Source organism: Mya arenaria, chromosome 11, assembly GCF_026914265.1.
Source record: "Mya arenaria isolate MELC-2E11 chromosome 11, ASM2691426v1".
Lineage (NCBI taxonomy): Eukaryota > Metazoa > Mollusca > Bivalvia > Myida > Myidae > Mya > Mya arenaria.
In genome coordinates, this window is record NC_069132.1 from 38803211 (window position 1) to 38875299 (window position 72089).

The 72089-nt window shown below is 35.4% G+C and overlaps 4 protein-coding genes across 6 annotated transcripts in view; all 4 read left to right on the forward strand.

Moving 5' to 3' along the window:
• Positions 1–2944: 2944 nt before the first annotated feature.
• Positions 2945–15232, forward strand: LOC128207622 (uncharacterized). 2 transcript variants are annotated; one of them, XM_052910660.1, is made up of 6 exons: positions 2945–3103; positions 5537–5653; positions 8369–8734; positions 10786–10887; positions 13813–13962; positions 14366–15232. In XM_052910660.1, exons 2-6 carry the CDS (start codon positions 5545–5547, stop codon positions 14551–14553), a joined length of 915 nt encoding a protein of 304 aa, XP_052766620.1. In that variant the 5' UTR covers positions 2945–3103; positions 5537–5544; the 3' UTR covers positions 14554–15232. The 2 variants fall into 2 exon arrangements, with proteins under 2 accessions (XP_052766620.1, XP_052766621.1); XM_052910661.1 differs by lacking the exon at positions 10786–10887.
• A 3669-nt stretch (positions 15233–18901) lies between these two features.
• On the forward strand, positions 18902–23192 carry LOC128208023 (uncharacterized). The gene is made up of 3 exons (XM_052911304.1): positions 18902–19082; positions 19540–19593; positions 23098–23192. The coding sequence occupies exons 1-3, from the start codon at positions 18915–18917 to the stop codon at positions 23182–23184; spliced, it is 309 nt and encodes a 102-aa protein (XP_052767264.1). The 5' UTR covers positions 18902–18914; the 3' UTR covers positions 23185–23192.
• A 14691-nt stretch (positions 23193–37883) lies between these two features.
• Positions 37884–57236, forward strand: LOC128209233 (uncharacterized). The gene is made up of 4 exons (XM_052913178.1): positions 37884–38023; positions 53400–53516; positions 54665–55084; positions 56563–57236. Exons 2-4 carry the CDS (start codon positions 53408–53410, stop codon positions 56655–56657), a joined length of 624 nt encoding a protein of 207 aa, XP_052769138.1. The 5' UTR covers positions 37884–38023; positions 53400–53407; the 3' UTR covers positions 56658–57236.
• A 12013-nt stretch (positions 57237–69249) lies between these two features.
• Positions 69250–72089, forward strand: part of LOC128209582 (uncharacterized) — a 12260-nt gene continuing 9420 nt past the window's right edge. The window contains exons 1-2 of one of the 2 annotated variants that reach the window (XM_052913665.1): positions 69250–69471; positions 71810–71926. In XM_052913665.1, coding sequence (XP_052769625.1) covers positions 71818–71926 — 109 coding nt within the window. In that variant the 5' untranslated portion in view covers positions 69250–69471; positions 71810–71817. The remainder of the gene's footprint in view (positions 69472–71809; positions 71927–72089) is intronic. The other variant, XM_052913664.1, reaches the window with a different exon arrangement.

The following is a 72089-nucleotide window of genomic DNA, read 5'->3' on the forward strand; positions in this document are numbered from 1 at the left end:
ATACTGGTATACTGGCAGTGAAAAAATACTAAGAAAGGGGGATCAAAAAATACAATCATTCGTGAATTATGTTCTTGAACGTTTGATGCAAAATTAATAAGTTACAATGACAATTCCTTTACATTCTCTATTTATTTAGTGATAAGCTATATTTAGACTTAGCCTGAGATTGTGGGCTAGGATTCTATGTCTTTAAATAGCATATTCTGCTTTTTTCTGATGATTTTTAGGTTTAACGCTTTATCTGAATTTATTTATTTCAATAATTTATGGAACAAAAAACAAATATTTCAATATTTTTATTGACAATGGCGAAGCATTAAATATTTGATCGCGTTTATAAACTCCTTGACGACGGTCTTAACTCTCAAAACCACACACTTATGTTTTAAGTTTAAGTTTTAAGTTGTTATACATCAAGTGCAAAATTAACTTACCATATTTTATAACTCCACAACATCTAAATATATTAGTATAACCCCTTTAGCCTAGATTGTGTAAATTGGTTAAACAATTTGATTATGGTATTGTTGTATTTAGAGGCTCATAGAACTACGGCGTCACCCCCCCCCCCCCGGTCATTATTCTTTAGAAAAAGTGACTCGTCATTCACAACTTTATGTAGTTAATTATCGCAAGATTATGCAGTAGAAATGGTATTCTAAGGAGTAGTGGTAGAAGTATTTGTCATCATCATTATTTAATTGTCGAAGCGGAAGTTTTAGCAGAAGCAGCGGCAGCAGCAGTACCAACTGTACTAGTAAGTCTTGAGAGCCCAAGTCTTAAAAGACCAAACAAGTTATATACCTGTTTTATGTTATCTTTCTCTTTTGTTTGAAAAATTAATGGGATACTCAAAGAGTCTCAGATTGAGTTGAATGGTTTGATGACAACTGCATTGATAGACTGTTGATCCATGATGACATTAGTGAGTGATGATTCTAATCAGAAACTTAACTTAAATTACCAATCCATGACGTAATGAAGTTAAGTTTTATAGGTTGCGATACGAATAAAATAGCCTTTGTGGGTTATATTGAGACTGACATCAGAATACCTCATGTAAGCAAACGGCAGATGTGCTGTCCAAGTGTTAGTTGTAAACAACATTGATACCAGCTTGACAGTCTAGTTGTTATTGGCATTAACATGATCAGAATGTTAGGTGGTTGATATAAAGATAAGCTTATGGAGGTGTGCAAATCGGCGATATCGTCTGCAACATCCAGCATTTAGTCAAGATTATAAGATTACCTAAACAAGAAAATGAGACGTTCAGCCCTTCCAGACCGTAACAATTTCGTAACAATCGGACAGTACCACTACTGTCACAGAACAGTCAGAACAAGCTACTATCAGGATAACGTTTTTCCGCGTGTGTTCAATTTCATTGCACTACCACGACATATAGGATGCCGGTGGAAATTTAAATATGTCCACCATACCAATTTCGATCCTGTTGTCGAAGTAATTTCTTTGTGAATTGCAATATGCCTAAGTGTTGAAATCTTGGTAACCGTCAGTACAGTTTTAAAAACAATAGAATAACACTCAGAGCAAGGACTACCTTTAGAAAATATTTGTATTTAGATACTATGTATTTGTTTCTCAGGTTTCTCTTGACATCGGGAATACTGCCCTAGTGAGACATGCAATTTGGCTTGACAATCCTTAACCGTTTAAGGAGCCGTACGGAAGAGTCAAACCTGGAATGATCGATAAAGTTTTGGAACAACTACAGAAGATGTTTTTAATAGGTGCCAATAGTTCATCGAAAAGTAAATTCAGGTTCTATGTCGTAATCGTACGGAAAAAAGATGGATCGATTCGCTTCTGTATCGACTACCGGGAGCTGATTTCTAAAAAAACAGAGATGCATATTCGCTCCAATGTGAATGTGTTCCTTACTTGAGTATTGTAAAATTATGCTGGATGATAGTATGTATTGTATATAAAAATTTAAAGATATGCACATGTACTTCAACGCTGTTTTTGTCTTGATTCAAGAGTTAATGTTCTAAGAATTCGTTTTTATTGAAAGGGTGATCGGTCTTCATTTTTCTAATCTGGTCTTGTTGTAAATGTTGTAATTATCCGGAACTTTTTGTAAGAAGTATCATTATGTATGATGTCTTAGTGGAATATGTTTTATTTTGTCTTGCCATGTTTAAGGATTGTCGAGGACGACAGTTTTCTAAAGGAGGGAATATGTCGCAGTGTAATTATTATGCGTTTATTGAAATCACAATAATTGTTACCATGAATAGGGCAGTATATTTATAACTGAATTTCCCCGAAACATGTCACAGAAATGTATGTTATATGTCACAAAAATGTATGTTTCACTCCCGAAAAAATCGTACTTCAGAACTAAATAAAACATAAACTTTTGAAATGTTTTAATTTTTGGCTTTCCCAACCCTATTTGCACTGTGGAAGGCCCTTAAGGTCTCTTGTAACATCTCACTATAACCCATATTTGCATGCAGGTTTACCCAATAGCAGTCTATTCACCTTAACGTATTGCGGTTTGATCGCTGAATAAGCATGATTAATAAATAATATATAACGTATACAAACTTATTGCAGGTGAATAATTATCGTGTGTTATACCAATTCATCATTTAACATGTGTATTGAACCCTTTATGTCTTATAACTTAAAATGACTTTGTATTGAAAACATAATTATTTATGTATTGTTCCATTATTCGCTTTACAATGGCTTCATAAACATTATTGACAATATATTGTATACATATATATCCGGCAACATGTCGATCATAAAAGGGCCACACCCAAATAACTATATTAAATATGTTTCAGTTGTTCAGTGTTTAAACAGTGCTGCACATCTTTTAATTTACAACCGCTTTTGGAGGCCTTGGTTTCAAATGTTTACGTGACAAAATCTATCTGCTTGGGTTCAACTTGTCAATAGTATCAAATTACACTGAAGGCCGCGCGACTCTTCAATGGCATTTTTGGAAAATGGGTATATCTAATTACACTGAAGAAACCTATGACTAAGTACTGAAAAATATTGCCACTCTTACAGGCAGCTTACAGAAGTTTTAATTGTGTACAGTTGGAATTACCAAAAGGTCAGTTTGTCGTTTTACTATTTCTGTATATTTTTTAGTTATTTCTTATATTTTCTTCGGTATTGTAGTCCCCAAACTCAGCGATCCATTTATTCCATTATGAACATGTATGTTAACTTTAATTGCCTCGTTTACATAAATGTTTGAATAAATGTATTTATGAGTACTCTCTTAAAAGTATGAGTTGGGTCCATTTGTTTCAAGTAATTGACAAACCAGGATGGAAATTGAAAAATGTCATTTATTCACATTAAATGACGTATATCGTTACAAACGAACAATATGCATGGCCGCAACAAAGTTGGAGGTAAATAAAACGCCATAAGAATATGTTTTATCAACTATTGTGAATGATAACGTAAAATCAATTATTTTGAAACCGCACTTGTTGTCAATGAGGCCTTTTCATAGAGAATGCCATTTTTGTGGAAGCGGTTACAAACTACTAGTATGTTATTGTAGAATACGTAATTTATTGATATCTATTGCTTATTTTGTTCATTTTTGCTAATCATTTGTTTAATAAGTGAGTTGTTTTCGTTATTTTTTCTGTTACTAAAAGAGAAGCCGCCATTTTCTTTGCAAGTGCGCGTTTTGGCTTACGGAAACTCACGAAAAACCAGGGGTTTTTTTCGGCTCTAGTATTAAAGTTCGTGCATGCAGACGATCGAAGATTAGATGTTTAGGCGTGAAACCACGTTTTTTTAATCAATTCAAATTTGTTTTCATTCTTTCAAAATGTTGAAAGTAGAGATACATTGAATAGTTTGAATAAATTTGTTCATAACTTCATAGAATTAAGGTGAATTATGTATGAGGGTAGTTTGTTGACACTATTTAAGCTTTGATAAAACTTAGGAATAATTTATGATATAAATTATGAATAAGTATCTTATTTTTTGTTACGTTACTTTCTTCGACGGGCGATCTTTAAGGCTTTGAGACAGGTTTTCTCATTTAATATTTCTAAAGAGTCCATTTTATTTAAGCTTTTATCCATGGGAACATTCTGTTAAACTATTAAGTTATCGGGTACCCTGCATGAGACACGTTTGAATACTTCAACTTTTTTTAGCAAACGTAAGGTTACCTCGATCTGCGAGATATATACGGCTTTACTTTAAACAAATATAGAAATTAGGCTTCAAGACGATATTTGTTTTCAATAATTAGGCTATAACTACATAATTATTACATGCATTCGTCATTAAAGATGGTGACCCTAGTCGAAACAACAAAATATATCTTATTCTTGTAAACAAACGCAGTGTTGTAGGATTTTTCAAATACATTTTCAAAGTTTGTCCATTTTTTCGTCTGAAATCCGTGCCTTTATTTTCGATTTTGATCAATGATTGGTATATTATTCAACGTTTATAAACAAAATAACATAATAAATAACTACTAAAAAATGAAAATATAATGTATAAGTCATTGATAATAATTTCATTTTATTAATTGCTGATTCATCTTGTATTCCGTGGTCCGTCCCAATTTTCATAAGCCTCCTGTTTTGTCAACAATTTCTGGACTGACTTGGGTGCTGGCGGTTAGCCCAAACATGCCAAATGAACCAGCATTCGGAACTCCTAGGCCATTTTTCTCCCGAAAACAACCTCGGATGTATATGGACGGTTTACATACTCAGAAATCAGTATGTTTAAGTCGGCTGCAAGTAGATCGCGTAGTATTTTAATTTAGCAGTTACTTAACTTAATGACTTAACTTTTGGGAATCTTAATTATGTTTGCAATAATGCACTTCACTGGCAATCAATTTAAACTTAGATCAATAAATACAAGCTAAAACACAACATTTAATTAATGACACAATTCAAAAATTTACGAACTACTTCTACTGATGTACCAGCATACATTGGTGCCGAGCTCCCCCAGTTCTGAGGCCCGAGAGCCTTTCTGCCTACCGGCCTCCCTACCTACCTACCTACCAACCCCTGTTGTTTTCGATAAAAATGGCTGAGGAGATCCGAATGATGAACCAGAAAATTAAAACAGTTTTTGTTTATTGTTTATTAGCATAAGAACAAAAAGAGTAGAATATGTTATTTATAGAAATAGAATCCTAGCTCACAATCTAAGCTAAGGTCTAAATCAAGCCCGTATTGCAATTTATTGCAATATATTGCTAACTTAATTGAAGACAAATTATCCAGGCCCCTGTATCAAAACATGCTATTTTTTAAAGACAAATCACTAAATAAATAGAGAATGTACAGGAATTGTTATTGTAACATATAGATTTTGCATCAAACGTTTTAGAACATAATTTACGAATGATTGTAACTTTTGATCCCCGTTTCTTAGTAATTTTCTCTGCCAGTATACCAGTATATTGCTTCATGCCTTATAATTATATGATATCTAGTATATTTTGAGATATCTATATTTGAATTCTGATAATGGCTTGTTCCAGAATCACAGATGTCATCATCAGCCGGCGCGAAGGGATCGAAATGGACAGGCCATTTGGAGTATTATGACTACCAAACAAATACAGAGAAAATTTTCAAGGAAGTGTCGCAGCTTAAAGGTTTGTGACGAAAACAGACATTATCAATGCATTGTTATATCAACAAAAACAACAACAATAACAACAACAACAACCACAACAACAACAATGACGTTGATTTGGTATAACGGCGATTTGTATATCGCAACAACCATGAAAAAGTATCAGATTAAATTGCGGGTCAGAATGTTATGCGCCAGTCAATTGTAATTCCGCCCCCAAGGTCGGAGGAATAGCGGAGACTAGGGCTTTCGGTCCAGCCAAGCCCGGGTAAAATCCCCGCCCTTACGGGCGAATTACTGGTAAAATCCTCGCTAAATACCCCGCACCCCGTGGACCCTAGTAAGGCAAATTCCCAGCTATTTCGGGCGCTAAGACAAAACCACCGCATTCGACCAACACTGCGGGGCCACATGGAAGGTAAACACGGCCAATTCCCCGGCTATCCCCGGTTTCCCGCGGACCTGTGGTTCGGGGCCGTGGATACAATTGACTGCCGCATTATTTAGGAATACTATGATTCAATGTGTACGAGTATATACGTATAAAACCTATCAACACAAGTTAAGTCAGTCATCTTAACAATAAACAGAGATTTACAAATGGTAGAATTAGTGAATAGTTCAACTATTCAATATCGAGGACAACCATATCTAATATACTCAGCAAATTACATTTTAACTTTAAAATACCATTGTCTTTAAGATGTCATAAAGGTAGATACTAGAGTGTAATGAAATAAAAAAATAGTATTCAATATACAATAAAAAATATTCAAGACAAGAAATGCGGAATAAGAATGAATAATTTGATAGATGACTAGATGACAATTTCCTTAGTTCCATACTATTACTTTTTTATAACATCTCCCTTTAAAAATGATGCACAAAAAGTCCAATAGCATTGTAAAACAATTCCATCGTAAGTTGGTACCTAGTAATATTATTTTGTAGTTCTTGTGCTCGTATTACACAGGCGTGAATTCCTTTATGAAGATATAAATACATGTAATGATCAATAAGATCAATTCACGAAATCATGTGTTTATCTGTTTAGTAATGGTACGGTTTTACTTTATTATTGACATTAAAGTAGCATATTGGGTTTCAGTGACATTGATTTAAGCACATAAGAATCAGTGTGTGTATACCACGTGATAAATGACGTCATAAATGCTACGTCGGAAGGCTTTAGCTTAAAATAAAAACTTAAATCAAAGATAACTTTTACTGCACGATTTTAAATGCAACAAAGGGCAGTCTATGCCGCTTTAAGATCACCGCCATCGTTTTAATACCGGAGTTTGATAGGGTGACCAGCTTCATCAAACACTTCGACAAACCTGTTTCCAAAATAATGCTTTGACAGTGCTCCGTCAGACGTCCGTATTGTAAAACGGTTTGTCGAGGTGTTCGTTAAAGACTAGACTCTCAATCAAACTCTGGTAAAATACTGAATGGGGGGCGGGGGTAGACTGCTCTATGATTTATTAAACATGGTGAAGAAATAGTGAAGTTATCTTTGTTTCAAGTCTTCATTTGAAGCAAAATCTTGCCTTCCGACGTAGCATTTATGACGCAATTCATCACGTACTAAGAATGAAATATTTAAAATCACTTAATAAGCAATTTAATATACAATACACTAGTAATTAGTTATTCGATTAATTAATAACAATTGGTGCATATTTTACCAGGGGTTGAAAGCTTGAGTTGATTTCTTCAGCTTCGTAAAAAAGGGTTTTGATTTAACTATACTAGGTTAACGAGCCACGTTACTTTTACACCCGGATCACCTCCCTTAAAACATCGTATCAAATGCTACTACAACACAGGGACCACAGAAAAAGCGCAAAATCAGAGTCACACCTTTAAACTTCCATACGTATATGAGGGAGTTTTAATCATGCATTAGCCAATATGCAAATTTTAGATCTACTGATAAGCTCTTGACCAGTGGCCTCAAGCCACTTTAGGTTGGTGCTAGATTAAATATGAATTGAGGGAAATTCTGGGTTAAAAATGTGGACTAAAACATTATTTTCAAAGTGTTTGAGGCAATGACACAAGGTTTGCTGTCAAAAGACTTAATGAAAGATATATTTTGATACCTTTGATACCTCCAAAAATGAAACAAATATATCATGTGATCTGTGATCGTAATAATTTACTTTCGTATCATCCATTATAACAAAAACATGATTTAGTAAGCATATTTCCGGGCGGGGAATGAGGACCTTCAAAATATCATAGAAACTCCTTTCAACTCAGCAGGAATATAATTACTGTTGAAATGCCTTCTTGTATTTTAGATGTATACATTCGTCCTTTATATGCATGTTCAACTCCAGTAGGTACAGCACCGAATGTTAACCCGTTATGTAAATGTGTTAATAACCCTGCGTCCCGGCTAATACATATGGACGGCTGCCTAAAACTAATAATCAGTTTGTTTAAAAAAACTGTCAATTATATAATAATAAATATGAATATTAGAGCGCAACATGACTGTAAAAGCTCATGTAGACTAGATTTGTTGCCCAAACTGAATAATTACCAGCAAACACATTAATGTTTTATTCATATCTTGCTACCTAGGATAACCCATGGGGTACCATGCATTTTCACATTTCTAATGGATTTATTTAGTTGTTTCTGAAGAAAAATGTACATGGGAGAATTATTTTCTGCAGACTTTCTTCTAGTAATTAATAATGCTATTGGTGTTCTATTTCAGACGAACTCTCCAATGATGCCATCGTTAAATTGTACAAAATGAATCATCCGTTTTTAAGCGTATTTAAGCACGAGTTTGTTATAGTCCAAGCCGGCCTCTGGTATCATTCGATCGAAAAGAACGCGGAAGAGATAGTTTGGCAAACATCACTCACATTCAAAGACTTATACAAGCTTAAAAACAAAAAGCGAGGATCAAAAATTCCTAATGAAATCCCGAGCTGTAAAGGGGCTGGCGACATCTATCTTTTTATAGATTGGTTGGATGCAGGGAAACACCTGGAACAGATTTACCATGTTTTGCTGAGTAATTGTCAACATTTCGCAAAGCTTGTGTGCGATGCTGAACACGAATTCAAAATAACAGGTATTAACCAAGGATCAAAGCACGGTGTCTGGCTTACACTCAGAGAGTGCATATATCTCAATCTCATTTAGTCTAAGGGAAATTCTCGAATAAATAAATCATGCAAACAGACGATCGAAGACTTGATTTTCTGGCGTGAGGCCACGTTTTTTTATCTTTTAATATTTTGGTTTAATTAAGCTACTTAATTGTATTTAGACAAACTACTGCTGGCGCCCCCTTTTTCACACCTTTTGGTCATGTGACCTCTAATGGGTTTTCTGGGAGCCAATTACTCGTTCCGTGCTAGTCATTACATGCGCGCTTATCAGACTAGACGCTTGCCATATGATTAAATTACCCTCCAGCCCATTCCCAATTTCTAGGTACAATTTTATTTATTTTAGTTTTCTTCCCCTTATTTGTATTAGTTTATATTTTATCAACAGATGCAATTTTAATTATTGAGTGTTTATATTTTTGTACATTTTGTAATGCGCTTATCATATTATGTAATTGTTTGCCATATTATATTTTGCCTGTGCTTTATATAAAAATTGTTCGCGCGTTTCTGTAGTTTGGAGCAATAGTTTAGTTAATGTAATAAATCTCCCTTTAACCCCTTATCGGTTGTTTGTTTAATTTACTTCTTTCAAAGTAATGAATGAAAGTAGGGATACATTTAATAGCTAGTTTAAATATATTTGTTCGTAACTACTTAAAACTAAGATGAGTTTTGTATGAGGGTAGTTTGTTGACGCTATTTGAGCTTTGACATACATTACGAATTATTCATGACATAAATTATCGGTGATGTTTGAACATGAATTAATTTGTAAAAATGTAATTTTTTGTTATGTTAAACTTTTTGACACACGACATTGAAGACTTTGGGCCATTTTTCCTAATCTAAAATATCTACACAGTCCATTTTATTTTAGCTTTTATCAATGGGAGTTCTGTTAAAATATTGAGTGAGCATTATGTATATTAACAACATTTTTACGTAAGCCTCACGTCAACTTTGTACACTTTATTAGAGACTTTTGCACGCTTCCACCTTTATGAGTAAACGTGAGGTTACCTCGATCTGCGAAACATATATGGCAGAAGCTCGGCACACTACAGTTCTTTGAACCAAATATACAAATTTGGCTTTAAAACGGATTTTGTTTTCAATAATCAGCCTATAACTCTATAATATAGCATTCGTCATAAAAGCTGGTGTCACTAGTCGAAACAAGAAAAAAAATCCTATTTTTGTAATAATTTGCGGTGAAATAGGATTTTTCAATTATATGCTTTCAAACAAAGTTTCTCCATTTTTTCGTCTTTAATTCTTGCATCTATATTCCGCTTTTAATCAATGATTGTTCTATTGTCAAAAGGTTTATTAACAAAAAAAACATAATGAATAACTACTAAAACAAATGCAACATTAATCCAAAAGTCATTGCTTATAATTTATTTTTATTAATCGCTGATTCAACATGTTTTTCCGTGGTTCGACCTAATATTCATAAGCTTACGTCGCGCCTGATTTGTCAATAATCTCCTGACTGACTTGGGTGCTTGGTTAACGTCAACATGCGAAATTAACCAGAAAATTAAATCATTTTTTTATTCGTTTAGGTTGTTTATTAACATGAGATAAAATAGCAGAATGTGCTATATTTAGACATGGAATTTCAAAATATGAGGCAACGTCTAAATCTAGCCATATAATCATAATTATTTGGGAGCAACAATACTCTAATTTACTGCATATGTTATTTGCACAGCCCGTATTGCAATTTATTGCAATATATTGCTTACGAAATATCATAAAAAAAATAAAGATAAGTCACTAAATAGATAGACAATATGCAGAAATATTATTGTTAGTTATACTTTTTCATCAAACGTTGAAGGACTTGATTTACGAATGATTTTTTTGTCACTTATTCACTGCCATTATATAAGTATATGCATATATATCGGTATTTAACTATACCGCTTCATTCCTAATACATAAATTATAAACTGATATTTTATGATTTCTACATTTTAATTCTAGTAGTGGCTTGTTACAGAAACGCTGATGTCAGAAACTGGCAGCTTAGGATCGATGTCAGAGGCATGGAGATCCATGTTCGCGTTCTATGAGGAACACAAGCAAGTGTTCCAGCTTAAAGGTTTATGTTGAAATTAGACACATTATCAATGCATTGCTTTATCATAACAACAACAACAACAACATGTCCGTTTATTTGGTATTTCGGCGAATTTTATGTAGCAACAACCATAAAAAAGGACAGATCACGTTGCCACGGATCTAAATATTATTTAGGCATAGTATGATTGAATATATAAAGGTAGAATTAATGACAAGTTGAACTATTAAATATCGAGGACATCCTTATGTGATATACTCAACAAATTGCATTTTAACTTTAAAATGTCGCTGTCTCTAAGATATCATATAGGTAGATAGTACTGAAATCAAAATACAGTGTTCAATTAACAACAATAAACAAAAACTTTTTAAAACAAGGCATGTGAGATTAGAATAAGGAAAATAATAGGTAACAATTTCCTTCGTTCAATAATATTGCGTTTAAAAATAATCAACAACAAAACCAATAACATTGTTATACAATTCCATCGTAAATAAGTGCATAATACCACTATAATTGACAAATGCATGCAACGTGAGGCAGTACAACGTGCAAGAATAATTAAGTTCCAGGGATATTATAAAATTTACGCACATTTCCCACGTGAAGTTGAATAAAATAGGAAAAAACTGTATCCGCTCGTTAGGGAGTACATATAAAAGGGCCATATTTTTTATATGGTACGCGATAGGCTTTATGTGAACGGATATCTATGATACGACTACTAAGTCATTCAACAAACCTGGAGGCCAACTTGATGGGCCTGGACCCCTGTGTTGGGCACCCAAAGTAAGGGTGATTCCCATAAATTTATTCCCGAGATGGAATCAAGACGGTTTATCTCATGGCCGGTAACGGCCGTAAGCACCCGTGCCGTCAATGGCATATCCCGACAGCCAAACCCGTAGACAACTCTTCGACCATATACCCATGGAAGCCCCCCCCCCCCCGTACCCCAAGTATATCACTACAACAAGACCACTAGATGTAAATCCCACCAGGGTACTTCTCGCGACAAACAATGCTAAAATGCACCGTCCACTTTTTGGAACGCCGTATCGCTTTTCGGTACTTGCCGCTGAGACCCCCAACCGCACCGCACTAACGGACATTAAACGTAAGGCTGTGCCCCCCCCCTCCCTTGATCTTGAAACTGCCATAAAACGCTTTGATGATGCCGGCTTCCCTTCACAACCGTCAGTGCACGTGGACAACAGTGCCGTCATCGAAATTACCACCACCAACCCCCGCCAAAACTCCATCCACAGTGGACGATACACGTACCTAGGACAGGCAAAGAGAGTCATTGCTGATCTATGACCACTTAATTAACAATAGTAACCAATTGTACATTTGCCCTTTTGCAATTCATAACATTAATAATTGATACAACTTGAATTTCTTAGTTGATGGTAACACGCATAAGGATTGATACTTGAATAAAATGAAGGCGCTAGTAGCATACATAGCGAGTTGTTTTCTAATCGATATCGGTACAGATGTAATACGGACGTTTGACCTGATAATGATATGTTTATGCACGGCACATAAAATATCCCAACAAACAGGATATTTTTTAAAATGTGATTACGATTACAATTTTCATTAGATGTTTTAATGTTGATTGAGATACAAGTATTACACATAACACTGTAAATAACAGTACTACAAGTTTAATTATTTTGTCTCTAAATGTCTGCGATTTAAAATCTAAAATGGATTGTCCCGAATGCAATGATTTTATAATTCAATATGACATTGTTGGTTAAGAAGAAACGCACATTAATGATTTAGATTACATAGCTATTAAAGATTATAAAATATTTAACCAAAAATAGATCAGAGATTGTCGTCAATTCACGCAAATCAGATGGAATTGCACTTATCGCAAAAAGGGATATTTCCAAATATGTTACAGTGTTAAATACTTATTGTTAATTATTAATTTGGTTCCCTGAATAACATTCTTTAACCTCCTAAAGAAAACAACAACAAAAATGCTTTTCAATTGTAATATTTTGAAGTCTCAGTGAAGAACTTGGGAAACAGATCAACACATACAGCATGAACTTGCAACATGAGGAAAATATGTCTAGGTAACAACATGCTTGTTCCTCCTTCTGGGGAAACACAGAAACCTCTGCTCATTTTGCATCTAGATTCACAGGATTTGTCTTGTACCATTAAATGTCGGGCCTCAATACCAATAAGCTCCTTAACAATAATGTATAGAAAACATATCATTTACATTATGCATGTATACGTACTCTATCAAGTTATACAATTGTATATTAGATCGTTATTTTCTTTGTAAAACAAATAGATCATTCATATGTTGAAATTGCATAACCCATGTACTATGCTTGTAAGTATTTCCAGTGGATTCATTTAGTTTTTGTGGAAGAGACAAACTAGGAATCATCTGTCTGGATGAATTGGCAAAGCTCTCTTTTCATATTAACTATTTTTGGTTCCTCTAGGAAATTGCACGACAAATAAGCTACATATCTGATGGTTCCAGTTAAATAACCATGATTTGCTTAAGACCTTACAAGAATAATGACATTTTTTATTGACAGTGTATTATTCATGTAACAATATATTAACCTTTGACAACAGCGTGTTTTTGTAGTGATAGATATCTTCAACGCAAGTAGAATGACGAATCATTGACGTCATTTAACGTTCCCGGTGTAAAGTATCGATACACGTGAGCCATGATTCTTTTGTACTATTGCAAACACACTTGACGTTGACAGCATCGTTGCAGTCTACAGCTATAAAGATTCGTTACAAAAACCGGTTTTCCAAAAACGGTGTTATTGTGTCATTCAGGGATTGGCAACCTTCGAAAAAACATAGCGAGAAAGTATCGATACACGGGAACATCTTTCCTAAATATTTTTTGTAGTATATAGTCATGATACCTTTGTTCTATTTCAGACCTACTTACCGCCGACAAGATCGTTGCATACAACAATTTTAAAGAACTGTGTTTTTGGGAACAATGGTTTACCAATAACAATGTTAATGAGCCATCCAGGGATCATCGCAACGAGATTGTTCAGACCTACGACCCTCATGAGCTTAATCGTTGAGTGCTTTTTTTATCCAACAAGCTGTAATATCCTAAAAATGTTATTTTTAAAAGATAAATCACTAAATAAAAAATTTAAAAAAAAACAGAATTATTATTGTAACATATAACTTTTGTATCAAACGTTGAAGAACATAATTTTCGAGTGATAGCATTATATCACTTATTCACTACCAGTTCAACGGTATATATATATCTTTATATTATTTTATATTATTATTTCTATTAACATTTGACCACTACGTATTACTGTAGAAAATAATTATCTACAACGCAAGTAGAATGACGTTATATTGACGTCATTTAACGTGCCCGGTGTAAAGTATCGATACACGGGAGACATCTTTCCTGAATTTTTTTTTTCTAGTTATCAGTCATGATTCTTTTGTTCTATTTCAGACATACTTGACGTTAACAGGATCCTTCCAATCTACAGCTCTAAAGATTCGTCTCATGTTAAGCCATGGATGGAATTGCAAGTTTCGAATGATCAGAGCGAGATGTTTCGGCCGTACGACCCCCATTTACTCATCATTATGTGTATGTCTTATGAAATCAAGTCACAAGTACAGTTACTGAGTAATTAAAGGCCACTGGCCCATAATACATAACATACAAGAACGGCATGAATTGTGTCAGGGTAATTAATCGATACAAGCAAAGTGTAAATAAAAATCATATCATATTTCCCCTTAACCATTAATGTTTAGAAGGAGATGGTATACATAATAAGCTAGTTTTCGTAAATCTTCAGATTGATTTGTGTTTAATAACCTATAAAAATCTTCTAATTCAGTACCATTAGAATACCAATTAAATAGATATTGCGTTCGTATGTCATTATATTTACAACATATAAAGAATGCATGGTATTCACAGTCTAAAACAAAAATGTTAATATTATCTAGACAAAACCGACAAACGCGTTCTTCTCTTGGGATATTATTATGCCTACCAGTTTCAATTAACAATTTATGATTTGAACATCTAAATTTGCTAAAAGCTATTTTGTGTTTGTAAGGTATGTCTAAAGATAAGTAACGTTCCACATTAAGCAAAGTTTTGTATTCTTTATAGTGAAAACACCGACTGGAACTGTTAATAGAATCGTGCCAGTTTTGGTTGAAACAATTAATAATTCTCCGTTTAAAAACACTGATAAATATAGATATATCGCCAACATCTTGAGATATCCAGATATAACCGAAGCCATACATAAAAAGCATATTCTTAATATAAGTTGCCCAGCAAGTGCGTCCAACTTCATCCAACGACTTGAGCATTAAGTAACATTGTTTAGGGTATCTATTATTAGAAAGTTGTAATAATTTGCAATAATATCTAATACAATTAGAAAAATAATTTATACATAAAGGCAATCTTCCACATTCACCAAGAATCATACATGTATTTGTGCTTTTATTAACACCAATATGCTTCCTACAGAAATCGTTTTGTACATATTCAATCTTAAGACAGAATGTATAGCCCCAAATCTGGGACCCATAACATAGAATAGGTTTTATCATAGTGTCAAACATTTTAAACAGTTCTTTTGTTGGAAAATAACCAAAAGGTTTCTGGTAACGTTTAATAGCAAAAATAGCTTTTTGAGCTTGAGCTGCTAGTTTATCCTGTGCTGGCGTCCATGACAACTGTGGACTAAACAATATACCCATGTATTTATACACAGATGTTGTTTTTATATTAACGCCTCGAAAGAACCACTTCCTATTATTTCGTAAAGGGCCACCATTTCTAAAAACAATTATTTCAGTCTTATCAAGATTGACCTCCATACCGGTATTTGAACAAAAACTATCTATTACGTTTAATTGTTGTTGCAATTTAAAAACCGTTTCCGCACAATTAGCTACGTCATCTGCAAACATTAGACAAATAATATCTGGCATGTCATTAGTAATGAAAATCCCAGAACCACAATTTTCTCGTAAAAGGGCTGATAACTCATTAATGAATAGGACAAAAATTGTCGAACTTGACTTGTCTTCTTGTCTTGTACCGACATTACATGGGAACAAGTTTGTTGCACCATCTGGTGTTTTAACACATGAATTTAAATCGTGATACATAGCTTTAAGAACTCTTAAAAAATTACCATGTATACCTATATTTTGGAGTGATTGGAACAGTTTAACGTGGTTTATTTTGTCAAAAGCCTTACGAAAGTCTACGTATAAACATTAAAAGCGCCCTCCCTTTTTTGATAGATATTTTTGCACCATGGCTAGTAAACAGAATAGGTTATCGACTGTCGAGTAATTACGACGAAACCCAGCTTGACATTCATCAATTTTATAGTTGTCTTCAGCCCAATTATATAGCCTTTTATTTATGGCACCTGAAAATATTTTGTACATTGTATTAGTTATAGATATCCCCCGGTAGTTCCCCGGTAAAGTATTGGGTCCAGATTTGTACACAGGACATATAATACTTTGCCCCCAAGACTCAGGAAAAATGCCAGTCGAAAGAATGCTATTAAATAAGTGTAACAAAAAGGTCCTATATCAGAAAAAGTGTATTTATAAAACTCGGAAGGGATTCCATCTAGTCCACAGCTTTTATTATTAACAAGATTAGAAGTAGCAAGTTCTATCTCATTTAAGGTAAACGGATCGTTAAGTGGGCTAGCACTATGATCAATTGAATTGTGAATATTTTCAGTATTAGGATCAACTAACACAGCGTTATTGTCATATAGTAAACTTTTGAAATAATCAAACCACTCATTTGGAGAGATACTACAGACAGTCTTTGGTTTCTTTATACCAAGTTTCAGTTGTTTCCAAAAAGAGTTGGAATTAGGACTGTTTACAAGGTTCAATCTGTTTCTACGTTTATATGTTTATATATTGGTTAACACCCTCATTCAAAGACTGTAATATTTCATGTGCCGGACATTGTTAGCAAAATTCTCCTTAAACGAACTCCGCCAAAAGTATGTTTCTGTTTTCGTTCTACTACTACTTATATCATCCAGCAGTTTTCTTCTTTTTAACATATCTTTCGCTTTAAATTTCAATTTACATGAGATAGATAATGATCAGATTCGTCCTTATTCAAGACTGAAAAATCCGTAACATATTGAAAAAAACCAGAAGAGGCTATCATATAATCAACGGTACCAACTCCGTCGTTTGAAAAGCAAGTATATTCTCCCCGTATATCACCTGGGAATCTTCCATTGAATAGATGCACATTATAAATACAGCAAAAGTTCACTAATGTTTTACCAAAATTGTTCCCTCGAATAATATCTTTGTTGTTTCGTGGAATTTCAAAGTTACTTACCTCGTATTCTACGTCACCAAATATAAAGTCAAGATTATCGTTTGGGATAAAATCTAAAAAGTCTTTCGTACGTGAATTTAAATCCCCGGACAAAAACAATGAAGTAACCGAATAATCAAGCTTAATGGTTTCAAAATGGTCAAACAATTGCAAAATACCATTTTTCTCAGTCATTCGATTATAGTATGTGGATCCTTCAGGCGAAATATATGTGAAGTACATAATAACATCTTTACAATCATGCAATAAAGACAAGTTTATATGTAATATGACACAGTCGTTATATTGCGTATATATACGTTCAATAATATTCAACTTATACAGAGTACTACTTATAAAAACGCTGATTCCCCCACTGTTTCGTATAGCATTATCGGTCATTGTTCTAATACAATCAAAGTGAAAATATGACTCTATGAAATTATCAAATTCGCCCTGAGTTTTACTCCAAGTTTCACAAATGCAAATAATGTCGAATGAGCTTAAACAATTATTCAATGAAATATTTTCACAGTGTTTGTTTAGCCCAGCAATGTTCCACGTTACAATGTTTATATTCGTGGTTCCATATGAGTAGTCATTTGGTATGCCTCGGCCGAATCCCTAGTCGGTTGACGCATCGAAGAGTAAGTCAATTCCGGGGGTTTCCGTCTCATCGCTGATTGGTGCATTCTCACCAACTGGTATACCATGTGCTCCTACGTCACGACCCTCGCACTGACTTTGGACCAATCGTCTGCTCTCGTCGTCATTGTTTATGTGACCACGTGTTGTTTGAACATGTGGTGGCTGATCACGTGGTCTATATTGAGCGCGTTTACCAATCTGAATAATGCGATCAGTACTGTCATCGTATTTGAAAATAGTGTCATTGACAAATAATTTGTCAAATCTGATCGATGCATAGTTGCCTTGTTGGCGTTCATATATCATTTGTTCACCAAGTATTCGTCTATGCCTCTTCACTCGGTCACTATAATCCTGATGTACAGAGTTTGGGGGATTACGCATACCTTTAAAGACATTGTTTGCCCTGTTTATAATAGATTGACAGTCTTTAAATCTGGTGAAGCGTGCAATTATTGTACATGAACTCGCATCCTGTGATTTTACCCTATGCGCCCTGTCGATGTCAAATTGGTCGGCCTGTGCCCCAAAGTTCAACGTTGTTCTCAAGAAATTTTGTACTTTTTGCTCAGTAGTTTCCCATTTCTCATTAATTTGACCAGATATCCCACTATATCTTAAGTTATTCCTCCTTGATTGGTTTTCTATTTGATCGATTTTACTATGTAACTGCGACACATGATTTTTAAGGTTTATATTGCCCTGTTTAAGATCGTTGTAATCCGTTGTCAGCTGATGCACTATGCCTAAAACATCATCGATTTTACTGTTTATACCATTGATATCATTCGAGACTCGATCATTTTGTGTTATAAGTTCCTCTTTCATGGTTCTAAGGAAACCAAATAACTCACTATCCTGACCTTTATCATAATTATGTGGAGTTACTAGCCTGATTACCATCGCGTGATATCGATGCTGTGTTGCATGTATATGATGAGATTCTCCTTTGCCAGGTTTCCACACCAACAGTATCTTGTGGGGGTCGGGGGATCCAACCTGAGATATGTCTTGTTGGTCATCAGTAGGACCCTTGCTCGACACCTTGTTTGCTTTAACCGTAGCCCGCCGGGATCCGTCCGTCTTAGGTGGGCCAAGGTTGCTCTCAATGTCGCCACATATGACCATCATAGCCAGGAAGCACGTGGCTAACCGGAGTGACAATTTTGTCTTTGTAAGTCCATTTGGTATAACTAGCACCTTAAACCGTTTTACACTTTTATTGGGCTGCATAAAACATCCAATACGAGTCACTGCTGCATACAAATCCCCATGTTTATTTAAACATCAAAATTCACTGACATGAAAACAACGTGCGGCCATTATAAAGGGACACATTTCACATACCCAAGCCCAATATCCTAAAAATGTTTTTTTTTAATGAATCAATAAATAAATAGAGAGTATGCAGACATATTATTGTAACTTTTTCAACAAAGTTAACGTTGAAAATAAGAATTTACGAATGATAGTATTATTCACTACCAGTACACTAATATCTATATATATATATAGGTATTCCAGTATATTATATATATATATATAGTATATTTCTTTATTCAAAAAAGTTATATGATTAATTGCATATTATAATATTTTTATATTTTAATTCTGATAATGGCTTGTTGCAGAATCCCACAGGTCAACCACTGGCGGCTCATGATGGGGGTTTAAGACATGGACAGGTAAGTTGACGTATTATAAATACTATTATAAAGAACAGGACCTTTAAGATTTATGTTGAAATTAGACACATTATAAATGCATTTATCATCAATAACAAAAAAAAACAAACAATGCCGTTTGTTTGATATTACGTCGGTTTTTATATAGGAACAACCATGAAAAAGACAGATTACATTACGAGGGATTCGATTATTATTATTCAGGAATATTATGATTGAACATATAACAGTAGAAGTATTTAATAACTAAACTATTAAATATCGAGGACGACCTTATGTATTATACTCACCCAATTACATTTAAATTTAAAATGTGGCTGTTTTTAATTTGTTTAAGAGGTGGATGTTACTGAAATCTAAATCCAGGTGTTCAATTAACTATGTTACAAGACATGTAAGGCAAGAATAAGGAAAATAATGGATGAAAATATCCTTATTTCAATAATCATTTCAATTTGAACTAAACTCTATACAATGGAAAAATGTGTACTAACAGGCGCTTAAACTAACAATAAATACGAAACTTTGGGAAATTCAATATAAATACATAATCAATGTCTTTCCAAACAATGACAAGCTTTACACGTACAATATTGTTGCATCAAGGTTATGTGAATTTTGTCTAATGAACATCGTCAAACATCCATATCTTTTGTGAATGTCATATTTCGCAGACGTTTTAGAGTGAATTTAGATTATTAATAACAAATTATTTTAAGGAAATGAGCTTTAGAGAACTATCATAAAAAATCATAACCTTTTGTGATTTAATGCCAAACAAAGAAAAAAAATTGGTTATTAAGTAAATTTTATGATACTTTAGGAAAATATTTCATTTATAAATCAAAATGTGAATTGTGAATACCAGTGGCATTGACATGTGTAATCTTTCGAGGATATTAATACTAGGGTCGAACTCGAGTTTATTAAAGTCAGGAGGATGGTATGTTCAAATAGTTTTAGTTGTAAATCTATTGACAATGGTCGGTAAAGTTTATTTTTATATAACATATGAATTGCTGTATTAGCCTGCTGGGCTATAAACGTAAAGGCAGTTTTAAAATTGTCGTTTTGTGGTGTAATTAACATCTAATTATTTGTAACTTTCAACGAATGCGAGTCTGTTTCCGATCAAGTAGAAAGTATGAATAGGTCATGTGCGTTTGTATATCAAAATAAAACACTTTTATTTCTGATGTATTTATTTTAGTTTCCAGTGGTTGTTGTAGTTTGTAAAGTTATTAAGACATTTTTGGGAAGATTCTTGAGTTTAAGCTAGAATGATCGTATCGTCAACAAAAAGCATTTCTAGAATTGGAATACCCCTTCATAATTCTTTAGCAAGGTAGCCATTGAGATCATTAGATTAAAAAGAAAAAAAATAATAACGGCGACAAGCTTTCGCCCTGTAAAACGTTGAAATTAGACGCATGAATTTATTTCGATATATATATTTTACGTACCACACGTAATGGATGTCCAATCGACTCCTGTATTTAAAAGTTTTTGAAAAGAGTCTCGCCCTCGTAATTTTATCTCAAAAGAACATCAAAGGTCGATGTTACCGACATTTTTATTTTATTTGGGATTTCAATAATTTCACTAAGTAATTAATCGTGAAAGCTTAGTCAACAGAGGCGACAATCTTAAGAAAACCTGACTGATGTATTGTCGAATGTTTCATACTTAGAAGTAAATTTCACCAGGCGATGATTAAAGACGTATGTGAATAACTGTCCTTGGCAGCTTTGGATTGTTTTGGGGTGGCAGGAATTGTTTGTGTATCCTCTTTCTTTGTATATATGTAAATTAAGTCTTCATATGCCTCCAACCAGCTTAAGGTTTTGAAAAACTCGTAGAATGCGTTTATGCTCGGCTTTTCACTAACAGAATGTGTGCTTAGTGAATTAAGATATTTCACAAACGACGTTCGGCATGTACTTTGCGTGTGTTCTGTGCTTTGAGTACGTATTTTTTGCAATATCATATAGGTTACGTTTTAACCTACACTCGCGCGCCAACCATGGTATATCCTGCTTGTTACGATTGCATGGACGATCGGATTTAATTGGCCATTGAGTTTTGATTTGTTTATAAAGTTTTTGCTTTATTGTGAAATTTTCCCGCCCAATGTGTATTTCACTTGCAAAATTTAGATTGTTTTTTTAATTCATTTATCTGGTTAAGATCTTAATTTCCGACAAATTAATTTTCTCTATCCTTTTGCCATTTTGAACTTTTCCTTTTGAGTTTTGTTCAGTGACAATCATTCAATAACGGATATTTTGAAGTTCAATAATTGATTGTGGATACCGGAGAACAGGTTATCGATTTGTGTGTTTTATGCCGGTGTCCCATTCCCCCTGCTGCTTTGTTTCGTATGTGCGCTACCCCATCCACTGTGCAAGACGAACCCGTGTCATGTCTGAGCCTCGTGCTGGCGTTAACAGACATCAAGTGTGCATATTTACCCGGATTTGGAGTAGTGATTACCATTTTCAGTGCAATGATTTCCCTGATAAAAAGGCTAAAAAAGTCATACCTTATTAAAAGCTTAAATGCTTCAAATTTCCTTACGCAAGTTAAACAACCAGTATGCAAATAGTAGATTGACTAATAACATTGTACGAAGAGTGGCGTCTTTCCACTATAGGTTTGCGTTAGATTTAATATGAAACTAAATTCAATTTAAAAACAACTGTGGACAAAAACTTTATTTTCTCAATGTTTGAGAAAATGACACAAGGTATGCTGTCAAAAGATGTAATATATTTTGATACTTTTTCCTTCCAAAAATCAACAAAAATATGTTATCTGCGATCGCAATAATTTACCTTTGTATCGTCCAGTATAAAACGCATACTTTGAATGTTTTTGGGGAAGGAGGACGTAAAACAATATTATGTCCAGTATGACATAAACAAAAAACAGACCAGAACAGACCAGTTTGTTAAGAAAAGATGTCAATTTATTGCAATAAATATGAAAATAAGAGCGCAATACGACTGTAAAGGCTAATGCAGACTAGATTTAAAGCCCAAAATTGAATAATTATCAATATTTTATTCATATCTTGCTACTAATGAAGTACCATGTATGTTAGTGTTCCAGTTGATTCATTTAGGTTTTATCGTTAAAGAGACAAAATTAGAAACAAAACGGTCTGGATAAATTCCCAAAGCTCTTTTTTCAAATAAACCACTTTTGGTTCCTCTAGGAAACTGCACAACAAATCAACTGCATATCTGATGGTTCCAGTTATATAATCATAATTTGCTTACAATCTTACACGAATAATGATATTTTTAATTGACAGTGTAATGTACAAGTAACAATATATTAACATTTGACAACAGCGTATTACTGTAGAAAATAGCTCTCTACAACGCAAGTAGAATGACTTTATATTGACGTCATTTAACGTGCCCGGTGTAAAGTATCGATACAAGGGTGACAGGTAATATTTTTATAGTCATAAGTCATGATACTGTTGTTCTATTTCAGACACACTTTAATGCTATAAATGTCCCTGGCGAAACCGGTCTACCGAAATCTACGTTTTTGCGCCATCCAGGGATTGGCAACTTCTGAATAGTTCGTAGAGTATAATCGTCGTCGAGTGCTGAAATTGAGAGCAGTAGAGGATTCTTATTATGTTGAATATTGAAGTTTTTTTAATACAAATACAGATTCATAATGTTGAAATATTGTCTTACATGAAATAATTTGTTTTATTTCGTTCAATTCGGTCAAGTATGTAAAAAGATAATGATTCTTTTTAGTTTCGCTATCAATGGTCAGTATGTAATCAATTACACCTTTGAAATATGAATGGTTTTGGTATGTAATGGTAGCATATTACTGCCGATAGATAAGTTGATAACTTTTGCGAATTGTTTCGAATTAACCACTTATTCGCCACACTTTTTCGGTAAGATAATTGACACAAGACTAAAAACAGGCGTAAAAGTGCCAAAAACTTCCACCTGTTACCTTATCATGCTGTGTAACACTACCCGGTTATCTAGTTATGATTTGCGAATTAAACTTAATAAGTAACATAACTGGTTAACAAAATTCGTGGTATCACTTATCTATAAATGCAATTCTTGCGCACCGAATGGGCATTTCCAGTGAATTGAGCAATGCTTAAAAATCCCATCTGGCACCTCCATGCCAGATGTGTAACGCGCAACAACGCGCCACTTCTTATTTATTTAACTGTATGGTTTATGAAAAGTACATTTTAATAAAGCGTAATTAGAGTTATAAGCATGCAAAACGTTTTACACTTATAAAGATGAGTAATCGTCAAGAATGCGATTAGTTAAAAAACTTTTTGACGTCAACGGTGATTTCAAATTACTACGCGTCATAACGTCAGTAAACAAAATCCCATGAGCTTTTTGGTGAAACATACAAACATCTGTTTTCTACGTCAATTTTTTCACATATTGATAATATGAGGTTTGTAAGAAATGATATTAATCATGAGTAACCGGTCCAGAAAAAATAGACCATTGGGAACGCTGCGTTGCAGGCAACTCGGCAAGCCTACTTACAGGCTAACGCACGTTTTCTATCAAGACCGGGAAACACGATGAATAATTATAGTATTATTATTATTCTGGCTTTCAGCAGTAACTGGTTAACCAGTAATGATTCGCGAATTCCACTAAGTAATTAACATAATGACTGGTTCACCAGATAAACTTCGTGTTACCAGTAATCTTGTGTTATGATATTTATCTTAGCGAAAATGTTTCGCAAATATTTACAAGCTAGATAATGATCGTGACAACTAAGTGGTTAACACGAAACAAAGCTCATTAATTAAATTACAAGCGACTTGTTGTATAAATATAAATAAACTTTTGCAACGAACATGTGTCGTAGGTTTTCCTGTCTCTTCATTCAGACATTTTTATATCCAAAGATGTATCCATAGCAACCGCTTCGGGAAATGTTAAATTGAAAATAGCAGCAGTCACAATAACGTTAAAACAAATGGCACAAATTTACACATAAAGAGTTAATTGTGCATTAAACACTGAAGTTTTATTTAAATTCGATTTAAGGTGAACTGGAGCACTCGTATAGTCATATATCAAAATTATTATTTAGTGTACTAACACCCACATAACACCATAATCGTGTTCATCCAATACCATAATACTATTCACTTTTTAACCAGTTTTTTTTTAGCGAAAACAAGGTTATTGGAATGGAGATGTCGTGGGGCGGACGAGTGGGCGGGCGTCATATTTGGCTTCCGCCCAATAACTAGCAAGCATTGATGGACAGTAATGAAAGTTGGTGTGTAGGGTGTTTTTTTTGGAGAGATACAATGGAATGGTTTTTTGAGTGGTTACTAGGGGGTCAAGGTGACTGTAACTAAAAATAAAAAAATGGTTTTAGTGAAATAAGTAAGAATTGATAAAAAGTGATGATAGTTGGTATGTTTGGTAGCTTATGCGAAGAGCTAGCGTTTGAAGGGCTCGGGGTCAAGGTCAAGTTCACTGTTATTTACATAGCGTTTTCAGACAGTATAGAACTATAATCCGTTAAACGCGCAAATTCATCTGATTCGTATTAAAAAAGACAGAGAGTAGAGTACTATACTGACGTATCTTCAAGATGTTAAATCATTTAAAGAAGAAAAAGGTATTTGAATAAACTATCATATGTGAACATTTTCTATTTATATTCGAACAAAACTATCTTAAAACATTGCATGTTTACTGGACGCGAAGATTTCTTAGAGTACAGGCCATACTTAGAGTCTAACGAGGGAACGTTAATTTTTGAATGCAAAGAGTGGTTAACTTTATGGACCTTATCTTCCAACGGTCAGTATCCAGACCTTGAGGCAACACTGCGTGTGGTAACTGAGGTATCCTTTCCAAATACCAGGTTGTGCATTATGTTCCTCTTACGTATGCTACGGCGGAGTGATCCTTCTTTACAAAGAGGCGCGTTAAACGTACCTCCGCAACACCATGTACACCGAGAGACTGTTAGACTATATGGTTATTAAACATACTGTGAAATCATTAATTTTCGTGGGACGTTTATGTTCGTGGTTTTCGTGGGTTGGGTGATCCTTGAAGTCAAGATCCCACGAAATATAGACCCTTAATTAACTTTTTCAATTGCGATGTTATGTACATACTCTAGTATGTTATTAACAGAGGTATATAGCGTTAATACCGAACTCACTGTATATCTTACTATAACTTTTTTTAAACATTTTATATCTGCCTTTAACAAATAACAAACCAAATCAATCATTTTATTTTTTATGAACCAAATGACAGAAACACGTGCTTCAACGTGTTTTGTTCATGAAAATCTCCAGGCCCCAATTTCTCGAAACTTCTTAAGCTTAACAGGCTTAAGTCGCTTATTTCAATTAGCCCAAATACATACTAATAATGGATTGTGTTAAATGAAAAATGGTTTCTTCTAATAAGTATACAGATTTTCCTATATCATTTATAAAAACTCTTTAAGAAGTAAATATAACGCATATTATAGAACAAAGGGACTTAAGAAGTTTCGAGAAATTGGGGCCATGTTTACAAGATGTGCGTGTTGAGTGTCGGCACTCGATATTTTCTTTATTGAAATATTTAATCGATAACATTAAGGTTGATGAATCACGTGACTTCAACGGGGTTCTCAAATGGGTCACCACGGTTCAAAACCGATGTAAACAAGCAAGAAAGTGGCATTAATTCCTAAATAAAACACTTTGAGAGAAAAGATATGAAACAAATTCTTAGTCTGTAAAAGAATATGCTATTCTTTGTTTCTACTTGTGTGAAATATTTTAGATTTGGTTGTATTTTAACGATGCAATCTTTGGCCAAAATTTTAACTTGACGGAATATTGTAGAACGATGAAACGCTGTGTGCGCCGTGATTCTTTGTTTTGTACACATTTCTTAGTAACAAGAAATATTTAAGAAGTCAGACATGCGTTAAAAGGCTAGTTTTTTCATTAGTTTCACAAAACAAATTGTCCGAAAATGCCTTTTAGTGCTTTCAATTAATATCGAGTTTTCAAAAAATGTTGTAAACGTGAAATTTATATATGCAGTTGTTAACGTGAACTTCTTCTCACCTTAATAAAGCTAACTATGTTAAATTGGTATGCTTTACAAACTTATCATAACATGCTTATTTTATTATATTTTATAGTTTGTATCACTCTCTCAATTGTGACGATAATATATACAACCCCATACTATTATTCCAAATGATATTTATTTTATGAAATGAATTTACATCTATTCGATCGATTTGAAAATGTTTATTAATATTGCCTGAAGGCCGTCATGGGGAGACTTCCAAAAACTCATTATCCCTGTGTAGTTTGTTCAAATTTTCACAAAAGATGGATAGATTAATTGGAATGATGTAATAAATACAATAAAATGGAAGGCAAAGTACACTCCAACAAAACCCGTTTCTTCTGCGTTCCCTAGTAAAACAAACCAACTGTCAAGGAGCGATTACATTCAATAACAAAATCGCCATTCCTAAGGTTAATCATAAAACTGCACACACTCAAATTAAATCCGCTGCTTCGAAAAGGGTCAAAATATATTTATCCAGAAGAAATCAGGAAATAATAAAAAGCACTGACAAAGAAATTGACTACCATTAAAATGACCTACCCTCGTTAGATGATTATTAGTATATCGCATGGCCTTTCGTGTAAGATAGCCTATTTTAGACGAGCGACCATGGTAGGCCACCTTGTATAGGGAAATAATTCGCGTAAAGATAATTTGTGGATGACAAGATATGCGCGCGTATTCACCAAAATATGTGTACGAATGTTTAGGGAGTCTTACATGGTCTAAAATAATTTATACAGTATACAGACAACTGGCGGGGTTGGTTGGGGGGAGGTGGGAGGTAGACTACCACTGTTTTAAAACGTATCTTCTCACCATAGGTACCATGCTAGTTTTCAACAGGCATACATCAATTTGTTCCTGCTTCCAAAGCTCAATACGGTAGCAAGCGCAAATCAATACCCAGCATTTTAAACCGTCACATCACCCAGACATACTTTTTCTACGCGAATCGTGATATCTGATATTCTGAATACGCTTTGTATAAAAAATTTAAGTTGAAGGCGAATTCAAATTCAGAATAGAAAATCCATTAAAACAACTGCTGTTTTAATTATGCTATAACTCGACGTAAAATCTTCATTCTATGTTCAAGACAAGGTGTATGAAAACACACAGTGTATGCACTTCTTTTCTCATCTCGATCATTATCATTTATGACCTTGGAAATAATGCTCGCCTGAGATGGCCGTATTCAAGATCGATCGAAATTCTTAAACGAAAAAGGTTTGTTATTTATTATTTTATTACGACGATTAAGAACATATATTGTATAAAAATGTTTAATTGATAAATCTTCTACAATTTGTCTGTCAATTTCAGTTGATGAAAAATTTATTTTGTAGACATTTTATTTTAGATCGTCGTTAGATTTTCGTTCATTAATAATCGTATTGAGCGTACATTCCACACAGCCATGCCATTTTTAGAGGTTTGAGAAAGCAGACTGATGATATCATATTTAAGTCTTAAGTAAGTATCATTATATGAGGTAGCTCTTTATGAAGTCATTAGTTATGGTAAAATATATGTAGCGAACATGTGTAGATTAACAGAGAAACCGGAGGAAGCACTCTTGTCCAGCTTGGTGACCATCACACCTCACATGGGCCTAGGCCGGGAATCGAACCTATGTTTCCTTGGTTTAAAGCTAGTACGCTTACTGGAAAACGAATACCTTTATTCCTTCCAATCAGCATACAGTACATGATTTTATGTACATAACTTATATAATTTTTGCATATACTTGATTGTGTTTCTGAACAGTAAATGTAAATTACACAGGTTATTTTGCATTTCCTTCATGTCTATGCAGGATGACAAGGTATGCAATGAGGATGTGAACATTAGGCTTCATGTCGTAGATAGAGAAATGTGAGGGTGAGAAACTTACTAATGTTTTCCATAACTGATGTCGTTGCCAACACCCACACTCATTGACATCAACTAGTACAACAATATACAGGTAAAAAACACATCCTAAACACAGTTTCCCTCACAATTGAAAGAGCTACACTATTTATCTGCTATATCCATAAGTTTGTCCCTGCCAGGTCCAAATCAGAGATAAAGACACCCACCCATAAACTATTGAAATAATTGCCTTCCCCTTGGGTTATATAGTTTACTGAAATGGCCCTAATGACTATGTACACAAAAGTTTGATAATAGTGTGGGTGAACATTTGCAGAATATCTGAGCTCCCCTAGCAAAAGAGACAGAGAGAGCATGGAGGTTATTGACGTCACCCTATTGGAGGATGGCATACCAGAGTTTCAGTTGGCTAATGACACAAAGCTGACTGTTTCCATGGAAATGATTTTGCTTCCTTACTCTACCTTGACAAATGTTAATCAACTGACGATAGAAGGAAGTTAACATTTTCATCTTAAACAAAGCAGTTCTGTCAAAATAGAACTGAACAGCTTTGAATGAGACCATATTTCTTTATTACCACATATTCAATTAAATAATAATGTGTTCTTGGACATTAAGTAATGAACAAATTAGTTCTTAACATTATTGAAGTAAGCATGTTGAAATTTTAATTGTGCGCATATACTTCATGAACTTTAAAAAAATAATGTTTTGACCAATACAAATGTTACTCAAAAGATTGTGATGATGGGTATACTTTCCAATTTTTCCATGTTATGTGATAATTGTCAGCTGAACTTGTTCATTCAGGACTATCTATATACCTTATTTTCTTTGCAAGCCACCGACTCATACTTTGCCTCATTTGTAATAATATGTATCATGGTTTAATGTGGTTTCTGTCAGAACATGCATTAATATTTATGAATCCAATGGTCAGTACATTGGGCTTTTGTGAAAATGGTTTGTTTTTTTAAATATTTTTTTCATTACAGACTGCTCAATTGCAATGGTCAAATATTTCAATTTCCAAAAAATCAATCCTGTGATATAGCTGTCGTATTGCATCCACCATGACCCTAGCTCTACCTTGTCACAAAAGCACCTCTGACTATTCAAGTACAAACTACTTGAAATAATCGTTTTTTTTCTGTTTTACTCAAATCTAGAAAATTAAATACACAAAGGCTGATATCCAAAGTGTGCTCATTTGAGTACTGACGGAGATGAACATGTCACTTAATAGCTTGAGCACACCTCTACTGTTAACACTCATTCATGATTAATTCTTTAATAATTATGCCTCCTACGAAGAAAGGTAGGTTGGACGGTCCGTCGGGAGACAAAAGCTTGTCTGAGTAATAACTCCACAATTCCTGGACTTATTGTCATCAGACTTGACATGAAGGTTGGGCTTGACCAGTAGATGACCCCTAATGGTCTATGTGTTTGCCTGTTATGTAGGTAGATTTTAAATGTCAGTTGAATCTTACTGGAAAACATTTACAACTTTTTCAAATAAATTTAGTGGGTATGCATTACTGCATTTCGTGTTTTTTATTGTTTTATTCTTATCAAAAAAATCATTTAAATTGTTGTTTTAGTCTTTGTGTATAAGTAGTTGTTCAATTATTTTTAACGTTGCCATACAAGTCTGATTGTTTCTACAAAATAAAGAGACAAGCACTCACATTTGCACTACCAGTTGTTACATTACTGCTGCCAGCGTAAAACAGTACCGTCCCTCAGTACTTTCAGTGCTTTGATTAATCATTAATATCAATTGTGTTACATTCCCGGATAATATATGTCTTCGTGCGAGCAAGAATTGACTCAGATTTTATTAATACCATGAAAATAAATTTAAACGATTTATACATGATATAAATGTTGAGCGAGCGTGAAAACTTTGAAATGCGACCGAGAGTTTGTGCATGTAACGCCCTGAGGTCAGTATTCCAAACCTCTGTGTATACACTCCGTGCTCCATATCTGCACCTCGTACCCTCATAAAATCTATCCCCGGAGAAATGTTTTTTGATTTCTGAAAAGCCAAATAGTCATAAAATTTGTTTGTATATTTGGTGCGTGGATAAATAACCTCATACCGAGAAAGTAACATTTTTATAGATTTGATTTTAAAAAAGGATAATGTACTAAATTTAATAGTACCCTAATTATGTGTTTTGATAGGATTAGCCTGCGTCACAACAAACATGTAATGCACCAGTTAATTGTTACCACGCCACCACCCCCCCCCCTCCCCCCACCGGGGAAAAGGTGGAACTTTGACTTTCCAGCCAAGCCCGGGTAAAATCCCTGCCCTGCGGGCACGAACTGCTGGTAAAATTCCCGTCAAATGCCCCGCACCCCACAGACCCAAAATAAGGCCCATTCCCCGCTATTTTGGTGCCAAGACAAAACAACCGCATTCACCAGGCACTGCGGGGCCACATGGGAGGTAAAAACACGGCCAATTTCCCCGGCTCTCCCCGGTATACCCCCGAACCGGGGGGGGGGGCGTGGTTACAATTGACTGGTGCATAAGCACATATAAAAATAGTTATGTTATAAAGCTATACTACAGTGCTAAGGAAAGATAAATCTTTTTTTTTTAAAAAACGTAATGAATTGGTTTCATTTTGCTATCTTTTTTCATAACGTCTGATTTCATGGTTGAGTCACAATACGCTTTCATTATTTGAGCATACAAAAATGGGCATTTACTATAAATTCACTACTGTTGGCTATTATAATGGTTTCTTAGCTGATTTGATACTGGTGTCAAGTCCACAAATGAACACCGAATGGGTGAAAAATCGCTTCACAGATGAAAACTGACCACAGACACGCTGACAGAATCATGGAATTATACGAGTATATAGTGCTTTACATAACAATGTTTTAGGCACTTCATGCAAAGCCTTTACTAGTGGGGGTGTCTTTAAATCCGCGAATCTCCATACCCGTAAATAGTCGTAAAATGTTTGTTTAAACAAACCCGACCGACCCTGTTTTTTTTTCTCCCGACCCTACACGTATTGCCATTGTTTTTGATATTTGTTTCGTAATTTCCTTAAAATGTGCATTTTTAAGTGAACTTGTAAAAACTTGACCATTTTATATCTTACACTTGCTATAAGTGATATACCCTGATATAGGTCGGTTTGGTACAGAATCCAGGTTCTCTAAAAATACCTACCAACTTACATAAAACAAATATTCAGATGTTAGCATAAACAAAGAACTTTGTGCCAAAGTTAAACTATAGCTTTACCAAAGGGTCTGGAAATAGAAGACCTGTCATAAGTTCCGTATACTTCCTTCGTAGTTTGTTAGATGTGCTTACGCAGTCAATCTGTACAATATATATTGAATACACACAAAAACTAAATATTGAGTTATGATTCTAATTCACCCGTTTTAGGGTTGGTAACTTCCTTATATTCGCATTCTTTCATCAAGCGCCAGAACTTAATACAGGTTATACGAAAAATATCAATCAGAGTTGTATTTGCCATTCTAAGATTGTCATATTTTACGTTTTATATTAAATGTATGTAACAAGCGGCGGCTCCGTGATTTGACGCCAAACAGAATGAGTTTTAATGTGTAACGGAGGTGGAGGTGGGTATAAAAGTTGGTTCACTTATGCGTGAAGTTTTCGAAAAAGGTTGCCATTTTGAATATCAGTCATTTTATTATTGTAATTCATGTTTATTTGTTTTCTTATGGAATACGAATCCTGTTTTCTCTTTGAATGAAATCCTAAGTATACTTAACCTCTGCCTACGCCGGACTCTGGGACATTTTTGGCGGTTGTCCATACCAAAACGGAAGGGGGGTGGGCGCCCTCATGAATCCTAAAGCAGGGAATTTCTATTCTTTATTTTTCTCTACAATGTTCATGCTATTATTATAATCACACGTACGCTAATCGTTCAAACGGGTTTTAAGTCAATGCTTGTTTGAACGTCACTTATGTTAGAAGCATACCTTAATATCATAGGCAGTACAAAAGTCTTTTTGTGATACTTAAACAATTCACCCATTATTGGCAGTCTTCTTTAATGTTCCCGAAACGTCCGTCGTTTAGCAGAAAATCTCGCCTGCAAACAAGGCTGTTATATCAAGCGACCTACACTCTTATAAAACATATTCCATTTCAGTTTAAGTTTATTGGCAATATCAGCAAATGCATACCTTACCTTTATTATAAAACATACACAGATGGCCAAACAAATTTAAAAAAAAAACAAAAAAAAAAAACGAATAAGTGGTCAACATTATATTTGTTTTCTATTTAGAAGGCAGAATTTCTCAACTTTTTCGAAACATTTATTTTGGAAAATTAGGAGTCAGTCGTTACTGATTTTAATCAGGTAAAAGGGTAGATATAAGCAGTGGCTTTCCCAGTGGGTGGGTATTTCACACAATATGATATAGCCAATCAAACTGTTTAAGAGGTCTACATAAGAGTGTGTAAACGTACCACTAATAATGTTTATATCTACCACTGTACATGAATTAAACCAATAACGGCTGACTGCTGATTTACCGAAGTAAATGCATTGGCAAATTTCAAGTTTACTGCCTTCTCACTGGCCACTGTATTATGTATTTACATACTTACAATCATTTACTAAGTATCCAGACAAAGTGGTTCATATGGCAGTACCGCAACGAAACGAAATACGAACACACCAACACCAACAACATGTTCAAATCCAATTCAAACAGTGAAAACAATTCAAAGCCTCATTTTATGACCAATTCAGATATAAGAAAGATGATTCATTATCTTATGTTTGGAGTTATATAAAGAGAGAGTCCACACGACACGTACGTGTTGTATTAAGCTGTATTCTATTACAGCTGCTAGGGTGTTACTGTAGTGGTGCGATTATAAGCTTCTGGGCATGCGCACTGGATACAATATGATCATGTTTAAACATGTATAACATTCCGTTTTAGTTAAGTGAACATTTGAATTATTATACTGAAAATACTGAGAGGAAATTGACAATTTAAATACGATGGTCACAGTAACATGTGAGTTCCTGCATTTTACGAACACTGTTCATGTTATTTTTGATGCAACTATTCAAATGCTTCCCATATGTTTATCAACATGTCAAATTGGATATAAACAGAAAAGAAATTGATGCTCACAATTAGCTGGTCAAATGTTGTTCGTATGATTTAGTTTACAAGCATGTCAGTCCCTCATACACCGAGTTTTTTTATATCATTAATTATTTGCAGATCTTTTTCTAATGGCTTATTGTTGGGATTTGGCTGTGGAATTTCAATGTTTTGTGATTCAACAGGCAGTGGGTTGTACAGGGGAGATTTTGATAGGAATTTGTTTTCAAATGATCAGCTCTTGATATGTTTGAATTTTCAATTTCTGCGATAATATGTGCCGTCCGCGCTCTGTATTGTGTATGATCTGCTATTATGCTCTTTTTTTGCGGGTTTCCAGATATCACCCTTTTGGAACATGACGCGTTCACCTGGGTTCCATGTTGGTAAAGGCTTGGATTTCTGTCATGATACATTTTTTATTGTTCACGTGTGGTTTGCATATTTACACGCGATGATTTGATGTCGACTGGTTTTGTAGTGAACTGCTCATAAGAAGTTGGCAAAATCGACCTGAGGCGCTGGGACATTCGACGCTGCGCAGGTGAAAATCCTCACGGAAGAGGAATGTTGAGAATTTCTAACAAAGCGAGGTATGCGTCGGCGTTCGCGTCTTTGGCTTTGCGTAATATACGTTTCGCTATTTTGACTAGCCATTGTCAGACTTGACATCACCTGTTAAAGAATTACACTCTTTCATGAATCTTTCAAACTCGTCTGATCTAAACTTTTTTTACTTTTAACTGTACGGGACTACCAAATCGTCTGATAAGTACTCACTACGGTTTTATTTGAAATGTTCGGAAAATGTGATGGCTGAATGACTGAATGCATCGACTAAAACCGTGTATTGTTTGTTTTCGAACATAAAATGCTAAGTCGCTCGGGAATAACATGTGGCTGTCACGGTTCCTTAGCGTTTGCGGGGCAATATTTCTCGCAAACAGGACACGCTAAATCATGTTCCGTAATCTGTGTCGTCATACCTGGCCAGAACATAATGTCGCGAGCGCGGTTTATCGCCATCTGGCAACCGAGGTGATTTATGTGAACGGCCCTGATCATTATCTGAATGTAAAGCCCTAGGACCTCTGAGTGTGAGCCCATCGTCATAAACGTATTCGTCCCGGTGGTTACAGAACTTGGTGGTTAATGTGTTACACAATTTCCGCTCACCCGGCCGCCCCTTGAGAATAACCATTTGAACAGCCTGCAACTGCTCATTATTTTTCGTTTTAATACGGTTTTGTTCAATTCTTCGATAGCTAGTCGGAAGCGATTTTACCGCATGTATATGAGCAGCCATATTTGTGCACATTTCCGCGTAGGTTACTGAAACATAATTTTTAGATAACGTGTCGCCGATTGGGCGCTGTTTGGTCCTTTTTTAATGACCTCTATGTCAAATGGTTGTAATTGCATACTTATTATCTGCAGACGTTGCGGGGATGCAAAAAGTGGCTTTTCAGGATTGAAATGACTGGCTTGCAGTCACTCTCGACTACGGTTCGCTTGCCGTATATGTCTTTGAATTTTAGGCATCCAAACAAAATTGCGGCTGTTTCTTTTTCAATTTGTGGCCAAGCTACTTGATTGTGTTTTACTGTGATAGTATGTCTGTTTTGTCGTGCTGGGGTAATATACTGTCTCGATGCAATCATTGGGTGCTTTCATGTCAATGCAAATAAAAGCTTTCCCGAGTTGGGTTTATCAACACAAACTTAAGCATTAGCCCAGTCTGTGGGTTCGGTGACCTTTGATACTATACTTCGATCGTCCATTGACTTAAATTCTGCCTTGAGTTTTTTTTTCTGCAACGCAATTGATACATTACGAATTGGATAGACTAAGGGTGTGGCATTGTCTTGCAATTGTATCGAACAGTCACGATTTCCTTGAAACGTCGCTAAATTCAGATATCACTGCGTCTTTCTGCTTTCTGCTGCGTAACTTGTTTGTTAACCGCATATGTTAGTTGTATGAGACCAAGAACAGACGCAGTTTTGTGATTAAATAATGCGGGGGCATTTATTCGGTCTATTATGTAAAATTGGGATTATGTGTTTATCTTTTTACGCGCACCGCAAGCTGACTTTACCATTAACTGTAAGCTGACAACGCGCTTCACAGGAATTGCCATTTTGAGCGGGGCATTCAAGATCGCATGAATGCCCCTGAAATGAATTTCAATCCTTATATTTACAAGTTTACTGCACACTTAGTGTTCATTTTTACGTACGGGGGCATTCATGCGAAATTGACGTCACTTCATTTGTACAGAAATGTACTAGAGATTGTAGATAGATACCTGTTATATGTTATCTATCTCTTGTGTATGACAAAGTAATAGGACACTCAAGGAGTCTGAGATTGAGTTGAATGGTTTGATAACAACTGCATTGATAGACTGTGGGTCTATGATGACATTAGTGAGTGATGATTCTAATCAAAAGCTTAACTGAAAACCACCAATCCACGACGTAGTGAAGTAAAGTTGTATAGTTGCTTTTCTGGGTTTTACTGCGACTGACATCAGAGTACCTCATGTAAGCAAAAGGCAGTTGAGCTGTCCAAGTGTTAGTTGTAAACAACATTTATACTAGCTTGGCAGTCTAGTTGTAATTGGCATTAACATGATCAGAATGTTAGGTGGTTGATATAATGAGAAGCTTACGGAGGTGTGCAAATCTGCGAAGGGTCTGCAACAGCCTGCACTTAGTGGAGATTTTAATATTTCCAACACAAGAAAATAAGACGTTCATCCCTTCCAGACCGTAAAAATTTCGTAGCAATTTCTTTCTCAGGTTTCTCCTGAAATCGGGAATACTGCCCTAGTGAGACATGCAATTTGTCATGACAATCCTTAACCGTTTAAGGAGCCGTACGAAAGAGTCAAACCTGGAATGATCGATAAAGTTTTGGAACAACTTCAGAAGATGTTTTTAATGGGGGCCAATAGTTCATCGAAAAATAAATTCAGGTTCTATGTCGTAATCGTACGGAAAAAGGATGGATCGATTCGCTTCTGTATCGACTACCGGGAGCTGATTTCTAAAATACAGAGATGCATTTCGCTCCATGGTGAATGTGTTGCTTACTTGAGTATTGTAAAATTATGCTGGATGATAGTATGTATTGTATATAAAAAAATAAAGATATACACATGTACTTCAACGCTGTCTTTGTCTTGATTCAAGAGTTAATGTTCTAAGAATTCGTTTTCATTGAAAGGGTGATCGGTCTTCATTTTTCTAATCTGGTCGTGTTGCAAATGTTGTAATTATCCGGAACTTTTTGTAAGAAGTAACATTATGTATGATGTCTTAGTGGAACATGTTTTATTTTGTCTTGACATGTTTAAGGATTGTCGAGGACGACAGTTTTCTAAAGGAGGGGAATATGTCGTAGTGTAATTATTATGCGTTTATTGAAATCACAATAATTGTTACCATGAATAGTGCAGTATATTTATAACTGAATTTCCCCGAAACATGTCACAGAAATGTATGTAATATGTCACAAAAATGTATGTTTCACTCCCGAAAAAATCGTACTTCAGAACTAAATAAAACATAAACGTTTGAAATGTTTTAATTTTTGGCTTTCCCAACCCTATTTGCACTGTGGAAGGCCCTTAAGGTCTCTTGTAACATCTCACTATAACCCATATTTGCATGGAAGTTTACCAAATAACAGTCTATTCACCTTAACGTAATGCGGTTTGATCGCTTAATAAGCATGATTAATAAATAATATATAACGTATACAAACTTATCGCAGGTGAATAATTATCGTGTGTTATACCAATTCATCATTTAACAGGTGTATTGAACCCTTTATGTCTTATAACTTAAAATGACTTTGTATTGAGAACATAATTTACAGTTGGCTTCATAAACATTATTGACAATATATTGTATACATATATATCCGGCAACATGTCGATCATAAAAGAGCCACACCCAAATAACTATATTAAATATGTTTCAGTTGTTCAGTTTATAAACAGTGCAGCACATCTTTTAATGTACACCCACTTTGGAGGCCTTGGTTTTAAATGTTTACGTGACAAAATCTATCTGCTTGGGTTCAACTTGTCAATAGTATCAAATTAAATTGAAGGCCGCGCGACTCTTCAATGGCATTTTTTGAAAATGGGTATATCTTATTACACTGAAGAAACCTATGACTAAGCACCGGAAACTCCCGCCACTCTAACAGGCAGCAAAGTTTTAATTGTGTACAGCTGGAATTACCAAAAGGTCAGTTTGTCGTTTTACTATTTCTGTATATTTTTTAGTTATTTCTTATATTTTCTTCGGTATTGTAGTCAAAACCCAAACTCAGCGATTCAGATCATTCCATTATAAACATGTATGTTAACTTTAATTGCCTCGTGTACATAAATGTTTGAATTAATGTTATGTTTTATCAACTATTGTGAATGATTACGTAAAGTCAATTATTTTGAAACGCACATGTTGTCAATGAGGCCTTTTCATAGAGAATGCTATTTTTGTGGAAGCAGTTACAAACTTCTAGTATGTTATTGTAGAATAAGTAATTTATTGATATTTATTGCTTATCTTGTACATTTTTGTTAAGCAGTTGTTTAAAAAGTGAGTCTCTTTTTCTTTGCAAGTGCGTGTTTTGGCTCACGGAAACTCACGTAAAATTTTTTTTGTATTTTCGGCTCTAGTAATAAAGCTCTTGCAAGCAGACGATCAAAGATTAGATGTTTTGGCGTGAAACCAAGTTTTTTAATAGATTAAAACTTTGTTTCATTCTTTCAAAATCATTAAAGTAGAGATACATTGAATAGTTTGAATATTGAAAATCGGCTATAACTACATATTACATGTATTCGTCATTAAAGATGGTGACGCTAGTCGAAACAACAAAAAATATCTTATTTTTGTAAACAAACGCATTTTTGTAGGATTTTTCAAATACATTTTCAAAGTTTGTCCATTTTTTTCGTCTCAAATCCGTGCATTTATTTTCGATTTGGATCAATGATTGGTATATTGTCGAACGTTTTTAAACAAGATGACATAATAAATAACTACTAAAAAAAACAAATGGAAATTTAATTTAAATTTTATTAATCGCTGAATTTTGTAGACCGTGGTCCGTCCCAAGTTTTCTGATATGTCAACAACCTCTGGGCTGACTTTGGTGCTGGGTTAGCCCCAACAGGCAAAATGAACCAGCATTCGGAACTCCTCGACCTTTTTTTTTCGAAAATATCCTCGGATGAATATGGACGACTGCCATACTCAAAAAACTGTATGTTTAAGTCGGCTGAAAGTAGATCACGTGGTAATTTAATTTAGCAGTTAAACTTAATGACTTATCTCTTGGGAATCTTAACTATGTTTGCTATAATACACTTTAATGGTATGTTCGTGAAGTTGGCAGACTGGCAGCCCAGCAGCCCAGCAGCGTGAAGTCAGCAGCCCAGCAGACTGGCAGCCTAGCAGCGTGAAGTCAGCAGCCCAGCAGACTGACAGCCTAGCAGCGTGAAGTCAGCAGCCCAGCAGCGTGAAGTCAGCAGCCCAGCAGACTGGCAGCCTAGCAGCGTGAAGTCAGCAGCCCAGCAGACTGACATCCTAGCAGCGTGAAGTCAGCAGCCCAGCAGACTGACAGCCTAGCAGCGTGAAGTCAGCAGCCCAGCGGCCCAGCAGCGTCAAGTCAGCAGCCCAACAGACTGGCAGCCTACCAGCGTTTAGTCAGCAGCCCAGCAGACTGACAGCCTAGCAGCGTGAAGTCAGCAGCCCAGCGGCCCAGCAGCGTCAAGTCAGCAGCTCAACAGACTGGCAGCCTACCAGCGTTTAGTCAGCAGCCAAGCAGACTGACATCCTAGCAGCGTGAAGCATAGCAGCGTGAGTTAGCAGTCTAGAAGCCTGACGGCGTGAAGTCAAAAGCTGAGCAGCTGGGCAGATTAGCAGCTATGCTAAGACGGACGAACTCATGTGAAGAATCCCGTCGGTTTTCAGTTTTCAAAGCCAAACAGAAATACATAAGAAATGAAAATAATCATTCACTGGTTTGCAAAACACACATTGAACTGAAGCAAAATTACTAAAATGAATCATTTAAAAACATGTACACTATTCCTTTTTTGTGAACTAAAGAGATCACTTTTCTCTACTTTTTGATTTCAAGCGTCTGACAGCCCCGGGCAGCCCCAGGCGTTTTATAATATTTTGACTCGGGCTGGATACATGGCTTCTGGTATATGAAAAATAAAAAAAATCATTCACAATAATTCGTTTGCAAAATACTCTTTAAATGACACAAAATACTAAAATGAATACTTTTTCCACATTTACACTATTCTTTGAGTGTGAACTAAAAACATCACTTTACTCCTCTTTTCTGTTTTGGATTTCATTCTGGCAGCCCCAGCAGCCCCAAGCAGCCCCAGGCAGCCCCGGGCAGCCCCGGGCGTTTTATGGTATTTTCGCTCTTGCTGGATACATGGTTTCTAGTATATGAAACGTTCGAATAATTACAAGTTGAATGACTTAACAACACGGTAAATTCAGAAATTCATGTTTTCAAAGCCGAAAAAAAGATGTGTAACGTTCGGATGATTCCAAGTTTAATGACTTTAAAGCAAAGATAAGATGTAAAATGTTACAGAACACTAATTATTTAACGTAATCTTGCTACAATTTCACTCGATTTTTATCGATCTGCTAAGACGAAATCGTGCGAAGTTTCCCGTCGTTTTGGTAAAAAAAAGCGCGTCTTCAAATTCGAAACACTTCATTTTGCCATTTAAGCTGTAATTTAGTTTCCCCTTACCACACTATGCATCAGAGCGTTATATGCTGAATATTGTCTTTTCTAACAACACGGAAAATTCAGAATTTCATGTTTTTAAAGCCGAAAAAAATGAAGAAAAAAAAAACATTCACAACTGTTCGTTTGCAAAGCACTCTTTAAATGACGCAAACATACTCAAATGAATACTTTTTCAACATTTACACTATTTTTGTGTGGACTAAAAACATCACTTTACTCCACTTTTCGACTTCATTTTTTTGGCAGCCTGGAACAGCCCAGGGCAGCCTCAAGCGTATCGCGATATTTTTACACGGGCTGGATACAAGGCTTTAACTATGTGTAACGTTCGGATGATTCTAAGTTTAATGACTTTAAAGCAAAGATAAGATGAAAAATTTAACAGAACACTAATTATTTAACGTAATCTTGCTACAATTTCACTCAATTTTTATCGCTCTGCTAAGACGAAATTGTGCGAAGTTTCCCGTCGTTTTGGTAAAAAAAAGCGCGTCTTCAAATTCAAAACACTTCATTTGGCCATTTAAGCTGTAATTTAGTTTCCCCTTACCACACTACCCATCAGAGCGTTATATGCTGAATATTGTCTTTTCTAGCAACACTGAAAATCCAGAAATTCATGTTTTCATAGCCGAAAAAAAAAGAAAAAAAATCATTTACAACAGTTCGTTTGCAAAGCACTCTTTAAATGACGCAAATATACTCAAATGAATACTTTTTCAACATTTGCACTATTTTTTGTGTGAACTAAAAACATCACTTTACTCCACTTTTCGACTTTAGTTTTCTAGCAGCCCAGGGCAGCCTCAAGCTTATAACGATATTTTTACACCGGCTGGATACAAGGCTTTAACTATGTGTAACGTTCGGATGATTCCAAGTTTAATGACTGCAAAGCAAAGATAAGATGAAAAATGTTACAGAACACTAATTATATAACGTAATCTTGCTACAATTTCACTCGATTTTTATCGCTCTGCTAAGACGAAATCGTGCGAAGTTTCCCGTCGTTTTTGAAAAAAAAAACTGCTCGTTTAATTTTTGATTTTTTAAGTACATGTATTCAATGTTTAATTAAAAATGGCTTGATATCAAGGAAAGTGTACCTTACCGACTTTTTGCGCAGTATCAAATAATCTAACACCTTTACCTGGTTCTTATTCAATACGTATTGCATTAAAACGTTTAACATGACGTTAAACGTAATATTATTAATGCTAAGAAGAGCTTAGTTTTAAATAAACCACTGATCAATTGAAGATAACAGGAATTGTTTTTGTTAATTTATAATTCAACATGTTTTTCTTCTGTTAAACTCCAAATAGTAAACATAATCAAATTATTTAATACTGATTATAAATGAACTATAGTTAAATTGTTACTAAAAGCACAATTTGTTAAGGGTGGTTATAGCTCACATTCAAACAAACACACATAACGCAGGTACAATAAAAGCACGCACGCAAGTACGCGTAAAAACTCACCCCACAAACCCGCCCACACTCATGCACGCGTGCACACGCAGGCAGGTATGCGGACACGCTCGCTCGCACACACGCACGCACGCACGCACGCACGCGCGAGCGAACGCGGGTGCGCGCGCGAACATACGCATGCACACGCATATATACAAACACACACACACGCACGCGCTCTCACACACACACACACACGCGCAAGCACGCACGCACACACACACACACACACACACACCCACGAACTCGGGCGCGCGCGCGAACATACGCATACACACGCATATATACAAACACACACGCACGTACGCACACACGCACGCGCTCACACACACGCGCACATACACACACAATCACACGCACGCACCCACGCACGCGCTCACACACACGCGCACACGCACACACAATCACACGCACGCACCCACGCACCTTCGCACACACACACACACACACGCACACGCACACACACACACACGCACACGAACACGTACACGCTCTCACACTCATACACGCTATCCCATGCAGTCATTTATGCACACACGCGTTCACAGCCATTGTACGCACGGCAAAGTGCAGGATAATGTAGCTATGTTGGCTTTTGTATCATGGGCATTGAGTGCATTGCCGAAACAGAATAATTCGGTATTGGTAAAAACAAGCAATGATTTGACATCTAAGCGGTATACATATACTTCAAGATCATCATTTTAGCCATTTGGAACATATATTTTATCGTATTGTGTGTGTGTGTGTGTGTTTGTGTGTGTGTGTGTGTGTGCGCGCGCGTGTGTGCGTGCGTGCGTGTGTGCGTGCGTGCGTGCGTGCATGCGTACGTGCGTGTGTCCGGTATAATTCATTAGAGAGGTAATTACATAGCCGAAAACAGTTCATAACACAAAATTAGTAGCCAACTAATTGATATTGCCTGCACTTCAATATGGTCATGTTGCGCGTTCGAATCCGTTATCAGGGTTTCATTAAAGCACAAATTGAACTGATGATAGTCCATGACTTAAATAGTATACCTTAAAGAATAGAATATGCGCACTATAAAAAAGCATTGACGTCACGTTTAGCATGAGAAGCTCATGTACGGGTTCAATAAGCTCAGTAAGCTTTAATAACAGTTAAAACAATGATACTTACACACGCAATATATATATATATATATATATATATATATATATATATATATATATATATATATATATATATATATATATATATATATGCGGGCTTCAAAGACTGTACATACTATTTTCGATTACAAACTTTTTTTGTACCATTTAACTTCAGGATCATCATTTTTACCATTTGGAACATATATTTTATCGTATCGTGTGTGTGTGTGTGTGTGTGTGTGTGTGTGTGCGTGGGTGCGTGGGTGCGTGTGTGCGATTGTGTGTGGGGGTGTGGGGGGGTGTGTGTGCGTGCGTGCGTGCGTGGTTGCGTGCGTGCGTGCGTGCGTGCGTTTGTGTGCGTGTGCGTGTTTGCGCGTGTGTGTGCGCGCGCGCGAGCGTGTCCGCATACCTGCCTGCGTGCGCACGCGTTCTTGAGTGTAGGATGGTTTGTGGGGTGAGTTTTTACGCATTCTTACGTGCGTGCTTTTATTGTACCTGCGTTATGTGCGTGTGTTTGTATGTGAACTATAACCACCCTAAATGAGCTTATATAACCTATTTAACTATAGTTCATTTATAAGTGCTATAATGATTTGATAATTTTTATTATTCGGAGTTTAACAGAAAAAAAACATGTTGAATTATGAATTAAACAGAAATAAACAATTGCTGTTAAATAGTATTGATCAGTGGTTTGTTCAAAACTAAGCTCTTATTAACAATAATAATATTACGTATAACGTCATGTTAAACGTTTTAATACAATACGTATTGAATAAGAAACAGGTATAGGTGTTAGATTATTTGATACTGCGCAAAAAACGAAGTCGGTAAGGTACACTTTTCTGGATATCAGGTGGTTCAATACAATCGAAACTTGAAAATATATCATATTGGTGAAATTGAACTTCGAATGTCAAATCTACTTCAATTGTGTTTACATCATCATGAACACATTCTAGGGCACTGTGAATTCATTTTCGTATAACAGATGCATCTTGCATTTTCTTCATACCTTGATCTGTGTAAGAACATATTTTGGCCGACATAAAATCATCATCCTTGAGTGACTCGTTTTCTGTATTATTTCCCCCCCCCCCCTCCCCACAACCTCTAAAAATAATAAATGACTTCTGTAAAAAAGTATATAACCCCGAACAGAACCGACTATGTTCTATTGAAGTTTAAATAGATATATTAGGTGAGCATGTTTGGTCATTTGGTGTGTGCGCTTCAAATCTTAGTAATACAGCTGGTAATGCTTAAGTTTTTGCTGTCCATACTACCACTACTGTTTCTGTTATTGCCACTGTTATCAACACCGCAAAATCACCAGCGACGCCACCACCACCGCAATTATCACCACCACCGATATTGTGATGACTTTGCATCCCCTAAAACAACTGACGCTGCTGTTGATTCTGTTGTTGTTGCCACTTCTACAGCTTCAGCTATGAATTCAACTACTAGTATAATTATTTTCGGCTTTGAAAACATTAATTTCTGAATTTTCCGTGTTGTTAGAAAAGACAATATTCAGCATATAACGCTCTGATGCGTAGTGTGGTAAGGGGAAACTAAATTACAGCTTAAATGGCAAAATGAAGTGTTTTGAATTTGAAGATGCGCTTTTTTCTTTCAAAAACGACGGGAAACTTCGCACGATTTCGTCTTAGCAGAGCGATAAAAATCAAGTGAAATTCTAGCAAGATTACGTTAAATAATTAGTGTTCTGTAACATTTTACATCTTATCTTTGCTTTAAAGTCATTAAACTTGGAATCATCCGAACGTTACACATAGTTAAAGCCTTGTATCCAGCCCGTGTAAAAATATCGTTATACGCTTCAGGCTTCCCGGGGCTGCTGGGGGCTGCCAGAAAACTAAAGTCAAAAAGTGGAGTAAAGTGATGTTTTTAGTTCACACAAAAAGAATAGTGTGAATGTTTTTAAATGATTCATTTGAGTATTTTTGCGTCAATTAAAGGGGTGTTTTGCAAACGAACTTTTGTGAATTTTTTTTTTTCATTTTTTTCGGCTTTGAAAACATGAATTTTTAAATTTACCGTGCTGTTAAGTCGAACCTTTCATATACTTGAAACCATGTATCCAGCACGAGTGAAAATACCATAATACGCCCGGGGCTGCCCGGGGCTGCCCTGGGCTGCCCTGGGCTGCTTGGGGCTGCTTGGGGCTGTCAGAATGAAATCTAAAACAGAAAAGAGGAGTGAAGTGATGTTTTTAGTTCACACTCAAAGAATAGTGTAAATGTGGAAAAAGTATTCATTTTAGTATTTTGTGTCATTTAAAGAGTATTTAGCAAACGAATTATTGTGAATGATTTTTTTTTCATTTTTCATGTACTAGAAGCCATGTATCCAGCCCGAGTCAAAATATTATAAAACGCCTGGGGCTGCCCGGGGCTGTCACACGCTTGAAATCAAAAAGTAGAGTAAAGTGATTTCTTCAAAAAAAAGAAATAGTGTACATGCTTTTAACTGATTCATTTTTAGTACTTTTGCTTCGGTTCAAGGTGTGTTTTGCAAACCAGTGAATGATTATTTTCATTTTTTTATGTATTTCTTTTTGGCTTTGAAAGCTGAATACCGACGGGAATCTTCACATGAGTTCGTCCGTCGCATAGCTGCTAATCTGCCCAGCTGCTCAGCTTTTGACTTCACGCCGTCAGGCATCTAGACTGCTAACTCACGCTGCTATGCTGCTAGTCTGCTAGACTGCTGACTTCACGCTGCTAGGATGTCAGTCTGCTTGGCTGCTGACTAAACGCTGGTAGGCCGCCAGTCTGTTGAGCTGCTGACTTTATGCTGCTGGGCCGCTGGGCTGCTGACTTGACGCTGCTAGGCTGTCAGTCTGCTGGGCTGCTGACTTCACGCTGCTAAACTGCCAGTCTGCTGGGCTGCTGACTTCACGCTGCTAGGCTGCCAGTCTGCTGGGCTGCTGACTTCACGCTGCTAGGCTGCCAGTCTGCTGGGCTGCTGACTTCACGCTGCTGGGCTGCTGGGCTGCCAACTTCACGAACATAAAGTTGGCAATGATATAAAACAAGCACCGTGTTCAAATTTCACCCAAAATTGGTGATTTCGATGTGTCTGAGACCATTATAACACTTGAACGAGTCCTTGTAATATTCAATATTTCAACAGTTATGTTAGATATTCTTGTGAATACTGACCGACAACGGAGGTTTTGGCCGCGGCGACGAGCGGCATGTCGTCGGTGACGTTCGTCGACACTCGGACACTCCGTGAGCGGACCTCGTGCTGCGTTCCGCCGTCATCCGTATAGCTTGCCGTAGCCTGGCAGGAAAAACAGGGGGAAATCAACCACTGGTACCGGATTTTCAAACTCAAATTATTTATATAAAAAAAATCTAAAATTAAAGTGTTAATTTAAAAAAAATATAAAAAAAAATTCTACATTTTTTTATAAATACGCGCTTTGTACTGTCTATATAATTATAATTCTAAACTAGAAATAAAATGCCATAAATGTGAAAGATTATTGATTTTATGTTTTTAATATCTACTTTTTACTTTCTTTATATTGTTATTATTTCTTAGAATATATAGACAGCACAAACTGCATAATTATTTTTAGAAAAAAAAATATTTTTTGATATTTTTTTCTCACATTTCTGGCATTATTATTTTTGGTTTGGAATTATAAGATTTTTTGGATTTAAAAACAAATGAGTTTGAAAATCAGGTGCCAGTGGAATCAACTGGCTAACATGTGTAATTAAAATGGATGGCATTCAAGTATATTTACAGGTGCTCCGTAGACACAACAAAGAAATATGTATAAATTAGGTTATTGCAAATGTCCAATACGTATATGCTTATGTCCATAATGTATTTCTTGGCACTGAAAACTTATTTGAAGTAATCTAGTTTCGCCCGTGTTGACGGGCAACTATTTTGAGATGAAGAGATAAATGGTGTAGTTTTCTTTAAACAAAGATTGATTAAGCATTTCAAAAATAAATGCGATTGAAGCGTCGATTTTAGACTTCCTGGATAATCCTCTCAGATTGCGAGATATTTGGCCGGTTTTTCAGAACTTTGATAAAGTTAACATTCTCGTTAACATTATCGTTGTTAAATTTCAAATCGTTACTTAGGAAGTTTAATGGACACATTTGTTATCTGCTATATTTCTTACAAGATTTGAGACAACTGTTTCGGCTGTTTTTGTTAATACTCTTCTTCAAATAGTTCACGGTAAAAAGTTAACAACGATGTCGTAAATTACGTTGTTAACAAAGTCCTGAACAACCAGCCCATTATTTGTACAGTCGAACCCCGTTAGCTCGGACACACAGGGACCGGCAAATTACCTCGAGCCTCAGAAAATTCGAGCAAAGCGGGAGTGTTTACCGTCAGTAAAAAACGGTCATTTACATTTATTTCGAGCCAGCGAGGAATTCGAGCCAAGCGAGTTCGAGCCAACGGGGTTCGACTGTATTTCAATAAACACACATGACGTTTGTGGCTATTGGAATCATTTGTATTACACAAACATTTGCTAAAGCATGCACAGAATCAGCCCCTTGTTTGTACTTTAATAAACGCGCACGACGTATGGGTCATTGGAATCATTTGCTAAAACATGCGCAGAACATGTTGAAAGAACTCACAAAGACTTCATAAATGCTATAGGGTCGTAGATGTAATGTGTGCGACGTCCCTCTCAGCTCGTACATGTGACGTCCACCATCCACGTGTCGACTGTGATCCACGTTCGCCCACACCAGCCGGTAACCAACCTGGAGGGAAATCATCATCATCATCACCCTTATAATCATCATCATCATCATCATCATCATCATCATCATCATCATCATCATCATCATCATCATCATCATCATCATCATCATCATCATCATCATAATCGTCATCATCACCATCATCATCATCATCATCATCATCATCATCATCATCATCATCATCATCATCATCATCATCATCATCATCATCATCATCATCATCATCATCATCATCATCATCATCATCATCATCATCATCATCATCATCATCATCATCACCACCACCACCACCACCACCACCACCACCACCATCGTCATCATCATCATCATCTTCATCATCATCATCCTTATCATCATCATCATCATTATCCTCCTCCTCCTCCTCCTCCTCCTCCTCCTCCTCCTCCTCCTTCTCCTCTTCATCATCATCATCATCATCACCACCACCACCACCACCACCACCACCACCATCACCATCATCATCACCACCATCATCATCACCATCATCATCACCATCATTATCACCATCATAAGCAATTAATCGAGGCCAACGAAACAACCTTAAAGTAATAGTTTACATGTATATGATTGTCTTGGAAGAACCACCATGCTTCTCATGTTTTCTATTTTACCTGTGCGGGGTCAAAGGGTTCGGACCATTGAAAGTCCACCGCTACAAGGCTGCTTTGCTCATCAAACGCCTTTCCGGTCGCCGTCAAGTTCCAGTCTGAGAGATAAAATAAAACAATGACCATGTATGATTGGGCATTTTGTCAGACCGACAACCTCCCGTTTACTATATAATGTATATACTTTCGTCAAAATATCTGCATTTCGTTCGAATTTATTTTTTTATATCGTGCGAACACAGTTGATCTTAAAGACATGTATTTTATTTCAATATCGTTTGAAACAAGGAGTGAAATTTGCAACTGTTCAATAATTGTTACAGTATAGGTTTATATGCCTCGTTCAAAATTGAAATTCTATACAGAATAGAAAAACACGAGCAAATGTACATTTCAAAGTTATGACCATCCTCTGAAATATCTAGATAATTTTAAAAAGTCATAAAGGTCTCTTATGTGACTTATGTATACGGGTAATCGCAGAAACAAGAGCTCCCAAGAGCATATGCACGCCAACGCTCGTCTGTTTTTTTCCTTGCTGAACAAGGGGAATAACTCAAGAATTATGAGAGACGGAGTTTAACTTCCTTGTTTTACATGTGCGTATTTTGATTGAAGTATATTAAAGCTGCACTTTCACATATTGAACGTTTTAACAACAAGTACGAGCCAATTTATGCGAAAATGCATTGAATATCAGTGATTGAAGACAGCTGACAAAAACTCGCAGATTTTTATATTAAGTTCAAAAATGATGCTTCATACATTCTTCTTAAACCTTTAGTAACGCTTTTAGGCATAACACATTAATTTTCGAACTAAAACATGGATATCTGCGATTTTTTTGTCAACAGTCTTGTATCACGGGTTTCCTTTCCTTTTTCGCATAAATTGGCTCATTCCAAGACAGAAAAAAGTTTTCAAACCTTTGTGAGCAGTCTTACATCACTGGTTTGCAGACTTGTCGGAAAAATTGGCTCATTCCAAGACAAAAAAAAGTTGTCAAAACAGGTGTAAATATCTCGAGTCACGCTTAGTTACGACAATGATGTTATGACAATGTCTCGACTTTTTTTTGGAACCAGACGAGCTAAAAATCGCTTTTTATTACCAAGGCCGTGTGGTGACGCATCATCATAACCGCCATGGACCAGACTCATGTCCAACTCTACAAAAGACAAAACAAAGTACAAAAAAAGAGGAAATAATACTTAATGTTCAGTCTGCACGCTTGTTATCAAAGTATAATATTACAAAATCTACCTGGTGTAGTGCTTCAATAAGTATAGCAATTATGAAGAGTTGAAGCACGTGTATGCTTTGGTCTCAGTAATTATTTTTCTAAACTTGTGCGTAAAGACAATTTGATATGAAAAATAACTTCGCAATATGTTTACCCTTGCCTAAGGCAACTTAATTGTTTTTTATCAATAAATGCTTATACAGTCGAACCCCGTTGGCTCGAACTCCTAGGTACTACCAAAATAACTCGAGCTTTGGAAAATTCGAGCCAAGCGGGTATGCTTACATTCAGTAGTTGGAAATCGGTCCTTAACATCCAGTTCGAGCCAAAATAAAATTCGAGCAAAATGAGTTCGAGCAGATGGGGTTTGACAACATTATAATAATCAGTTTTATAAAAAAAAAATATGAAAACTATCTATTAGTTATTATTTATGTGAATACAACAATTTAGTATGAACACAAACTTCGCCATAAAATTACCCTTTCTTACAGCAACTCTGTTATCTCGAAGTAATTTTTTGCTATTCGGTTATATCGAACACCCGTTACCTTGAAGTAACTTGTGAGTAAAAACTAAACAACTTAGATACTATCTTACCATTGCCATCCTTTTTAATAACCGCAAACTGTCCGGTACCAATATTTTCCAACGTTGTCTTAGGAAATGGTGTCGTCGTTTTTCTGACGTTGACAACGGTTGCGGCCTGCACGCCACTTTTGCACTGAGCATCGTTATTCAGGACCGTTTTTTCACACGTCGGGGTATAAAATTTGATTTCGCCATGCCATGCCTCTTTTTGGGAAAAGAGGTAGATCTTTACGTGGTATTCCGCGTTAAATGCTATGTCGTCGAACGTTACGTCCGGCTGTAAAATGAAGGACTCGCAATGATTAAATGAGATAAAATACACTTACAGTCGGACCCCGTTGGCACGAACTCGCTTGGCTCGAATTTCTCGTTGGCTCGAGCTAGATATAAAGAACCGATTTTTTATACTGAAGGTTAACAATCCCGCTTGGCTCGAATTTTCTGAGGCTCGAAGTATTTTCGCCGGTCTCTTGGAGTTCGAGCCAACGGGGTTCGACCGTATATACATGTAGATATTATTACTTATTAAGTAAAACATTTTTAACACTCCAGTATAACTCTAACGATTTGTTTAATTAAATAAATGTTTAAATAAATGGCAAAAGAGTGAAGTTGTGCGCATTTAGCTAAATATGAGAAACTGGACATTTAAGAAGTGAATGTCATGCTGACACTACATTTGACATTAGACATCTAAAACATGAATGTAATGCGGGCACTACATTGGACATTAAACATCTAAAAGATGAATGTCATGCTGACACTACATTGGCCATTAGCCATCCAAAAAAGAATGTCATGCTGGCACTACATTGGACATTAGCCATCCAAAAAAGAATGTCATGCTGGCACTACATTGGACATTTACGAGATGAATGGCCTGCTGACACTACATTTGACATTAGATATCCAAAAGATGAATGTCGTGCTGGCACTACATCGAACATTTACGAGATAAATGTCATGCTGGCACTACATCGGACATTTACGAGATGAATGTATTGCTGGCATTACATTTGACATTTACGAGATGAAATTAATATCATGCGGGCACTACATTGGACATTAGACGTCCAAAAGATGAATGTCATGCTGGCACTACATTGGACATTAGGCATCCAAAAGATGAATGTCATGCTGGCACTACATTGGACATTAGACATCCAAAAGATGAATGTCTTGCTGGCAGTACATTGGACATTAATGAGATCAATGTCATGCTGACACTACATTTGACATTAGTCATCCAAACAATGAATGTCATGCTGGCACTACATCGAACATTTACGAGATGATTGTCATGCTGGCAGTACATTGTACATGTGCGAGATGAATGTCATGCTGGCAGTACATTTGACATTAACGAGATGAATGTCATGCTGACACTACATTTGACATTAGTCATCCAAACAATGAATGTCATGCTGGCACTACATTGAACATTTACGAGAAGATTGTCATGCTGGCAGAACATTGAACATGTGCTAAGCTGCCAGTCTGCTGGGCTGCTGACTTCACGCTGCTAGGCTGCCAGTCTGCTGGGCTGCTGACTTCACGCTGCTAGGCTGCCAGTCTGCAGGGCTGCTGACTTCACGCTGCTAGGCTGCCAGTCTGTTGGGCTGCTGACTTCACGCTGCTGGGCTGCTGGGCTGCCAACTTCACGAACATCAATTCAAACTGAGATCAATAAATACAAGCTAAAACACAATACAATCAATGATATAATGAAAAAAATTACGAACTACTTCAACTGTTATACCGGCTTACATCCGAGATTGTTTTCGATAAAAATGGCCGAGGAGCTCCGAATGATCAACCAGATAATTAAAACAGATTTTTTGTTTATTGTTTTTTAGCATAAAAAAATAAACAGAATATGTTATCTATAGAAATAGAATCCTAGCTCACAATCTCAGCCAACGTTTAAGGACCGGCAGCGGAGCAAAAGTGGGTGGGGAAGGTAAAAAACAAAATCGTTTAAAAAAAAACAACATAAACATGTGTTAATTAGCTTTGAGGAGCGATCTTTTTGAGAGTGGAACATTTATTCTTGGTGACATGTTTTGGATTAGTAGGAGTTAAACAAATTTTACAAAAAAAGATTTTAACAGATTTTGGAAAACAAAACCTATTCACATTATTACGGAAAGGTCTGTCGACATAAGTACTTCGTTTTTATGTCAAAATGCCCCCAGACAACCTATTCAACAATGTCTTGAGAGATCTTGATGATGTCTTGTCAAATAAAAAAGCTAATCAGAAAATAAATGAAATTTCGTGAATGAAATTCATTTCCGGGTTACAAAAATGCACATATTTTTTTTTTAAATTACTTCAATTAACACAAAGCCACAATCAATTGTTGATTGGGCAGTTCCGATAAATTTGACTCACAAACATATTCTTTTTGTATTAAGACATTTCCAGGAAAACGTAAACGTTTTTTGATTGGAGATCTTGTAAAATATTCTTTCGTAAAAATGCTCAACTCTTATCTACAGCTTTATATGTTGCATCGGATATTTGTGTCATGTTTCTTTAATATTGAACCCTATTTCATAATAGAAGTTGTTTTTTTCAAAACGTTCAAAATGTTAGTCCCTCAATCGACTTTTGCATCGCTGCCGACCTTGATTCAAGCTAAACACGTATCTATTGTATATGCAATATGCACTGCCCGTATTGCAATGTATTGTAATTAATTAATTAAAGGCAAATTATCCATTCCCTTTATCATGCTATTTTTCAAAGACAAATCCTTTATTATTTTAATAACAAGAGAATGTACAGGAATTGTTATTGCAACATAAACATTTTGCACCAAACGTTGAAGAACATTATTTACGAATGATATTAACTTTTGACCCCCTTTCTTAGTACTTTCACTGCCAGTATACCAGTATATTGCTTCCTTCTTTATAATTATAGGATTTCTAGTATAATTTAAGATATCTATATTTGCATTCTGATAATGGTTTGTTACAGAATCACAGATGGCAGCAGAAGGCGGCTCGGCAGGATGGACATGGCAGGGCCATTTGTCGTATTATGACTACCAAACAAAGACAGAGAAACAATTCAAGAAAGTGTCGAAGCTTAAAGGTTGGTGTTGAAGACAGTATCAATGCATTGCTTTATTAACAACAACATCAATGACGTTTATTTCGTATAACGGTGATTTGGATATCGCAATAACCATGAAAATGTATCAGATTTTATTTCGGGTCCGAATTATATGCACAAGTCAATAATAACCACTGCCCAGGTCATGGGAATAGCGGAGACTTTTGTTTTCGGTCCTGCCAAGCCCGGATAAATTCAACGTCCTACGGGGCGAACTACTGGTAAATTCCCCGCCTAAATATATTCAAAGTATTGAAACTGATTATAAATCGTAAGGGCAATGTGGTTAGATCAAATAATAAATAAACACATTCACTTATTTTCATAAAGGTACTATATATAGACAATCCTGTATCAGTATCAGATCTAACACATGAATATATTCGTTTAAAGCGATAAACTAAGATTTCAACAAAATATGCTGATTTTGTATCAAGATTTTTACAGTATAATCTTTCACTAAAATTCATGACATTTAACATGTCTTTAGTAAAAACGACAATGTATATATATTTTTTGATAGGATTAAAAAGGACACATAAGTAAAAAGTGCAGTTACGCACCAATTTTGTTAAGATTACAAAAATACACTTTCGATTGACATGTGGTACAGCATTTTGTCTCCATCTCCCGTCTTCACAGGAAATTTATGGTTGCTAGTACGAACATGCAAAAATGTTAAACTTTGGTATATGGGGAGGATAACTATTCGGGTTCTCTTTCAATTTATATCGGAATTAAACAGAAAATACATTCTACACTTATACAAGGGATTACTTTGTTCAAAACAGGTTTGCTGAAATTTTCAAATAAACCACTTTTGTTCCTCGAGGAATTCGACCAACTAATAAGCTTATCCTGATGGTTCCAGATTAATAATCATGATTTGCTAAACACCTAACAAGAGTATTGACATCTATAAATGAAAATTAATTATTCATGTTACAATATATTAACATTTGACAAAACAGCGTTTTGCTGTAGAAAATGGTTTTCTACAACGCATGTAGAAATACGTTATATTAACGTCATTAAACGTGCCCGATGTAAAGTATAGATACACGGGAGACATCTTTCCTGACAATTGTTTTCTAGTAATCGGTAATCATATCAGTGTACTATTACAGATGAACTCGACAAAGAAGGAATCGTTCATGTATACAAATGTTTTCATCCGTTGGCTTACCCTATGGGAAAAGTTCTTCACGGATATGTTATTTTCGGAGCCAATAAAAATGGAACGATCTTCTTTCATTCGATCGAAAAGAACCAGGAAGATCTAGTTTGGCAGAGATCACACATTTGGGAAGACGTCATATACAGGCTTAAAAATGAGGATCGTCCATCGGGTCAGGTCTCGAAGGAAAGCGATGTAGTCGTTGGAGACATTTATGATCTTATAGATTGGTTGGATAACGAGACTCAGATAACTCGGAAATACAACGTTTTGTTTGATAATTGTCAACATTTTGCAAAGAGTGTATACGAAGTTGTTTTTCAATTCAAAGAAAAGATAATGATGACTCATCCAACACTTAGCGCAGCAGGTGAATTTCAATATTATAGTAGTTTTAAAACACAAACAGATTGATATTATTTAAATAAAAAAAAAATCATGATATCATAATTTTTCCTTTCGTCCTATTTGGTATGTGAAAGGTAAGTAGTTATTCAGGTATTATTAATTAATAAGACACATTATTAATGCATTGCTTTATCATCAAAATCAATAACAACAACAATGCCGTTTAATTGGTATTACGGCGATCTTTGTATTGCAGCAACCGTGAAAAAAGAAAAAAAATCATTGCGAGGGATCCGAATATTATTTAGGAATACATGTACTATATAATGGTAGAATTAATGAATGATTGAATTATTAAATACCGAGGACGCTTATGTGAAAACCTCAGCAAACTACATTTTAATTTTACAATGCCATTGTCTTTAAAAGGTCAAAGAAGTAGATAGAAATCAAAACTTAGGTATTCAATATACATTTATAAACATAAAACAGTTCAAAACAAGGAATGTAGATGACAATTTCCTTTGTTCAAACCGTTAACTTTGACAATAATATACAAAAAACACACAATTAAATTGTAATACCATTCCATCGTAAGTAGGTTCATATTACCACCATCTTGTAGTTTTGGTGCTCGTTTTACACATGTACTGATTTCCTTGTTAAAGTGGATTTATAATACGTGAACGATGAGTCATATCATTTCACTCACGTGTTTAACGTTTTAGCTATTATTTATTCTTACCTTATTATTGATATTAGAATAGAAGTGTGGGGTTTCTTTGACATTAACCCGGGCACATACGAATGGATCAGATTAAAATCAATGGATGAGCTATTCACAATTTAGTAATATATAACTGGTCGATTAATTAGGAAATAAAACACACCACTGAGGGTCATATGACATTACAAGGACCGGCCAGTCAGCCACTTAAAGTGTATAAAGACCGAGGCGTAAGCCAAGGTCCATTCACCTTCATTGTATACAGGTTACTTTTTAACCAACACTCGCACTCAAACCATGGTTCATTCTGCTTTTTTCTTTATCCTTTTGCCATTTTGGATTTTTCCTTTTGGGCTTGGTTCAGTGTCAATCATGGAATTTAGGACAAACAGATTGTGGACTACGACGAACACTATCGACTTTTTATGTCGTTTTCTCCGTTCCCTTCCTGATTTGTTTTGCCTGTGCGCTAACCCATCCACTGTGCAAGACGAACCTACATATCTGATGGTTTTAGTTGAATAATCATGATTTGCTAAATAAATTACAATAATAATGACATTTTTAATTGAAAAACATGTATTAATCATGTAACAATAAATTACCATTTGACAACAGCGTATTACTGTAGAAAATAATTATCTAAAACGCATGAAGAATGACGTTATATTGACGTCATTTAACGTGCGTGGTGTAACGTATAGATACACGGGAGACATCTTTCCTGAAAATTTTATCATTGAATTATTGATGATCCTATTTTTCTATTTCAGAATCTGATGCGGACATGTACGAATGGTTCCAAGGGTTGAATGAAGATATAACTCGAGTTACCACGAGTATGAACGTCGCCAAGAGCGGTGATTAGCACCAGTAGATGATTCAAAAATGGATTAAATACAAACACAGATTGATAACGTTTAAATATTGGCTCTCGCGAAATCATTTTATTACATCCAATTCGGTCAAGTATGCGAAAAGACTATTTTCAGTTTTGATTTCAGTATGTAATCAATTCCATCATTGCAATTTGAATGATTTTGATATGATATGGTGGAATACTGCTGCCGTAAGATAACATGATAACGTTTGCAAATTGTTTCGTATTAGCCACTTAAGTTTCGCGATAACATTTAGCTATCTAGTAAGACTATTTGTATAAATATGAATGAACTTTTGCAACGAACATGCGTAGTAGTTTTTCCTTACTCTTCATTCAGAAGTTTTTACATCCAAAGATGTTTACCATATTGGCCATGTATCCATACCAACCGCTACGGGAAATGTGAAGTTGACAATAGCAGCAGACACAACAACGTTGAAACAAATGACACAAATTTACACATTAAAAGTTTATTGTGAATTTTAAAAGCAATTTTAATGTGAACTGGAGCCATCACAGAAGCACTTGTATAGTCATATATTAAAATTCTTATTTAGTGTATAACACCCACATAATACCATAACCGTGTTCATCCAAAACCATAATACTATTCACTTTTTTACCAGGTTTTAGCGAAAACAAGGTTATTGGAATGGAGATGTCGTGGGGCGGATGGGTGGGCGAGCGTCATATTTGGTTTCAGCCCAAAAACTAGCTAGAATTGATGGACAGTAATGAAAGTTGATGTGTAGGTAGCTTTTTGGAGAGATACAATGGAATGGTTTTTGAGTGGTAAGGGTCACGGTCTCTGTAACTAAATATAAAAATGGTTTCCGCCAAATAAGTAAGATATTGATAAAAAGTGATGAAAGTTGTTGTGTTGGTAGCTTATGCGAAGAGCTAGCGTTTCAGGGACTCGGGGTCAAGGTCAAGTTTACTGTTAAACCTTTATTTTTCAAACATTTCCCTTTTTTCTCCGAAATTTTCATAAAACTGTAAACTTAGACGATTTTAGGGTGAGGGGTGTAGGGGACGCCGGGTGCCACCATTCCTTTTGGGCCCGCTAGTGATATCGCCATATCTAATCATTATCAGTAGAGTATATATGTAAATCAGTAGTCTAGCACATTGAGACAAGCTTTCTAGAAAGAAGTGAATATACATTCTAGAGAAGAGACCCTTTACAGCTAGAAATTGAATCAAAAGTATGAAAATGGCAGTTTCAGTCTGGTGAGAGCAATGCAATGATTAGCACAAGCTTCAGTGGTATTCTTTCTATTTGCAAGCATACGAGCGGTACATGTTCAATTGTGATGGAGTTGGACACTTTCGGGAAGCTGAGCACCGTTATTTTTCAGAAAATAAAAATGGATAACCTAAGATAAACTGCTACAGAACACATTGAACGCGACTTTAAAAATGTTTAGGAAATATCATCGATTTTTAGAAAAGGAGTTTCAAATAATGTATTAGATTTACTTTCGTTTGTTTACTTCTTGTTTGGTTGTTTTTGAAAGAAATTAGGAAAATTTAATCTTTGTCTGCCAATCTTAATTTACTCGAGTTCTCTATAGTTACGAGTTTTGTGATATTGTTGATTTATACAATAAAACAATAAAAAATACTCCATGGTCAATCTTCACCAGTGGTAAGTGCACTCGCTTCACACCTAGTCGACCCGGGTTTAATTACCGGCTTGGGCGCATGTAAGTTTGGTTTGTGGTCACCAAGTCGGTTTCCTCCAGGTACTCCGGTTTCCCCCACAACACAAGACCACACTCTCGTGCAACATCGTGCAAACGAGAGTGATTAATATAAGTTGCATTAGTTTGTTTCACAATCGTTGTAAAAAATCAAATAAGTTTAAAGGGACTGTACACCAGATTGGCACCAAAAAAGGGTTTTTTTTCTGTAACGAATCTCAGGACAACTATTTAATGAAATGTTTTACTCTTTGATATCATAATTGTAAAAAACATACCAAAATGTTACAAAAAATAGAGTCGGAGACGAAGACTTACTTTACACAGTTGGAATATTTAAGCTATTTACCTAACATGGTCATATCACGTGAAACACCGACTAGCAAATCACGCATAAGGAATGAATTCTACGAGGTAGACATACCAAGTAATCTTTTTTAATGGAAACATACGAAAAAAATGTGAAAATACATTAATTGTAAACTATGTGGTACTTCAGTTAAAAAGTTCCAATGCATTGTACACATCGATACCAAGTTTATGTCAGTTTTCGACATTTTTCTTTTTTTCGCTGTTTTATCAAACGTATTACCGTCTTGGAACGGTAACTGAAACTTGAGTCTACATGAATACTAGTCGACACTAGTTTGTATGGACATTACATCACTTTTGACCCAACATTTATTGATAATTACATAATAAAAATATATATATAAGCCTCATTCCAGCCAGCATGAACTTAAACACAATGAAGAATAATGATAACTGAATAACATGTAAACTAATAAAGTAATCTAAGTACTCAAAAACCGGACACAAACCTCGCCTGCAAGCTTTTGAATTAAGCCGGAGCAAGGGTGCTAATTCTTCAAGTTACACTCTTATTTAAAAAAATACATGCACTGTACAACAAACATACATTTTAAGTGATAAACCCTAAAAATGTTAAGTACTATTAACCCGATTGTAATCGTGTATTTAATAGCTAAAACGCAAAAAAGTATTAAATGATTGGTGAGTGCTGAAATATTAACTGTCGTCTCATAAGGTATAAATACGGTGTTTTCTGCACCTTTCTTTCAAATTCTCACAACACTTTCTTGTAAATGAACTGCCCGCGAGTCTTGCCTATCCTTTTAAGAAATACCACTCTTACACGTAAATGTTTTTTTAAGATACAATGCAATATCAAATTTACAACTGTATTTAAGACTGAAGAAATGAAAACATATCCAATAGTGAGAGCTATGGGACCACTCTGGGGTTATTCATCGCAGGTTTCGCGGCATTTTGGATACAAAATTACTCCTTTGGCGAATATCCCATCAACCGATGGGGGTAAAACTCTCCCTTTGGCTTCAAAATTCTGTTTAAGTCGCACTTGGGGATGTCACGGGGTCAAGCCATAATGCAGCCACTATAGGACGCGGGCAGACCTTTATAAACTCAACAACAACAACAACAACAACTTTCTTTCAAATTAAACTCGGTGTCCTTCATTAGAACCATTGTTTTCGATATGTATTCATCCTATTTGGTAAATCAAAACAATTTTATTAATTGTGGTAAACCTGATTTGGGAGTAAGAGTGCATATTTAAAATATACGATATTCATTCAAAGACAACCATCTGTTCCTTTATGAATCAAAATAGATCAGTTGAAATGAATTACATTCCATCTAACTAATGTTTTAGTCTACTAGAACGTATTTAATCCATCACTGAAGGATGCAAATATACACAAACAGCAACATCCAAGCTTGTTTCTTATTCCTTGTTCCTTATTGAAAAGTCCTGATGCTGGGGTGTGTTGTAAACAAGTTCTTTGGATTTATATTGAATATGATAAAGAAATGATCGGTCTTTCCATTGTAAAACAATGTATGAAGATTATTCAAATGTCTTCGGAAAATATAATGTTTAATAAGGTTTATACATAAGGGTTGTGCAAATTATTTGAAAAATATAACTAAGTCGTGTGTTTTTGACAAACTTGTAACTGGAATCTATTGATCCATGGATTCATTGTTAAAAATGTCTGGTATTTAAAGATGCACTCTTACTCCCAAATCAGATTTAACACAATTAATAATATGGTTTTAATATTCCCAAAAAAGGATTAATAAATGTAAAAAAATGGTTCTGATGAAGGATATCGAGTTTAATTTGAAAGAAATGAGCATAAAACACAGTATTTCTTCCTCATAAGACTTTAGTAGACCACAGTAAATAGTTTAGCATTCACTAATCCTTTAATATTTTTGCACTTTCTGCTATTAAATTCACGGTTACATTCCTGTTATCAGTAGTTAACATTTTCCATAACTGCATTTTTTAAGTAGTTAAAGATGTCTCAGTCAAATTTTATGTTTGTTATACATGTTATGTATTTAATTTGAATAAGAGTGTCACTTTAAAGTATGTGAATGCTATAAATTGCCTCGTTTACATTGCACGAGTTAAGGTTAAACTTTTCTGCAAACACCATTCTTATTCTCTTTCAAATTACTATATTGACAAATATCATTCATCTTCTGTTTAAATAATGCGTGTGATATCTATGTTATACTTCCTAAAATAATAACCCTTGTATACTGTATACCACGTGATATGCATACGAATCCTCTCAGACATTACGTCACAAAATTGCATACCCCGTAGTATACAAGATAATGACAAAAGTCGCTGTGTACGTGATCTACAATTTTGATGACATTGACATTTTCATATTATACACAACACGTCTGGAAGCAATTAAGCACATGTTTGTATCATTTTATTCTTTCATTGTGATTCATAAACAAGACACATGCAAATAGCATTACAAAAACATGATTATAATAATTTCTTGTAAGGAACATTTTGAAACAACAACATATGTATATTGTTAGAAGTAATTTCGGTGAAAAATACAAACAGAAATTCGACAAATCTGATAAACATTTCTTCGTAAATTTTGTTCAACTCTTTTAAGTTATTACACGACAACATGTTGCTAAGGATGGATATAGACTCATTAAAAATAGTTTACATTAAAATTAAATGACATAAAGTCAAATTTAGAAACATTTTAATAAATGGCTTTATCCACATACTTTGGAATTGTTTAATGAACTTAATATGATGCAATACCAAATGTAATTTTAAAGGGACTGTACACCAGATTGGCACCAAACAAAAGTTTTTTTCTGTAACGAATCTCAGGACAATAAATTAATAAAATGTTTTACGCTGTGATATCATAATTATAAAAAAACATACTAAAATGTAAAAAACAGATCGAGTCGGAGACCGAGTTCGAACCGGTGTCGTCAAAATTGCAGTCCAGTGCTGTATCCACTGTGCTACAAAGGCTTACTCACAAAAGTTGGAATATCTAAACTATATACTAACATGGTCATATCACGTGATAACATCGACTAGCCAATCACGCATAAGGAATAAATTCTACTAGGTAGACATAACTAGTAATATTTTTAATGGAAAAATAAGAAAAAAATGCGGAAAATAAATTAATTGTAAGCTATGTGGTACTTCAGTTTGTAAGTTGCAATGCATTGTACACATCGGAACCAAGTTAATGTCAGTTTTCGACAATATTCTTTCCTTTTTCGCTGTTTCATCATACAGAGTACAGTCCCTTTAAGTTCTAAGGAAATACATAAAACGCAAATATACACTTCACTCCAAATCGTCTAGCTATATAAATTATCTTTATTTTTCAGAAAAAGTAAAGATATCAAAATAAATTAACATGATGCAAAAAAAAAAGAGAAAATGCCTGATTCTCTAACTACCATTGTATGAACTCTTAGAGAAAACAAAAATCAAAAACATTACTAAGTAAGTATTTCAAAAGATTTCATAGAGAAGCACTTGGGCAAATCGAATGTAGTCATAAACAACATGAATTTGAAACATAAGCAAGTAATGTCTACGAAACAACATGCTTGAAACAAAAAATGAGCATACAGACGTGGTCGACTGGCCGAGGAAAAAACTGAGATAAAACCCTCTGTTTGGGGAAAACTCAGACACCTCCACCCGTTTGTCATCCAGATTTACAGGATTTGTCTTGTACCACTAGATGTCGGGCCTCATCACCCGTATGCTCCTTAACAATGATGTGTAGAAAACAAATAAAATGCAAATTATTCATGTATATTTTATTTTATTTATTTTTCATATTATTTAGGCAAGTTGCGTTGTGTTTTCATAATGTATCAATTAAAAACATATGCCCTGTGAATGTCACATACACATAAGAACGGCACATCAACATTAACATAAAAACGTCACATCAGTCTAAGCATAAGAACGTCACACCAACATTAACATAAGAAAGTCACATAAGCATAAGAACGTCACATCGACATTAACATAAGAAAGTGACATAAGCATAAGAACGTCACATCAACATTAACATAAGAAAGTGACATAAGCATAAGAACGTCACATCAACATTAACATAAGAAAGTGACATAAGCATAAGAACGTCACGTCAACATTAACATAAGATGGTCACATCAACATTAACATAAGAAAGTCACATCAACATTAACACAAGAACGTTACATCAGTCTAAGCATAAGAACGTCACATCAACATTAACATAAGAACGTCACATCAGCATAAGCGTAAGAACGTCACATCAACGTTAAGATAAGAAAGTCGCATCAGCATAAGCATAAGAACGTCATATCAACGTTAAATTGAGACACCAACCTAACAATGCAACATCATTATCAGATTTACATGTGCATATAAGAATGTCACATCACAAGAAGAATGAGTTGTAATGTGTAACGGAGGTGGAGGTGGGTATAGAAGTTGGTTCAGGAAAACTATGCGTGAAGTTAAACTATAGCAATACCAAAGGGTCTGGAAAAAGAAGACCTGTCATTAGTCTCGTATAATTCCTTCGTTGTTTGTTAGATGTGTTTACGACGTCAATCTGTACAATATATATATATATATATATATATATATATATATATATATATATATATATATATATATATATATATATATACATATATATATATATATTAAATACACACAAAAACTAAATATTGAATTATGATTCAAATTCAGCCGTTTTAGGGTTGGTAACTTTCTCATATTCGCCTTAGCATTCTTTCATCAAGCGCCAGAACTTAATACATCATACGGAAAATATCAATCAGAATTGTATTTGCCATTCTAAGATTATCATATTTTACGTTTTATATTAGATGTATGTAACCAACGGCGTCTCCGTGATTTCACGTCGGGTGTCAAAGGGTCGGAGAACGAGGAACTTTCTCTTTCCATGAGCCAAACAGAATGAGTTTTAATGTGTAATGGAGGTGGAGGTGTGTATAAAGGTTGGTTCAGGGTCTCCCCTTCAAGAAAATTATGCGTGAAGTTTTCGAAAAAGGTTGCCATATTGAACTTCAGTCATTTTATTATTGTAATTCATTTGTTTTCTTATGGAATACGAATCCTGTTTTCTCTTTTAATGGAATCTGAAGTACTTAACCTCTGCCTACGCCGGACTCTGGGACATTTTTGGCGGTTGTCCATTACCAAAACGGGGGGAGTGGGCGCCTTCATGAATCTTAAAGCAGGATAATCTATTCTTTATTCTTCTCTACAATTTGCATGCTATTATTATAATCACACGTTCGCTAATCGTTCAAACGGGTTTTAAGTCAATGCTTGTTTGAACGTCACTAATGTTAGAAGCATACCTTAATATCATAGGCAGTACAAAAGTCTTTTTGTGATACTTGAACAATTCACCCATTATTGGCAGTCTTCTTTAATGTTCCCGAAACGTCCGTCGTTTAGCAGAAAATCTCGCCTGCAAACAAGGCTGTTATATCAACCGAGCTACACTCTTATAAAACATATTCCATTTCAGTATAAGTTTATTGGCAATATCAGCAAATGCATACCTTACCTTTATTATAAAACATACACAGATGGCCAAATAAATTAAAAACAACAACAACGGATAAGTGGTCAACATTGTATTTGTTGTCCATTCAGAAGGCAGTATTTCTCAACTTTTTTCAAACCTTTTATTTTGGAAAATTAAGAGTCAGTCTACAGTGGCTTGCCCAGTGGGTGGGTATTTTACACAATATAGTATAGACTATCAAACTGTTTGGAAGGTCTACATAAGAGTGTGTAAACGTACCACTAATAATGTTTATATCTACCACTTTACTTGAATTAAATCGATAACGGCTGACTGCTGATTTATCGAAGTAAATGCATTAGCAAATTTGAAGTTTACTGCCTTCTCACTGGCCACTGTATTTTGTAAATACATACTAACAATCCTTTACTAAGTATCCAGAAAAAAAGTGGTTCATATGGCAGTACCGCAACGAAACGAAATTCGAACACACCAACACCAACAACATGTTCAAATCCAATTCAAACAGTGAAAACAATTCAAAACTGTTCATGTTATTTTTGATGCAACTATTCAAATGCTTCCCATATGTTTATCAACATGTCAAATTGGATATAAACAGAAAAGAAATTGATGCTCACAATTAACTGGTCAAATGTTGTTCGTATGATTTAGTTTACAAGCATGTCAGTCCCTCATACACCGAGTTTTTTTTATATCATTAATTATTTGCAGATCTTTTTCTAATGGCTTATTGTTGGGATTTGGCTGTGGAATTTCAATGTTTTGTGATTCAACAGGCAGTGGGTTGTACAGGGGAGATTTTGATAGGAATTTGTTCTCAAATGATCAGCTCTTGATATGTTTGAATTTTCGATTTCTGCGATAATAAGTGCCGTCCGCGCTCTGTATTGTGTATGATCTGCTATTATACTCTTTTTTGCGGGTTTCCAGATATCACCCTTTTGGAACATGACGCGTTCACCTGGGTTCCATGTTGGTAAAGGCTTGGATTTCTGTCATGATACATTTTTTTATTGTTCACGTGTGGTTTGCATATTTACCCGCGATGATTTGATGTCGACTGGTTTTGTAGTTAACTGCTCATAAGAAGTTGGCAAAATCGACCTGAGGCGCTGGGACATTCGACGCTGCGCAGGTGAAAATCCTCACGGAAGAGGAATGTTGAGAATTTCTAACAAAGCGAGGTATGCGTCGGCGTTCGCGTCTTTGGCTTTGTGTAATATACGTTTCGCTATTTTGACTAGCCATTGTCAGACTTGACATCACCTGTTAAAGAATTACACTCTTTCATGAATCTTTCAAACTCGTCTGATCTAAACTTTTTTTTACTTTTAACTGTACGGGGCTACCAAATCGTCTGATAAGTACTCACTACGGTTTTATTTGAAATGTTCGGAAAATGTGATGGCTGAATGGCTGAATGCATCAACCAAAACCATGTATTGTTTGTTTTCGAACATAAAATGCTAAGGCGCTCGGGAATAACATGTGGCTGTCACGGTTCCTTAGCGTTTGCGGGGCAATATTTCTCGCAAACGGGACACGCTAAATCATGTTCCGTAATCTGTGTCGTCATGCCTTGCCAGAACATAATGTCGCGAGTGCGGTTTATCGCCATCTGGCAACCGAGGTGATTTATGTGAACGGCCCTGATCATTATCTGAATGTAAAGCCCTAGGACCTCTGAGTGTGAGCCCATCGTCATAAACGTATTCGTCCCGGTGGTTACAGAACTTGGTGGTTAATGTGTTACACAATTTCCGCTCACCCGGCCGCCCCTTGAGAATAACCATTTGAACAGCCTGCAACTGCTCATTATTTTTCGTTTTAATACGGTTTTGTTCAATTCTTCGATAGCTAGTCGGAAGCGATTTTACCGCATGTATATGAGCAGCCATATTTGTGCACATTTCCGCGTAGGTTACTGAAACATAATTTCTAAATAACGTGTCGCCGATTGGGCGCTGTTTGGTCCTTTTTTAATGACCTCTATGTCAAATGGTTGTAATTGCATACTTATTTTCTGCAGACGTTGCGGGGATGCAAAAAGTGGCTTTTCAGGATTGAAATGACTGGCTTGCAGTCACTCTCGACTACGGTTCGCTTGCCGTATATGTCTTTGAATTTTAGGCATCCAAACAAAATTGCGGCTGTTTCTTTTTCAATTTGTAGCCAAGCTACTTGATTGTGTTTTACTGTGATATTATGTCTGTTTTGTCGTGCTGGGGTAATATACTGTCTCGATGCAATCATTGGGTGCTTTCATGTCAATGCAAATAAAAGCTTTCCCGAGTTGGGTTTATCAACACATACTTAAGCATTAGCCCAGTCTGTGGGTTCGGTGACCTTTGATACTATACTTCGATCGTCCATTGACTTAAATTCTGCTTTGAGTTTTTATCTGCAACGCAATTGATACATTACGAATTGGGTAGACTAAGGGTGTGGCATTGTCTTGCAATTGTATCGAACAGTCACGATTTCCTTGAAACGTCGCTAAATTCAGATATCACTGCGTCTTTCTGCTTTCTGCTGCGTAACTTGTTTGTTAACCGCATATGTTAGTTGTATGAGACCGAGAACAGACGCAGTTTTGTGATTAAATAATGCGGGGGCATTTATTCGGTCTATTATGTAAAATTTGGATTATGTGTTTATCTTTGTACGCGCACCGCAAGCTGACTTTACCATTAACTGTAAGCTGATAACGCGCTTCACGGGAATTGCCATTTTGAGCGGGGCATTCAAGATCGCATGAATGCCCCTGAAATGAATTTCAATCCTTATATTTACAAGTTTACTGCACACTTATTGTTCATTTTTACGTACGGGGGCATTCATGCGAAAATGAACGTCACTTCATTTGTACAGAAATGTACTAGAGATTGTAGATAAGACACCTGTTATATGTTATCTATCTCTTGTGTATGACAAAGTAATAGGACACTCAAGGAGTCTGAGATTGAGTTGAATGGTTTGATGACAACTGCATTGATAGACTGTGGATCTATGATGACATTAGTGAGTGATGATTCTAATCAAAAGCTTAACTGAAAACCACCAATCCACGACGTAGTGAAGTTAAGTTGTATAGTTGCTTTTCTGGGTTTTACTGCGACTGACATCAGAGTACCTCATGTAAGCAAAAGGCAGTTGAGCTGTCCAAGTGTTAGTTGTAAACAACATTTATACTAGCTTGGCAGTCTAGTTGTAATTGGCATTAACATGATCAGAATGTTAGGTGGTTGATATAAACAGAAGCTTACGGAGGTGTGCAAATCTGCGAAGGGTCTGCAACAGCCTGCACTTAGTGGAGATTTTAAGATTTCCAAAACAAGAAAATAAGACGTTCAGCGCTTCCAGACCGTAACAATTTCGTAGCAATCTGACAGTACCACTGCTGTCACAGAACAGTCAGAACAAGCTTCTATCAGGATAACGTTTTTCCGAGTGTGTTCAAATTCATTGCACTACCACGACATATAGGATGCCTGTGGAAATGTAAATATGTCCACCAAACCAATTTCGATCCTGTTGTCGAAGTAATTTCTTTGTGATTTGCAATATGCCTAAGTGTTAAAATCTTGGTAACCGTCAGACAAATGAATAACACTCAGAGCAAGGACGATTTTTAGAAAATATTTGTATTTAGATACTAAGTATTTCTTTCTCAGGTTTCTCCTGACATCGGGAATACTGCCCTAGTGAGACATGCAATTTGTCTTGACAATCCTTAACCGTTTAAGGAGCCGTACGGAAGAGTCAAACCTGGAATGATCGATAAAGTTTTGGAACAACTTCAGAAGATGTTTTTAATGGGGGCCAATAGTTCATCGAAAAGTAAATTCAGGTTCTATGTCGTAAACGTACGGAAAAAGGATGGATCGATTCGCTTCTGTATCGACTACCGGGAGCTGATTTCTAAAAAAAACAGAGATACATATTCGCTCGAAGGTGAATGTGTTGCTTACTTGAGTATTGTAAAATTATGCTGGATGATAGTATGTATTGTATATAAAAATTAAAGATATACACATGTACTTCAACGCTGTCTTTGTCTTGATTCAAGAGTTAATGTTCTAAAAATATGTTTTTATTGAAAGGGTGATCGGTCTTCATTTTTCTAATCTGGTCGTGTTGCAAATGTTGTAATTATCCGGAACTTTTTGTAAGAAGTAACATTATGTATGATGTCTTAGTGGAACATGTTTTATTTTGTCTTGACATGTTTAAGAATTGTCGAGGACGACAATTTTCTAAAGGAGGGGAATATGTCGCAGTGTAATTATTATGCGTTTATTGAAATCACAATAATTGTTACCATGAATAGTGCAGTATATTTATAACTGAATTTCCCTGAAACATGTCACAGAAATGTATGTAATATGTCACAAAAATGTATGTTTCACTCCCGAAAAAATCGTACTTCAGAACTGAATAAAACATAAACGTTTGAAATGTTTTAATTTTTGGCTTTCCCAACCCTATTTGCACTGTGGAAGGCCCTTAAGGTCCCTGTAACATGTCACTATAACCCATATTTGCATGCAGGTTTACCCAATAACAGTCTATTCACCTTAACGTATTGCGGTTTGATCGCTTAATAAGCATGATTAATAAATAATATATAACGTATACAAACTTCTTGCAGGTGAATAATTATCGTGTGTTATACCAATTCATCATTTAACAGGTATACTGACTATTGAACCATTTATGTCTTTTAACTTAAAATGACTTTGTATTGAGAACATAATTATTTATGTATTGTTCCATTATTCGCTTTACAATGGCTTCATAAACAGTATTGACAATATATTGTATACATATATATCCGGCAACATGTCGATCATATAAGAGCCACACCCAAATAACTATATTAAATATGTTTCAGTTGTTCAGTGTTTAAACAGTGCTGGAGATCTTTTAATGTACATCCACTTTGGAGGCCTTGGTTTTAAATGTTTACGTGACACAATCGTTCTGCTTGAGTTCAACTTGTCAATAGTATCAAATTAAATTGAAGGCCGCGCGACTCTTCAATGGCATTTTTGGAAAATGGGTATATCTTATTACACTGAAGAAACCTATGACTAAGCACTGAAAAATATTGCCACTCTAACAGGCAGCAAAGTTTTAATTGTGTTCAGCTGGAAATACCAAAAGGTCAGTTTGTCGTTTTACTATTTCTGTATATTTTTTAGTTATTTCTTATATTTTCTTCGGTATTGTAGTCCCCAAACTCAGCGATACAAATTATTCCATTATGAACATGTATGTAAACTTTAATTGCCTCGTTTACATAAATGTTTGAATAAATGTAATTATGAGTACACTCTTAAAAGTATGAGTTGAGTTCATTTGTTTCGAGTAATTGACAAACCAGGATGGAAATTGAAAAATGTCATTTATTCACATTAAATGACGTATATCGTTACAAACGAACAATATACATGGCCGAAACAAAGTTGGAGGTAAATAAAACGCCATAAGAATATGTTTTATCAACTATTGTGAATGATTACGTAAAATCAATTATTTTGAAACCGCACTTGTTGTCAATGAGGCCTTTTCATAGAGAATGCCTTTTTTGTGGAAGCGGTTACAAACTACTAGTATGTTATTGTAGAATAAGTAATTTATTGATATATATTGCTTATCTTGTTCATTTTTGCTAAGCAGTTGTTTAATAAGTAAGTTGTTTTCATTCTTTTTTTCTGTTACTAAAAGAGTAGCCGCCATTTTCTTTTCAAGTGCGCGATTTGGCGTACGGAAACTCACGAAAAAACAGGGGGTATTTCGGCTCTAGTATTAAAGCTCGTGCATGCAGACGATCGAAAATGTTTTGGCTTGAAACCACGTTTTTTTAATCGATTCAAATTTGTTTTCATTCTTTCAAAATCTTGAAAGTAGAGATACATTGAATAGTTTGAATAAATTTGTTCGTAACTTTATAGAATTCAGGTGAATTATGTATGAGGATAGTTTGTTGACACTATTTAAGCTTTGATAAAACTTATTTATGATATAAATTATGAATAAACATCTTATTTTTTGTTACGTTACTTTCTTCGACGGCCTGTCCTTAACTCTTTGAGACATGTTTTCTAATTTAATATTTCTGAGGAGTCCATTTCATTTCAGCTTTTATCCATGGGAACATGCTGTTTAACTATTAAGCTATCGGGTACCCTGCATGAGACACGTTTGAACGCGTCAACTTTTTTAGCAAACGTGAGGTTACCTCGATCTGCGAGATATATACAGAATTACTTTAAACAAATATACAAATTTGGCTTCAAGACGATATTTGTTTTCAATAATGAGGCTATAACTACATATTACATGCATTCGTCATTAAAGATGGTGACGCTAGTCGAAACAACAAACATATCTTATTTTTGACCAACGCAGTGTTGTAGGATTTTTCAAATACATTTTCAAAGTTGTCCATTTTTTCGTCTTAAATCCGTGCATTTATGTTCGATTTGGATCAATGATTGGTATATTGTCGAAAGTTTATAAACAAAATAACATAATAAATAACTACTATAAAAACAAATGAAAATTTAATTTAAATGTCATTGATAATAATTTCAATTTATTAATCGCTGATTCTTGTACACCGTGGTCCGTTCCAATTTTCATAAGCTTCCTGACTTGTTAATAATCTCTGGGATGACTTTGGTGCTGGGTTAGCCCCAACATGAAAAATGAACTAGCATTCGGAACTCCTCGGCCATTTTTCTCCCGAATACAACCTCGGATGTACATATATGGTTTACATACTAGAAACCGGTGTGTTAAAGTCGGCTGCAAGTAAATCGCGTAGTAATTTAATCTAGCAGTTAAACTTATTGACTTAACACATGGGAATCTTAACTTTGTTTGCAATGATAAACTTCACTGGCAATCAATTTAAACTTAGATAAAAAAACAAGCTAAAACACAACATTTAATTAATGATATAATTCAAAAATTTACGAAATACTTCTACTGATGTACCAGCATACATCCGAGGTTGTTTTCGATACAAATGGCCGAGGGGCTGCGAATGATGAAACAGTTTTTTTGTTTATTGTTAGTTAGCAAAATAAAAAAATATATATATTATTAATAGACATATAATCCTAGCTCACAATCTCAGCCAACGTCTAATTCAAGCTGAAGACGTCTCTATTGTATATGCAATATGCACTATGCACAGCCCGTATTACAATTTATTGCAATATATTGCTAACTTACCCAGGCCCCTATATCAAAACATGCTATTTTTCAAAGATAAATCACTAAATAGAGAATGTACAGGTATTGTTATTGTAACATATAAATTTTCCATCAAACGTTGAATAACATAATTTACGAATTATATTAACTTTTGATCCCTTTTCTTAGTAATTTTCATTGCCAGTATACCAGTATATTGCTTCATTCTTAATAATTATTTGATCTCTAGTATATTTTAAGATATCTATATTTGGGTTCTGATAATGGCTTGTTCCAGAATCACAGATGTCATCAGCATCCGGCTCGTTAGGATGGACATGGAAAGGCCATTTGGCGTATTATGACTACCAAACAAAAACAGAGAAACAATTCAAGAAAGTGCCGAAGCTTAAAGGTTTGTGTTGAAAACAAACATTATCAATGCATTGCTATATCAACAACAACAATAATGACGTTTATTTGGTATAACGGCGATTTGTATATCGCAACAACCATCAAAATGTATCAGATTACATTGGTTCCGAATTATATGCACAAGTCAATTGTAACCACGCCCC

Excerpts from the sequence above, each read along its gene's own strand:
- LOC128209233 (XM_052913178.1), top strand. The coding sequence starts at position 53,408 with ATGGCAGCAGAAGGCGGCTCGGCAGGATGGACATGGCAGGGCCATTTG. Across the intron at positions 53,517-54,664 it reads GAAAGTGTCGAAGCTTAAAG|ATGAACTCGACAAAGAAGGA; the intron begins GTTGGTGTTGAA and ends GTACTATTACAG. Across the intron at positions 55,085-56,562 it reads TCCAACACTTAGCGCAGCAG|AATCTGATGCGGACATGTAC; the intron begins GTGAATTTCAAT and ends TTTCTATTTCAG.
- LOC128207622 (XM_052910660.1), top strand. The coding sequence starts at position 5,545 with ATGTCATCATCAGCCGGCGCGAAGGGATCGAAATGGACAGGCCATTTG. Across the intron at positions 10,888-13,812 it reads GCAAGTGTTCCAGCTTAAAG|ACCTACTTACCGCCGACAAG; the intron begins GTTTATGTTGAA and ends GTTCTATTTCAG. Across the intron at positions 13,963-14,365 it reads CGACCCTCATGAGCTTAATC|ACATACTTGACGTTAACAGG; the intron begins GTTGAGTGCTTT and ends GTTCTATTTCAG.
- LOC128208023 (XM_052911304.1), top strand. The coding sequence starts at position 18,915 with ATGTCTTGTTGGTCATCAGTAGGACCCTTGCTCGACACCTTGTTTGCT. Across the intron at positions 19,083-19,539 it reads GGAGTGACAATTTTGTCTTT|AATCCCACAGGTCAACCACT; the intron begins GTAAGTCCATTT and ends GGCTTGTTGCAG. Across the intron at positions 19,594-23,097 it reads GGGGTTTAAGACATGGACAG|ACACACTTTAATGCTATAAA; the intron begins GTAAGTTGACGT and ends GTTCTATTTCAG.